This window comes from Nicotiana tomentosiformis, chromosome 1, assembly GCF_000390325.3.
Source record: "Nicotiana tomentosiformis chromosome 1, ASM39032v3, whole genome shotgun sequence".
Taxonomy (NCBI): domain Eukaryota; kingdom Viridiplantae; phylum Streptophyta; class Magnoliopsida; order Solanales; family Solanaceae; genus Nicotiana; species Nicotiana tomentosiformis.
The window spans coordinates 8,964,272-9,029,779 of record NC_090812.1 but is presented as its reverse complement, the minus strand read 5'-3'; the positions used below and the strand labels follow the sequence as shown (position 1 = coordinate 9,029,779).

Below are 65,508 nucleotides of genomic sequence, written 5' to 3'. Positions count from 1 at the left end.
TCCACCTCTCTCCGAGTTTGTCTTTGTCGTCAACAACGTGGCAATTATGGTCGGAATTATTGATCTTGATACTCCGAGCAGTACTCAATTTTAGACTACTGCTCGGAACATAACTAATTTTAGACTTGCACTGCCAATTAGTATTAGGCATTGCAAGTCCAAAATGCATGTGGTTGGTTAAAAGTAGTTGATTTGGGCAGTGCATTATATTATATATGTTGCAAATCTGCGGTTAGTTTTGTATAATATATTTGTGTTGTGGAATACTATACTCACATTTTGGCTAAATTTATAGTTCCTAACGGAACTATCCCAAGGCAAAAGAGGAGGTGGTTGTGGGGAGAATGTTCTTAGGGAAAGGACTAATTGATAGAGAGGAATTAGGGGGCGGACGGTGCATTGAGTTTTCATGGGATAAGTATAATCTGCTTAATTTGGTGGGGACAAAAGTGTTAGCAACTGAAAGATGACCGATGCATGTTGGATTTAGATCCTTCTACTTCTCTTAAATTTTTTGGGAAGATCTTAATTACTTTTAATATTGATGACGAATCAATATAAGAAAAAGCAGAATATTAAACTAAAGAAAGCAACATGTCAAAACAATGATGAAAGAAGGATAAAAAGTTAGTACTATAAAACTTGAAATGTCTCAAATTACCATCGAGCAACGAAAAGGACGACGCAATATACTTTACAATCTGACTTCGGGGATCTCCCTATAGAACATTATCCTTTGTGGATTGATATGCAGTGCTCTTTCAGAAATGCATTTTCAAACAACAGTTATCTCTTTCGTTAGCTTGATTTTAAACTATCAAATTGGTTTATATATAAACTCTGTAATAATTTGTAAGACGCTTGAACAATACGCCTTATCAGCCAAATTAGACCTATTTTTTCACAATCCCGTAAGTGGGAGGGGCATATTTGAAACTAAAGATAATGATGACGGCTTTTATGGACCAATATAATAGATAACTATAAAAGTAATACAAATAACATAGGGGTATATATATTTGGATGTTTTCCTTTTTAAAAAAATAAAAAGGTACATAAGATATTTAAATTCACAACGACAACTTATTTCGATACTAGCTCGCACATTGAAAGCCATCATTCTTCTAAAAAGGAGTACGTAAACATTATATCGAAAGAGAGATAGGCATAAGGTCCTTTTACTAAAGAAAGAATTCACATCGAAACTATGACCGAGAATCTTATGTAGTTTAGATCGTGTAAGAATATCCATAATAAAATTTTAGGTAGTTCTATTTTTGGGTTAAGTTTACAAAGTGATCCCCATAAAGTTGGTAAGGTTCCATGAACTTCAAATAAAAGGATCACTACTGAAAATAACCCCCCACCCCAATCAGTAGTATTATTTTTGGATCATAAATCCTATCCGTTTGGGTCTGATGCATGGAATGTTGGATCATAAATTTATAATATAATCATAACGTACTGTCAATATTGTGTTTTGGTATTAAAATCTGTTGACATCATTCAAGATTATTGTTAACTAGACGAAAAGATGCTAATCCTCATTTAACAAGTTGTAAAAGTGAAAAACCTCAGCTACTAGACCTTTTTTAGATCGTCAGTTTTGATAAACTGGATAAGTTAAAATATTTGAGGTGGTTATCGTCATATAAATATTAGTACACTAGTACTTAATTTAGTCATTAGTCAGGGATAAAATTCGAAGTGCTACTTCGGAATTCGTATAAGGCTACGTGTTATTCCTTCTAACCGAAAGTAAAGATGTCAAGTATGTCATAATTATTCTTCAATCTTTGTGTATCTAATTATGCTAAACTAATTTGGAATATTCTAACTTCCTTTCTGATTAATCTTTCTACTTCTGGTATATTATTTTGAAATGGAGTTATATTATGAATTATCCTTTGCCAAATATAAACATGTACTTTCGAAAATTGTCTAAAAATACCCTTCGTTATACTATTGGGCTATATATACCCTTCCCGTCATACTTTGAAATAAATATACCTTTATTTTGGATGGAGTGCCACGTTGCAGCACCAGATGAAAACGACCCATTTCTTTTTTTACCCGATCCGTTTTAAAAAACCCACCACCCGACCCATTTTAAAATTCAGTTTTTTCAGTTTTTTAAAGCATATATTTTGTAAAAACTGGAATTTACTTTTGTACAAACTGAAGAGAAAAAAAAGAATTTTGCAAAATATATATTTTTAAGTCTTTTCAATTTTTTTAAAGTATTTTTTTTATAAAAACAGGAAAGAAAAGAGTCTCCTAAAGCAGTGGACTACATATGCATTAGTTTTAAAAAAAATAAAAATATTTTGCAAAATCTTTTTTTTTCCAGTTTTTACAAAAAAAAATACTTTAAAAAATTGAAAAAAATATATTTTGCAACTTCCTTTTTTTTTTTTTTTTTCAGTTTTTACAAAATATATATTTTTCAGTTTTAAAGCATTTTTAAAAAAAATATTTTTTTGTAAAACTGAAAAAAAAAAAGGAATTTTCAAAATATATATTTTTTAGTTTTTTAAAGTTTTTTTTTTTGTAAAAACTGGAAAAAAAAGATTTTACAAAATATTTTTATTTTTTTAAAACTAATGCATATTTAATCCATTGCTTTAGGAGAGTCTTTTTTTTTTTTTTTTCAGTTTTTACAAAAAAAAATACTTTAAAAAAACTGAAAATACTTAATAATATATATATTGTGCAAATTCCTCTTCTTCTTTTTTTCCAGTTTTTACAAAAAAAAAATCTAGTTTTTACAAAATATATGCTTTAGAAAAACTGAAAAAAAATTAAATTTTAAAACGGGTCGGGTTGTGGGTTTTTTTAAAAACGGATCGGGTAAAAAAAATTGGTCGTTTTCATCTGGTGCTGCCACGTGGTACTCCATCCAAAATGAGGGTATATTTGTTCCAAAGTATGACGGGAAGGGTATATATAGCCCAATAGTATAACGATGTGTATTCTTAAAGCATTTTCGAAAGTAAAGGGGTATATTTGATCCTTTGTCGTATTTATGATAGTTCGTACTTGTTCAGTTCCTAAAAGGGGCAAGATACGTTAGGCACATAAAAAAAATGTAGGATAATATTATTAGGATTTATTTTTTCTTATACAACCAACTCATAAACACTGCATACTTAAGTTATGAACCTAATAAGGGCTTGGAGTTCCCTATTTGATGTCTCTTCCCCTAAATTGTAGGAGAATTTGTTTGAGATTGGTCGTTAGAGACAAGCGTAAGCGAGATTAAAGTCGTAATATGATTGATCACTACACCACGTTTAAAGTCGTAATATGATTGATCACTACACCACATGACTCGCTTTTATTACGTTGCATTTTATATATCGTAATATGCATGATTTATTACAATCTAGTAATTGAAGCAATTTGAAGAGAGAACAAATTTGAACCCTAGTTCTGAGAGAGAGAAAGGGAAAATTTTATTCATCGAAATAAACTAAGATCTCTAAAATATTTACTAACCAGCCAACTACTATATATATATATATATACAATGTAAAGAATGCTATATGTGTAAAAGAATGGCTACTACTAAACAAGGTTACAATTATAAATATAAGTAGGGGTCTTCCGGGTTGTCTTCATTATGGGCCAGTCGGCCTATGTCTTTAAGTTGGGCTGAAGTAGAAGTAGAAGAAGAATGTGGTCCAACACAACATGATTAGAGTTGAGATTGAGAATCATTGAAATATATGATCTCAGTGACGTTGTTTGCTAATAATTCGACCTTCTAACATGTTTTCAGTTTGATGGTTTGGACTTGTTTACACGAAATTTGACAGAAATACTATGAGTGATAACCTCTTTCATAGCTTGTTTTATACTGAAATAACATGTTCCCACATAATTTTATGCATGGAATTAATACGAATAAGTGATTGATCACAGTATATGAATCTTGAACTCTTGCATATGGGACAAGTGCTTTTAATGAAATTAATATTTTATGCACCGTTGAACTGCACATAATGTTATGTATACTTGGCATGTGTATTATATAGTATGTCTCAATATATACCATCAATTTTTGCAATGGTTTAGATATATGAAATAATACAGTTATATTTGCTATGAGACTATTTGGAAAAGGTAACTTAATGTAAATAACCGAGACACATATTACATCGGAAACAACTTCTTTACCCTCACAAGGTAGGGGTAAAGTCTGCGTATACATTACCCTCCCCAGACCTCCCTCGTAGGATTACACTTGGTTTGTTGTTGTTGTACATATTACATCTATCCTATTTTAAGAAGTCATGTAACTACATTTTAAACATGCATGAAATGACAGCTACAAGGTACTATTATGGTGACAAACAATTTAACGGTTGCATCTTGCCACAATCATGTGACAAATAAAATTGCTAGTCTCCATTTTGAAGCCTGGTCTCTCAATAAAACATTGACAGTGATTGCTGATCAGGCCATCCTCCAAATCATTATTCATTTGGCGGCAAAACCTACCTTAGAGCTGCAAGTCAGATTTATCTCTCCAGTCACATTGACACAAGAAAATTTATAGTGAAAGCACAGCATTGCCCAAAATTCAGTTTAGAGCTGGAACAAGACAGAAGCAATTGTTCCGAAAAACTCTTAAAACATATTTTGTCTTGTAGAAATATATCAAAGAAGGTACCAAGGGAGAAAGTAATCCTACAAATGAGAATCTTCCAATCGTGATACAGTTTGCAGATTAAATAGTAGATGGAACATAGCTGCCAACTTCCTTGATTTCCCAAAATTATGCCACTACTTAACCCTTCTTGATATTGATATGTTAGAATTGATCATGTAAACAAATCGTTAAATAATCACAAGAATTGATACATTTCTTTCCTTTCAACTTTCATATAAAATAATACAGATTTCATATCATGCTGTATTACTATTTTCTTTCTTAACCCACTGAGTCGCTTGTTTTCTTGAACTGTGTCCCCTGTTTTTCTTTGTACCGGAGTTTCTCGCTCTACTGGTACTAGGTTTGTTTGAGGAAGCACTAGAATTTGTTCTGGGGTTGGCTGCCAGATCTCTGTCTTTTTGCTCATTTGCCTCTTCGGTGGGTGCAGTTGAGGGTAAGGCAGCAGGTTGTGGAAGATAAATACCTGGACGCAACACTTCATGTTTTTTTATTTCAATTAAGCCACCCTTCTCTTGCTGGAGTTTCAGAATTGCATCAAATTTCTTTCTTCTTAGTTTTTCCGAGTCCGAGGAAAGAATCTTGTCCTCATTGTTGACTTCAGATCCATTCTGGATTCAAAAGAGGAACAAATATCACTCGCTCTACCAGACTACCTCCAATATAAATAACAAAATGTTGTAACTATACCAAAAACAAACACTTCATTTCATTTAGTACTAACCAAGGGCACTAACCAACTTTAATTTGTTTCAGATTTAGCATGTCAAGTCTCCTAGTTTATTTGTTCCACATTTAGTAGGCAATACCTTTTACAAACTCTTTCTGACATTCTTTTAACAAACCCTTTCTTACGATCTCAAATCTACGTTCAAATCCCCATATGAACCACAGAATTAGGTTACATGTGCAAGAGGTTGTTAGAGATACAAAATACATCGTATCGGATGCATAAGGACATACAGAAGAGTTCTATGTTTGGATGCTCAAATAATTCACAGCAAGAGTGAAAAAAAACACTTCCCAATTCTTTTTGCTAGTGAGTAGTTTACCTTGCCCCAAGTAAAAGAGAAGAAATTTTACTTGTTGAATTCTCATAAGAGCAGCTGTTAAAACATTTCAGCAAATTAAAGTATCTTCTCTACCTAGAGAAATTAGGGAAAAGATATGAGTTGGCTTAAAAAAAAGATATTTTCATAACATACCACAGCATGCTGAGTCTTCACGAAGGCTAGCACGTGCTCGATGTCCTTCGCTAGAAAAGACTTGCGACAAACCGGGCACTTCCCCACACCTTCTGTTGAATCACACATCACCAAGTAAGATACACTGAGCTAGGGAACTAGAAATGTTGGAAACTATGTTTGCAACAAAAAGAGCACACATAGATTAAAAAAAAAACTCCCTCGTGGTCTCCCCCCCCCCCCCAGGTGTAAAACACCATCCATCTGGAAAATATTTAAAAGTAGAAACCTAAAAGTAATAAACAAATTCAAAAATCTCTTTACCCCATCCTCAAAGCATGAGGGCTTTTGCGATGAAGCATTAAGATATCAAATTAGTACTTGAAAGACTGAGGTTGCAAGCAAAATATGCGAGTGGTATAGGAGCAAAAGATGGAAAAGAAATGGATCGAAATAAGTTGACTCATTGGTCATCTATAAGATGGAGAAACAGAAAGAAGAAAGGCAGAATCAAATAAAAACCTCATCCTCTCTGCAGAAAGAAGAGACAAGACCGGGGATGCCCTAGCCCCTAGGTTAGTGGATGCAGAGCCTCTTGGACCAAATGATGCAAGTAGCTATTCTAACGAAATAAGTGAAGTACGATAACATCTTGCAACTAGACCAGGTATGCTGACAGAGTATGTGAATGCACGCATTATTTCAACGGGATCTTCATTAGTCAGGTGAATTGAGCAAAGAAAGATCAAATCCCTTGGAAAAAGTTGACACGGCACATATGGTTGAGCTCAAGTAACTGGTTTACCACACAGAATATCTTATGCATCCTGTCAATCCAATTGTCTTTCTTTTGCCTTCATTTTTTTTGTTTGGGGGGGGGGTGAAGGAGTAAAGGGGTCTAACTTTAATGAAAAATCATCCTAAAGACCTATCTTAATTCATAATAAAATTAAGGTAACCTTTTCTGAATCTAGTCGGACCAAGAGAAGAAAATGGAAGTGGAGTATGCCATGAAACATTTAAATCTTAAGATAACAATTTCATTGAGACGGACCATCCTGATCCCTGTTCCTAGAAGATGAAGCAGAACCAGAGTCCGTAGGGGCATCAGATTCTTTTAATTGTTGAAGCCAATTCCACCATCTGATGATGCACTCACTGCAGCAATAAGAAAATAAATGAGTACGAAGTTGCAACCATGCATTTTCAGCCGGTACACAAACTAATCAAACAAAAGGGTACTACTGACAAAATTTACCAATGAAAGCAATGAAAACAAGACATCAGTTTCATAAATGGCGCAGAGCTTCCTGCATCTTCATCAACTAATGGATACAAGCACAATGGGCACTCTCCATCAGGGTGATTCATGCTTGAAAGCTGCTCCACTGCTTCCTAGTAATACATTCAGAGGCATCAGCTTTCTGGAAATTAAGCCCCCTTCTGAAATTCTAATAATAATTTGGCCTATTTAGCAACAGATTGTCTTAGTTGTTTAGCTCATAAATGTGAGTCCATGACACAATCAATCAATAAGAGTTTTACTCAATAGTTTGACAAGTAGATAGTCCAATTCCAGCCCATAAAAAGTCCCACTTAACTATCAGACTTGCTTTCAGAAAGAACCAGAGCACCCTGCCGCTAAACCAAGTTAAAATACCTGTAAAGCTCAAGTTTCTAACATAAATCTATATTATATATAAATGACACAAACAATTCTTTGAATTACCACTTAACTACCAGACCTCCTGTCAGTGGAAGAATTTGAACTCGCGGTGTGAGCCCAACCCACACACCATGGTAATACTTTCTTATGACTGAACCAAAACCCTGGGAGTTTCTCTTCTTTAGGTAAATTATAAAACCTGTTCCTTTTGACTTAATTTCAGGACAAAGATCCAAAGTAATAGTTATTCATCATAATGCAAGTCTTGAGATTATGCAGTTAGGTTTTAATAAAAGAGAGTATTCTAATCAGGATTGTCATCAATCACAGAACTGGATCTGGACAGTGCAATGGTTACCTCGCAAAGTGTTACAAGCATTAGACACGAGGACAGTTCACAAGCCCTTGCTGAAAGACAACTTATCAATTGTTTTTGCCTTTGTTCATCAAGGCCCTTGGAATCAACAATTCTAATAGCTGGTGGCTCGTCAGGATACTGCCAAAATAATTATATCAGTGCAGGAAAGAAATGTGAAACCTGTCTAATCATACAAGTATGGCTATCACATGAACTAGTTAAATACGAGATGAAATGGGACGCAAGTGTGGGCGGACTGCACAAAGCTATCAGATGAAAATGGACATGAAATTCACTAAGGTAAGCGCGAATGAATTAGACAACAAAAGAACCAAATGATGATCAATAACCCCAAAAAGAAAAGTAATCACAGTGACAGAGTACCTTTGGACCAGCCTGGATTCCTATGATTGCTTCCACAAACTACAAGACAGTAGAAAGAAAAAATGAAACTATTCTTTATAGTCTATAGCAACATACAACATAAAACAATAGGAAAGTAACCAGAAAATCAAAGAACAAAAAGAACTGTAAAGTATAATGACACTTTATCAGATTCATTTGAAAATAGCAGCAAATAATGACAGCCTTAGGAAACACGAACTACTCCGAAACCAGTTCCCTCTTAGTCACTGCATGCATAATGTGTATATCATCTGTATAGAACATTATTCTTCTATCAATCTCTCTATGAGACTCCGAAGGGGAGCCTTGACGTAACTGGTAGAGTTGTTGCCATGTGACCAGGAGGTCACAGGTTCGAGCCGTGGAAACAGCCTCTAGCAGAAATGCAGGGTAAGGCTGCATACAATAGACTCTTGTGGTCCGGTCCTTCCCCGGACCCCAAGCATAGCGGGAGCTTAGTGCACCCGGCTACCCTTTTTATCTCTATGAGACTCCGCATCTACACTTTCCTACACCCGCCAAATTGTGACTAAACAGACAGAATTTTGCTAATGCTTTAAGCTTTCGATCTAGGCAAATTTCATAAGAGCATTGTTGTCAAAGGCTTGTCTGTAGCAAGCTTAAATGGAGCGAAATGTTCAGCGATGATTCATATAATTGACTCCAACTCTCTTGGGATAAAAGTGTAGTGTTGTCGTAGTGTTGTGAAAGGCTTTATTTGAAGCGTGCTTAAGTCCTGGAGTTACTTGAAGCTCAAGCTCAGCACTTTCCCGTGACACTTCAGCATAGGTATCAATCAAGGCAATAAAATTGGAGGGAACGGTACAGAGAAGATTCACAACGCCACTACGCAAGGATGACATGTACAAATAGAGAACTACCAGATTTCAATTTGAGGTACATTGAGCTCTCCACTCAATAGCTAGCTTTTAGGGTGTCATTCTCCTAATGTTCGTATAACAAATTAGCCATCAGATTCATTAAAAAAAAAAGAATCTTTTCCGCTTCCCCCAACTCATAATTCTCTAAACAGACATCCCAAGCTGAATTCTTCACATTCAGGTAATTAATTAGCCCCAAATCCTACAACACCACACAATTATACTACAATCATACACGCGCTAAATATAAAGATTTCAGCAGAAAGATCAATCAGGGGTTTCAAGAAGCCAATATTCCTTGTTAAAATAATTAAAAACACAACACACACACACACACACAATAATTTGGGTAGAGGAAAGAAAGCGGGGAAGAGAGGGAACCTGTTGAGAAGAGTCATCGGCGGTACGAGGTCTGATATGGAGATGAAAAGAAGGAGGATAAGTTTGAAGGAGTAAACAATCATCGCGGTATACTGCTTCTACTGCTTCTACTTCTCCCACTACTTCTTCTTCCGCCATCTTCCCCTTACCAGAGACGGTGCCAAAGGTGGGCGTTGTTTACTTTTGTACACTAATATATGGGTCCCCATTTTTAAAATAAAAAAGAAAACAAATATATTTTATTTTCAGGACAAATTTAGTCCCTCAAAAAATGTTAATTTATCAAGAAAAAAAGGTTAATTACTCCTTTGGGATGATTGGAGATAGTTTTACAATTCAAAATGAACACTCATTAATTTAACTTTGGACATGTATTAAGTAGAACTGTAGAAGGCAACAAAGCAATGCTCATTTAGATATTGAGAACAATCTAAAATTAATCTTCCATTAAACTGCTAGGCTATCAAGGCAAATATCTTGTACTTATGCCTATTATTATCATAATTAAGATATGTTATTGTTATAGTTGAGAGAAATATTCTTAAATGCTCTATTGTGTGGCTTAGTTGGATATTGGAATATTATTATTATTATTATTATTATTATTATTATTATTATTATTATTATTATTGCTCGTGAAAAATATGTAACTATCTTATAAGTGTATTTACATGTCTCTAAGCCTAGCCAGTTTCATATTGGACTCCAACATGTTTTTTCTTTCTCAACAACTAAAATATTTGTTAAAGTCGATATTCGATACATCTCTTATTTTCGTTTAGCTTTCTTTTGAATATCAAAGCTTTATTATGCTTTATGAATCTTTTGCTCCTCATATTCTCAAAATATTGAGAATACCTTGATCACTTTATTTTAAGATAATATAATTGTGAAATTTTCCTATAACTCCCTTAAAATTTTAAATTCCGGAAATTCACCTTTTTGAATAGAACCAACAGCTAATCTTGCCCTCAAAGTTAACACCCATAGTGAGATAGTCATTAGCAGAAGTTTCAAGATGTCAAAAATGACCTCATTTATTATGAATTATAAGATTTAATTCAAACTAAAATGAAAATCATCCGACACTATTGTACATAATGAGGTATATTTCAGTATTTAACCCTTTTAACACATCGAGATTAGAAAGCAAGCCCTCCTTGAGCTATTTTTCATTTATTTTAAAAAGTAAAATATATAAAACTACTATATTAATACCTCTTGTAAACTACTCTATGTTCTTACATTTTATATTTCAGGTATTTACTCTATTTTCATGTTATCATATCATAATTGCTATGATAACTAAGTTTCGGGACTTCCCTTATTATCAATGCTACAAATTAATGTAGTCACCTGCGTATAAAGCATGCACGAAAATGGGAAAGGAAGAAGGCACAGCTTGCGACATATATGGTTGCATAACTCTAATGCTTATAATGATAAAAAAACAGGACAAAGTTAATCTAAGCTAAGTTTAGGCTCTAGGGGTCATAGTAAAAGACAATTACTTCAGTAATATACCCTGAGAGCTTTTAATATACACTACTCCAATACTCATCGATATACACTATTCATGCCTATAATAAGTAATGTGCAGAATTGATTCCCCCCTACAATATGTGATTTGTGTAAAGATCCCTTTTAAATATTTTAATGCTTTCATACTCTCAATTTGCATATTATATATCTGTAACGTAGTTGTGCTTGATATCTTCCAAACCGAGTTTGTGTAATTTAGATGCCTAAATACTAGCTAGATGTTGGAGGTAGAGCTGTCAATATGGGCTTGGTCTGTTGGGCTAGCCCATCCCATCCCGTGATTTAGTAGGGTTGGGCTAGAATTTTTGGAACCCATTTAAAAACGAGTCTTTTAAGCCCGACCCGAGTAGGTCCGTGGCCTGTGAGGCTTGACTGATGCTGGGTTGGTCCGGCCCGTGGGCCTAATAAAAATATTTATTTAAATATATAAAATATATGACACTGTAGCATCAGAATCAACATTTAGCATTGGTGGGCGTGTTCTTACCAAGTAGAAGTTGCATCCATCATGAAAATGTCCAAACACTTGTTACTACTTAAAATTGGCTGCACGATTTTTCTCAAACTGGTAATATTTTTTTTATGTGAATGTAAATATTTTTAGTTTTTAAATTTGATTACTCTTAATATTTAACTAATTAGTATTGCATATGAATTATAGATGTAGATGAAAGTGAAGATGTTAAGACAACTTTGTCACAAACGGATTCAAATGTGTTTGATGAAGATGATGTGTTGGATATCCCATAAGCATCATGGACGTTCTCTTGAATAGTTTGTTTTGAGTTTTGACTTTTAGTGAATGAAATATAGTCTTGTCTTTTACTTTTAGTATTTATTTTGATATATTGAAACAGTATAAAAAGTTATTAAGTTTTGTGAAATTTTTCCAATAAGATATGTTTTAACTTTAAGTATTTATCTTTTTTTAGGTTAGCACTTTAAAAAAAATATATATAAAATCATATATTTAAAAATGAATGGGCCGATCCGTGGGGGCCCACATCCCACATAGGACTGGGGTGGACTGACCATTATAAGGCCCACCAAAAAGGTAACCTGTCAATTGCTGGCCATATTGACAGCTCTAGTTGGAAGAGTATTGAGCATATATATTTTGCATCACATATTATACACAAGTATATTCTATTTCCATAATTATTCTAATCATTATGTGTGTGTATATATAAAAGCTCTTGGGGCGCTCGTATATTATATAAACAGTCCAGTAACTCTGTTTTACTCTTTCATGTAGATAGTGCAACTATGTAATTCAAAATGTACATGAATGTCAAAAAATCAGAAAAATGTACCAACATACAAGCCTTTCACCCAAAAGAAGATAATTAGGAAGGGAAGAAAAGAAGCAGCAGCATCTATGTACACAGCTCGTTTATCCTTTTTGGTGCATCCGTAGATGCTCAAACTCTTTTAATTTCGTCTTTAGAAGTGTATGCTCCTGCTGCATTTTGCCGAGCAGTGTTTCGACCATAACCATCTCCTCTTTGAGATGACTAATCTGTTTATCCAGAAAAGCTAATGTGTCTATACCCCTATCTCCCAGTCGATACATGCTACCTGTGCAGTCCCCTTGAGGTATCACGTGGACGTGCTGAGGTCTACCTAATAACACGAGTATGCTCATCTGCAAATGAAGTTTGATAACACAAAAAGATTAGACAGCAAAATTTATCTTTCACCTCAGTTTGCAAGAAAGTTCTGACAGCAATATTCACTGGTCGATCTGTTGTGGACCACCATATGTGAAAACAAATTAAGTCATAATGTCATACACAGTAGAATATTAATGCATCACATATACAAAGCAACAAACAAATTAGAGCAGAGAACAAAATTGACAGAGTCAAACAAAAGCCAGACTGGGCTGAAACTCGCAAATTAGTTGCAGGTGAGGGTGTAATGTTGACTTGTTTTCCACAAGGCATATAATGAAAAAGAGAAGTAGTGCCAGGATCAGATGATGTACATCTCGTAGGAGAGATAAATACAAAGCATGTTCCACGTGCATCAAAACAAAGTGGACAAGGACAGCATTTTCCTACATTTAAACAAGATGGAAAAAGCAAACATACTAGAATATCAGCACATCATTACCTTCAAAATGTAGCCCTAACCTATTTCTACCACCGAAAGTCAGCCAACTCTTGTAACATGCAGCTAATTACATTCCCTCTCTTGTCACAATTTACTAACCCAGTTTCTACCTTAATTCGCCAATACTATGATGTCAATCTTACTTTGTTCTAACTTTTCCCCCTTCTATTCAAACAAATATGAATGTACGCTACTTGTTATTACTTCAAAATTGATTTGGCTCTTTCCAACAAATTTGTACACTTCCTCACACTTCAAATTATTATTTTGATCTCCTCAAATAAACCAATACAAGAAGCCATTCAAACCTTAGGTCAACCCAAGTCAATTATAATGGTAGGAGGGAGTGTTTGCATTGCTATCTTGGACATCGAAAGGTGAATTCCACTGTACCAAGAATAGTTTACAGAGAATATCACAACACTAACCCCAAAATCAGGGAAATAGAGTCGGACCAAAAATAAGCTTACAACCTGCAGTTGACAAATTCTCCAGTATCTACTTTTTGACACTAACAATTAACAGAAAAATGCATGAAAATCAGCAACTGCATGATCACACGGCCAAAGCAGTTTACCTTCCTTGCTCACAACATAATACGATGAACAATTTGTGGTAGCAAATTAGTTAAATGTAATCTCAGATGGAAGGCGCAAATTGAGAAACATACCTGCATTAAAAGCAGGATCACAGCAATGGTGATCACTATAAGAATGGAAAACTTGCTTTGAGATTTGAAAGATGATGAACACTTAAGCATGAGATTTCTACACAAGGAAGTAACAGACACGGTACTGCTACAACTACCCCGCAGGGAATCAGCAGCTTGCAGGTTGAGTGGCAGTGTTTGTGATCTAACTTCATCACTTGCCCCATCTAATATTTCCACATGTTCAGAACTTTCTTTCTGCTGAGCACTTGTTACCACATTAGCAGCATAACCACCAGCTGATATAAAAAATAATTTAATCAGATAATGTGAGCCTGGAATCAAAGAACATATACTACAACAGATAAAACAGCAGATGCCAGTTGTTACAGACAAAGGTATGATACAAGAGGTTCCCAGAAGCACTACCTTCTTCCTTCTCTAACTTCTTTTGCTTCAACAGTTCATGTGCCTGAAATAAAAACCCACATCAATCTCTTAAACAGCCTTGAAATACCTGCAAACTGAAAATAGAAGAAACCGGAAAGGATGAGGAAAATACAAGGGCAATCCATATGGCATACACGTCTCGACATTCATCAACAGTAGACTGCACTATCTTCCCTGCAGAGACCTCCAAGCATTTAGCAGCCAAACAGATATTTTTGTAAGATGAGCATCATAAGTTACCTTTTCCACCTTTTTCCCATAACAGCTTAAGCATTGAAACTAAAAAGGAGACACTAAAGTGCACATCAAATCCTAAGTAGGACCACTTTTTTCTGTTGTTGTCATCTTGCTCAAAATTTGTTATATCAAGACACATGCACAAAAAGTGCTGCACATATCATGCCTTTGGTGAAAAACTTCTTTCTGTATTTACTAACATGTCAGGTCATGCCATGTGGATGTGGTGAAAAATTCTCTCTATTTTCAATCATGTCAACTTTGAAGACATGGAAACACACTTCAAAGACCCTACCAAACCAAAACTCTTCAATATCTCTACATATATGTGAGGATTATTTATATAAACTCTCTTTAAACTCCAACTTGGGCAACAAAAAATATAGCTCTGATCCTCATAATACCTTGCCAATGGATCATTGCTAACAACTTAAAGGATATGCAGCTGGTAATAGTAGATAGGACATGATTTGATGGAACACAACTAAGGCTGGGTGGAAGGAAGAGCACCAGCAAATAGCTGTGCCGTGGCTTCACAGTCTTACAGTCAATATCAGAATATATAAAGGAATTTTCCGAAATCTTAAGTTTCATGCTTCATCTATCGAAGGTTTCATCTTAACATAAAACAACTGTCAAACCCCTGGTTGTGCGAAAAACAAAGAACATAGATGCTCATAATGACTGCCAATGGATAATCACCAGCAACTTAAAAGATAAACTCCAGGAAATTACTAGCTAAAAAATGATTGATCAAACATAACTGAGGCTCAGTTGAAGGAAGAGCACTAGCAAATGGTTATGCATATTAATTCTCAAAAAAATGGCATGTAGATTTGCTCAATATTTCACAGTCAACATCAGAACTGGGGTGTTGAATGGGCGGGTTGGGCTTGGCATATATTTATTGGCAGGTCATTTTGGCACACCCAAGTTAGTCCATCTAAAAGCTTGGGCAGCATAATGCAGCCCAAATTGATCTATAAGAAAACTTATCAAAACACAAAAAGATATTTTTTTTGAGTTCAGTTTGTTTAAAATAGTCATAATAAACAAAGAAAAATATTTTATTATTTTGATATGATTATTAAACTGATTATAAAAGAACAAACAAACAGATGGAAAAAGTTTTTGAGTTGGGCTGGTTGGGTCAATAACCCACTGCTTAGCCCAAATTGACTCGCCCCTTTCAACCCAAACAAACATTGAGCAAGTTATAGCCCAGCCCGTTTATTTGATTCAACCCATTTTGACCTGTCCAAATGTAGCCCAATCCATCCTATTTGACAACCCTAATCAGGACAAGCAAAGAAATCGAATATGAGTGGATAAGCCCCATGTAGCATCAGTGGTGAAACATTTTGATTAATCAATCATCAAAAGTGTACTAAGCACATCGAAGCATTTGATTAACCTATCAAGCATTGAGGAGCAGGCAATCCTTATCTTGTTTATCCAGCTCTATCATAGTTGATTACAACAAAAGAACCCGAAGTGAAAGGAACCCATTTTTTCCTTCTAGAAAACAAAGAACCAGATCCTGATACTAAAGTGATATTCCCTCTAAAGCACAGGTTCAAAAGAAGTAATCGCAAATTACCAGATCCTAGACACAAACTTCCTAGAGCTGGAGAGCCCCACGATATGGCAAAAGCAGCAACAGCAACTTTTTGGATCGAATGGTCTAAAATAATTGAAGTAATTGTGCCACAATTGACCATGTTCTGTGCAATTGCTAGATAGGTGTCCGTTGAGTTTAGTTACTTTTACTTTAATATTGTAATGATAGCAGTAGCTGTTTTTTGCATTTTTCGGTCTCTTAATTGATTTATATTCTCATCATCATCCCGTGGGAGCCGTGCTCCCATCGACGTTTACTTACAAGCCAAATAAGAGTTATAAATAAGAAGCCCTTTGAATAAAGGAGGATAATAGCACATAGAAGCATTTGATTAATCTATCACCAAAAGCGTAACTCTTTCAATAATGAGAAGGTAAATTACTTTATGTTAGTAATAAATTATTGACGAGTTGGCGGAAAGCCCTGCATACAAGAAGAAAGAAAAACAAAACATGATATTCTAGCCCAGATTTCAATGCCTCTTAAAAGCAGTAGGATCACACTTGCAGTTCCTTCTTGAGAAAAGAGAAGCCACTTGCTGTTTCTTTTGACAATTACAGCAAGTCAAACTTGAAGAAGGTATATATGAGCAATAAAGAAGCATGTGCACCTCTAAACATGGTTTTCTTTGAAAAGGCCACATTTACGTACACCTTCAAACAGCAGCCTCCAACTGGTTCATCGCGATTCGTCTCCACATCCCAAAAACCCTAATGTGAAAGGCAGAAATATATCATGAGAAGAAACTAAGTGGGCCTTTGGATATAAGAATTGTAAAATTCCAAAAAAAAAGTGAAATTTTTTTTCAAGTGAAAACGGTATTTGAAAATTAGAGTTGTGTTTGGACATGATTTTTGGGTTGTTTTTGAAGTTTTGTGAGTGATCTGACTGAAAATTTTGAAAAACAGATTTTTGGAGTTTTTCAAATTTTCAAAAAATTCCAAAATGCATCTTCAAGTGAAAATTGAAAATTTTATGACCAAAATGACCAAACACTGATTTCGAAAAAAAAGTGAAAATTTTAAAAAAGTGAATTTCTTATGTCCAAACGGGCTCTAAGATAAAATAGAAAAGATTTCAACATGACCAACAACAATAACCCCTCCCCCACTCCTCCAAACAAATCCAATATTGGCTAACCTGAAACATATGAAATTTAGAAACTACATGAATATACTATCAGCCACCAATTTTGATTGAAAAATCTGAAAACAAAAGATGACACTGTTTGATGATCTACAATTCAACTAGAAACACTCGTTAAGTTAGAATAGGCTCAGATGTGAAACAAACACCACTTATGCAGCAATAGAGATTCAATAACGTTATCAAGAACAAATGATCGTGGAAAAAGTACAGTTGAATTTAATTGTTCTCTCCTCAGTATCCCTGTATCTTCCTTCTATTTTCATCTTCAAGCATCATATAAAATTGGCAATTCTTTAGGAATGGTTGTTCAGTTAGAATTAAATGAGATAGAATTAAATGACTGACAAAGTATACTTACCTTGGCTGCTTAAATTTTAAACTACCTCTGGTGGATAACCCTTTTTTGGGGACAGTTTATCTGTGGGCTGACTTACACATGAAAATCCCTTTATTACTTTATCAAGAACAGTTGCATTGGAGTCTCAGCAAGACAGACACAGTTTGGACAACAGCCACCACTCCTTGTCACCTCCTCATCCCCAAATTCGATCCCCTATCCTCCCCTAGAAAAAGAAAATAAAAAGTGGGAGAAGAGAAACAGCTCAACCTCTCTTTTTCACCAACAAACTAACCTCCAAATTGCCTCCAAAAGAGCCAAAAAAAGAAAACCATATTTTGGCCCTCATAGGTATGAGAGTCCTATAGCTGGGAGGACAAAACCAACCATGCTTGAATTGTACATAAGAAATACTGGGTCGATTGACATTTCTCTTTTGAAGCTTCAAGTTCCAGATAGTAGTTTCAAATCTATGAATTTGATAATGTGTTTTCAGGAATTGACAGTGTAAATTTAACAGGCTAGTAGCAGCTACGGAAAGCATGCAAGCTGTTGCAAGGAGATTGGAACTCTAATGTTTGTGAAGATGAACCTGGCATGGGGTTGGGGTTTTGGGGTGGGGGGGGGGGGCGGTAAATAATAAACCAGTAATGTTAAGGTCACATGACTTCAGGCATGATATGTTAATGTTAGTTATGTGTAGTCCCACATTGGAATGGGAGTAATATGTACTTTGTAGACTATAGCTATAAATAGGATCTCTTGTATTATATTGAGTATCTAATATCAATAATATATTTTCTCCCGTGTTTTCTCACATGGTATCAGAGCATTAGTGAGAAAAGATCGTTGTGCGTCATTCGAGCGTTAACCGGGAAGAAAGAACTAATCTGAAGCAGCATCTCTTTCAGCATTTCCAGACTAAGGATCTGGACAGATTAAAGTATTTTCTAGGTATTGAGGTTGCTCAGTCTAGCTCAGGTATTGTTATTTCACAACGGAAGTATGTCTTAGACATTCTTGAGGAGACTGGAATGATGGGTTGCAGACCTATTGACTCTCTTATGGATCCGAATGCTAAGTTTCTGCCTGGACAGGGAGGTCCTCTAAGAGACCCTATGAGATATAGGAGGTTGGTTGGCAAATTGAATTACCTCATAATGACTAGACCTGACATTTCATTTCTGGTGAGTGTTGTAAGTCAGTTTATGGATTCACCCTGTGATAGTCACTGGGATGCAGTTGTTCGCATTCTTCGGTATATAAAGTCAGCTCCAGGCAAAGGATTACTATTCGAGGATCGAGGCCACGAGCAAATTGTTGGGTACACAGATGCTGATTGGGCAGGATCACCATTTGATAGGCGTTCTACTTCTGGATATTGTGTTCTAGTAGGAGGTAATTTGGTCTCGTGGAAGAGCAAGAAACAAAATATAGTTGCTCGATCTAGCGCTGAAGCCAAATATCGGGTCATGGCTATGGCAACGTGTGAGTTAGTTTGGGTCAAGCAGTTGCTCAAGGAGTTAAAGTTCGAAGAAATCAGCAAGATGGAACTGGTGTGTGATAACCAAGCTGCTCTTCATATTGCGTCAAATCTGGTGTTCCATGAGAGGACTAAACACATTGAGATCGACTGTCACTTTGTTAGAGAAAAAAATACTTTCAGGAGATATTGTTACAAAATTTGTAAAGTCGAATGATCAACTAGCAGATATTTTTACTAAGTCTCTTACTGGTTCTCATATTAGTTACATGCGTAACAAGCTCGGTACATATGATGTGTATGCACCGGCTTGAGAGGGAGTGTTAGTTATGTGTAGTCCCACATTGGAATAGGAGCAATATGTACTTTGTAGCCTATAGCTATAAATAGGAACTCTTGTATTATATTGAGTATCTAATATCAATAATATATTTTCTCCCGTGCTTTCTCACAATTAAGATAAATTTACCAACATTCAGAGTGCTTACATTAAATTTCTAATAACACTGGGCAAATAAAATTATCTGGTTCCTACCTTAAAGCAATACTATAATATGATCCTTAATCTATACAAATAAGGTTGAATTAGTTCAAAAGAAACAAAGAAAAATCCAAGGAACATTCAACACAAAACACAAACTTAAGGGAAGAAGAGGCCAAGGTGAGATGGGGAGAGAAATGGGAAAATGCCAAAAATCCCCTCATCTGGCGGGGCCCAAGAAAAGTATTAGAGTAAGCACTTAAGACCATCAAACATTTTCCCAAAGTTAATCCACCAAATCTAGCCCCATATATCCCAGACAAATGGCCCCTTTGGCTTGTGTGCAACGGAGTGACTGATGATTACAGAAGGGTAGCAATGGTTGTTTACAAACATGATAGCAATGTGAGAAGGAAAGACAACAACAGCATTTCCTAAGGTCCTTTCTTAATTTTCAGAGTCAATATCTACCTTTTAATTTTCCACTAGTATAAGAACCTGTGCGATGCGCGGATAATTTGACAGAATATTAATCTTATAAAATTATGATCTAATATATCATATTAACTTAATAAATATTAGTTATATTTTATTATTTAATATAGTGTGCAGAAATATATTAACATTTTCCCAAAGTTAATCCACCAAATCTAGCCCCATATATCCCAGACAAATGACCCCTTTGGCTTGTGTGCAACGGAGTGACTGATGATTACAGAAGGGTAGCAATGGTTGTTTACAAACATGATAGCAATGTGAGAAGGAAAGACAGCAACAACATTTCCTAAGGTCCTTTCTTAATTTTCAGAGTCAATATCTACCTTTTAATTTTCCACTAGTATAAGAACCCGCGCGATGCGCGGATAATTTGACAGAATATTAATCTTATAAAATTATGATCTAATATATCATATTAACTTAATAAATATTAGTTATATTTTATTATTTAATATAGTGTGCAGAAATACAACACAATCTATACAAGATTAAAGGATACACATCATATAATAATCAAATAAATTGTTTGATCCTTTTTATTTTGATATTAATTAGCAAGTACTTAGTACTATTGATAATTTTCTTGAGTGTTATTTATTTATCTTTTATTTTTAACTAATTTAAAATATAAATATCATAAAATTATCTCTATGGCCCTCTTTTCGTACATTCCTTTCTACTATAATACTTATTTGATTAGTTTTCATATTTTGTAGTTTATTAAAAATTTAAATAATGTAATATTTTTTTACTAAATTATAGTTTTGAATTCATCAAAAGTATAAAGAGATGAATTTTATATATATATATATATATATATATATATATAATATGCTTATCTTATGTATAATATCCTAATAGTATCTTTATATTTTTGTATTTTTCATTTGAATTGAAAGTTTCTTTATTTTTTTATTTTGTTTTTTTATTTTAAAATAATTCTAAAACTCCAACTTACAATTTGAATGGATAATTTTTATTATATATTTTTCATTTTTATTATAGCTAATTATATATATATATATATATATATATATATATTAAAATATTTGTAAAACTCCAACTTGAAACTACTCCCCAACTTGAATGGGTAGTTGTTTTCCTTTTTTTTATTATATATATTTTCATTTTTTTATTATAGCTATTTTTATTTTTTTAAAATATTTGTAAAACTCCAACTTGAAACTACTCCCAAATTTGAATGGGTAATATTTTTTCCATTTTTTATTATAGCTAATTATAAGATATTTTTATTTATTAATTTAAATAGAGTAAGCACTTAAGACCATCAAACATTTTCCCAAAGTTAATCCACCAAATCTAGCCCCATATATCCCAGACAAATGACCCCTTTGGCTTGTGTGCAACGGAGTGACTGATGATTACAAAAGGGTAGCAATAGTTGTTAACAAACATGATAGCAATGTGAGAAGGAAAGACAGCAGCAGCATTTCCTAAGGTCCTTTCTTAATTTTCAGAGTCAATATCTACCTTGTAATTTTCCATTTATGAGGCATTTCCTTGGTACGATTATATGTGCCAATCAGTTATCTCGCATGAATTGTGCACCACCTTAATGATAGAAGGCAAGTGCAGTTTTTCATTTATAAAAAAGAAAAGGCAAAAAAAAGATAGATGCAAGTGCAGTTTTATAATCAAGACAGATCAAGAACCCGTCCAAAATAACCTCAAGGAGTACTAGTGCTAATGAGAAATCAGACCCTTATGAAAATTAAAGCTCATACCTGAACTCGAAAATAGTCTGCAAAAGGAACATCACTAACTTCTTGTGATGTCTCAATCACCAGGTGACTGCAATCAAAGAAGTTAGAATAACAACATAAATATCAATAGCAAATCAAGCTAGAAAGGCCTGTTTAACAGAGAATAATCTGATGAAAAGGGGTCTACTACTCTGTTCTAGATGTCATCTATGTGGAAGGGAGGCAGAAACTATTAATCACCTTTTCTTACATTGTTCAGTGACAGTACAAGTTTGAAATATATTTCTAGCACTAGCAGGGGTACACTGGGTCATGCCAAACAACACAAAGGAAATGTTGTCATGCTGGAATAAAGGGAGTAGTCCCTTAGCTCAGAAGAATAGATGAGATTGAATTCCTGCTTGCATATGGTGGTCTATTTGGAAAGAAAGGAATTCAAGGTGTTTTGAAGACAAGGGCAGCTCAATTCAGACGATAAAAATGGACTCTTTTTTGTTGTTTTATTTTGGTGTAAGCAGGATTATACAGAGGATCCAGAAGCTATAATAGATGTTCTAGGATAGAAATTTTAGATGTATATTTTGGTACAACCTCCTGTAATTATGGCCAGCACAACCTTTGTGCCTTTTGAATATATAAAACTGTTATCATCTCAAAACAAAAAATAGCAAATCAACAGACTAAAACATGTGCAGTTCTAAATGAAAGCGAAAAACCGAAGAAAGCCTAAAATCAAAATTTCTACAAATAAGCAGGCCTGGGACATCTCTCCAGGAAGTATATAGATCAATTAAGCTTCAAAAACAAGTGCTTATACCAGTGACTGAAGTTGCAGCCGTGCAGGGGAGCATTTGCGGGAGGATGGAGGTTTGGATTTTGGAAACATGCCATTGGCCTTTGTTAGTTTACAGATATGTATAGTGTAGTCTTGTCCCACATTGGAAGAGGAGTAATATCTCCTTGTAGTGTATAGCTATAAATAGGGACCTCTTGTATTGTATTTATCATCCAATATCAATAATATATTTTCTCTCGTGCTTTCTCACATGGTATCAGAGCATTAGTGAGAAAAGATCGTTGTGCGTCATTCCAGCGTTAACCGGGAAGAAAGAACTTAGTCATCGTGCAATTTTTCCGATGACCTAAGGCTTGTCTAAGTGAAAGCCACTTTTTGTCGGTGTTGTGCTAAAACCAACACCACCACGAGGTAGATCACCCTCCGACTAGCAACCCCTGAAATTTTATCCGGCAGAAAAGCCGCCACGCTCCTCCACGCGCCGGCAACAACTTTTCCGGCAAGGGTTCCGGCCACCTTTTTGGCCATTTTTTGAAAACATTTCTTCAGGACAGCTTGCTCGCAAAGGAATTACGAGTCTATCCATCCTGGTTACGACAAATTCCGACAACTTTGGAATTTTCCGGAGAGCTACAGTGTTTCCAGTGTGAACAGTGTTATGTTTTCCTGCTGTAAACAGTGTTTTCCCAGCTATTTCTTCAGTTTCCCGCAAGAGTTACTTATTTCCACTATTTCAAGTTAACCCTACTACTACAAATTGTAGCGACATGAAAACCGATACTTTGAATAGTCGGATGGTTTCTTTAGCAGAGTATATTGAGTTCCTTCAGTATAAAACATGTAAACAGACATCTTCTGAGATAGCTTATGTTGTTCAAACAGATAATAGCGTGACTTGTTTCTCCCAATCTTCATCCTCTGAGTCTTGGGTCATTGATTCAGGTGCATCAGATCATATTTCTGGTCACAAATCTCTTTTCACTACTATTTCGTATTCTCAATCTTTTCCAAAAGTCACAATGGCCAATGGGTCTCAAACCATGGCAACTGCAATAGGTCAAGCAAGCACACTTCCTTCCTTACCTTTAGATTCAATCCTTTATGTTCCCAATAGTCCTTTTAATCTCATAACTGTTAGTCGCTTAGCCAAATCACTTAAATGCGTTGTTTTATTTCTTGATGACCATGTTTTTATACAGGAATGCAGTACAGGGCGGATCATTGGTACCAGGCGTGAATCAAACAGACTTTATTACCTTATCCTTGCTAAATCACATGGACTCACATCTTGTCTTCCTTCTACAACTTGTCCTGTTACTGATTCACCAGATTTATTACATAAACGGTTGGGACATCCCAGTTTGTCAAAACTTCAAAAAATGGTATCTGGTTTATCTCACTTGTCAGCTCTAGAGTGTGAGTCATGTCAGCTCGGTAAGCATACCCGCTCCTATTTCCCTCGGTGTCTTGATAATCGAGCAGAGTCACCTTTTACATTAGTCCATTCAGATGTTTGGGGTCCTAGTCGGGTCAGTTCCACCTTAGGATTCCGCTACTTTGTTAGTTTCATTGATGATTATTCCAGGTGCACTTGGATATTTTTGATAAAAAATCGATCTGAGCTGTTTTCTATTTTCCAGACCTTCCACGCTGAAATTCAAAATCAATTTGGGGTTTCTATTCGCACATTTCGTAGTGATAATGCCCGAGAGTATTTGTCTTCCCTATTTCAGCAGTTTATGAAATCTCATGGGATTATTCATCAAACATCTTGTCTGTACACATCTCAACAAAATGGGGTAGCAGAAAGAAAGAATAGACATCTTATTGAAACTGCTCGTACCCTACTCATACAATCTCATGCTCCGTTGCGTTTTTGGGGATGTAGTTCTTACATCTTGCTATCTTATTAATCGTATGCCATCTTCAGCTATCCAGAACCAAGTTCCATTCTCTGTCATGTTTCCCCACTTACCTTTGTTCTCTCTTCCACCGCGTATCTTTGGAAGCACTTGTTTTGTCCATAACCTTACTCCAGGAACAGTTAAGTTAGCTCCTCGTGCTCTTAAGTTCGTATATCTGGGTTTCTCGAGAACACAAAAGGGGTATCGGTGCTACTCTCCTGACCTCCAACGGTACCTTATGTCCGCTGATGTTACCTTCTTTGAAACCCAATCATACTTCACAGGTTCAGGTCATCACTTAGATATTTCTGAGGTACTACCAGTTTCATCTTTTGGAGATTCAGTCACTCCAGCTCCACTGAATGTAGCACACTGAATGTAAGCTAGACAACTTTGCACAAATCTAAGCTGTCCAGTCACTAAAATACATTGACTCAAAAAGCTTTCGCTTTCGGAGAAACTCAAATGTAACCAAAAAATGATGTTATGCAAAGAACTTTATCATGAAACAGATGCGCTAACGCATGGTGCAGCAGAGAGAATTACAGCATCAAAGAGAGCTTAAAGTGCCAGTATCAGAAAAAAGCAAAATCAGTGAATTATAGTAGCACCATAGTAGAAGTTATTACCTGTTTCTGTAAAAACGATAGTTCTGCACCTCATGGCAGCCACCAAATTTTGCACCTAATCAAACCGCAAATTAGTCAAAAATAAATAAATCTTGATTCACTTGAGAGCGTTCACATCATATTTGAAATTAAATTGTTGATATAGGGGTGTAGTCATACCTAAATAGAATTTAATAGGATGCTGAAATGACCAATTACGAGAGTGCCCAAGTTCTTCATGAGGACGCCACTGTGTGCACTTAAAATCTGGAAGAAAAAAAAAAAAGGACGGCAAAGTTTTGGTTAACCACATAATTACTTATCAGTTCATTGTGATCCATTGCTTCTAAATCTAACTGACAGAATGTGTTGAAATATATCCACATCAGCAAAATCCATGAATGCTGTCACCTTTATCACCACATTTTCTACGGAATGACTCCTGAAAAGCAACACCGTCATCTGAAATGAAGAGTTCAAAGAACTTCTCAACCGTAACCTGCACCTCAAATATAAAGTTCAAATAACAGTCTATGATTAATTACACATCTATCACAAAGAAAACTAGAGATTCGAACAAATGAAAGAACTAGGGAAAAAGATAACGTTATATCACCAGAAACTTGGCCTCTGCAACAAGTGTAAAGCATTCAGGGACTGCATGTCAAATAACGCAGAGTTTAGGTAAATCAGTAACTGAATAGAGTTTAAAACACAGAATAAGATGAAAAAAGAAAAGGAAAATTTTGCTGGTGGAATCCAAGAAACAGTTGCATTAATAGCTTTAGCACCCAATGGGTACAAGTACCAAAGAGAATCTTGTTTGTAGTTGAAAGTACTCATCTATCAAACAGATCTTGAGCATTAACGTGCGGTCAGAACTCTGAGAATAGACACCCACCCCATAGGAGAATACCAGATAACATCTGTCTAGACTCTAGTACGAGGAAAGTAAACCTGCTCATAAGTACTAGTAACTGTCTCTCTCACTCCATGATGTGCACGTCTGATACCATAATAGCAGACAGAGGCACAGAAATAGGATTAGAAAACCAGACCAAGATGAGGGTGCTATATGCTATCTGGGAAGGTGTGGAAGATAAAAATGACAGCACTTTCCAACTTGAAGGTCCTAAATGCACGGGTAGTTTAATTCATTCTTCCTTCCTTTTTCCTTGTTACTTGTTAGCACATTTGGGAGAGTTACATGAGATTTAGCTTTGTGCATTACATTTAGCTCTAATTCCGTTGTTTTAGACTAGTGACACTGACTTCTCAGTATTATGAAGAAGTAAACACATACAGGCAACGCAACATGAGCACATACTTGTAACAAAAATGCAGATGACTTCAACATATCAGCCTATGAATAAGTATTTTTTCTTTAAATACTAGAAACCAGAGACTGTTAATTAATTGAATGGAAAAAATCATTGAACACGCTTGAAGAATGAAGAAGCACATAACAAAAAGCCCAAAGGGGCATTTGACTGACCCCTAGGTGCATCTGAATCCTCCTGCTTCAAAGCTGAGGACCTCCCAGAAGAGGAACAATCAGTACTTTGAGCAATAACTGCTTCTTCTTCCACATTGCCCTGCAATCCTAAAGGCTTTGATACAATTTCAAATTCACCATTGGCTGAGGGCTTTGAGTCTTCCTGTACCGTATCATCCTTATTCCTGGTCAAATGAATTAACAGACTGAAACAACCCCAGTGCAAGGGCAGATAATTCCTAACTTGACTCTAGATACCTTTCGATGGATTCTACCCCTTCTGTAGCCTGCCTGAAACTATCTGTTCCTTCTGGTATTCCACTATCTTGACTGTTCAGATCAGATTTTGGCTCCTGACATCAAAGCAAAGTTAAATGCAGTCAGAACTGCAAAGAGAAGGCCCAAAAAAATAACAGCATCAGCAAGAAATATTTTCAGGATTGAAACAGATATTTCTTGGAAGATGAATATAAAGAGAATTCTCAAACTTTTCTTTGCAAAATAACAGAACAATGAATAGAAGAAAAGCAAGAGGCAGAATGTCCAAATTTTCACGTAACTTATGCTGAGTCATTATGGTGAGAAAACAATGCTAAGGGAGATGAAAGGACACGGTCAGCAATGCTTTCACAACCAAAATTTAAGATGTCAGTGAAGTAGCACATTGCACATGTCTGAGACTTTGCCCACACAACTTATCCAGGGGTCAGCCCATCGCAATGAAGTGAGGCACAGAAGCCTCCAAATTATATGTGTTTGGTTGGGGATTAAGGGAACAACTATTCGTAATACCAAAATAACGACTTTGGAAATGAAGGGTATATTCCATCCATTTTACTATCAGGTGTTTTCATTTAAAGAATGCAAGTCATACCAAATTTTCAAGTAAAAAGCGCCGCCTTCTTGGCATTGCTTGACGTTTGATTGCATACCATGTTCCATTTCCACAAAATAAGAATATCTTTAAAGGTCTAAATCTTCCACTTACTTAGGTAGCTAAATGACCAAATCCTTCCCTTTATTTAGGTAGCTGAGGTACCACTAATACCAAGATTCCGCACAGATGACGACTAAAGGGGAAATGAAGGAAATAAATCCAAAAAGCAATGTGAAAACTGTAATAAAGATTCTACTTGGAACATTCAATACTAATACCCTAACACCGTTGCAGCATCTTTCTTTGCATAATTATGCTGAAAAAAGTTATGTTTTTTCACACGTGTCTTTAGAGATGAAAGTAACAAGTACCATAATAAGGTTTCAAGGAGCTGGGGAATGCATCAATGTTAGGTTACACGGAGAGTGGCTAACATGATGATTACTGACTAACCAAAATAGTGCGAATGGAGTATTCATAAATAGAGTTGGGGATTGTGGGTTTGGGGGGGGGGGGGGGGTGTCGATATTGCAACATGACTAAACACATTTTATAAATTCCCAAGCTATGTAAGTGACGACACACCAGATCTGTAGACTCTTTCGCTGCACCATTGTGTTGTAGCCAACCATCATTGATAAGCTTAAAAGCTTCATCTCGGGACAGGAAAGATGTAAAAAAGTACTGCACTAACAGAAGGCAAGTCAAGACTTTGCAGAGGAAGTATTAATCTGAAAGAAGGAGAACATGCATATAGCATTAACATGGCATACAGCATGTTTTTTTTTTTAAAAAAAAGATCATATGGCATTGTAAAATGGCATCACAGATCCAGGACATTACCTTCTTTTCTCCGGCTACTATTTCTATTGCCGTTGGGAATATGGCCGCAGCTTTAGCTCTTCGTACTAACGTGATCTCATGAAAATGTATTATTTTCTGGAAGATGGACATTGATAACTTAATTTGGATCAATGTAAAAATGCATAGCAAAATAGATGAGAAAAAGGAACTTTCTTATTTGTCTTACTATATTTTCCTTGATTCCCTTTTTACTTGTCCAAAAGAAAAAGGAGAAACAATAGGAAACAAGCTATCATCACAGGTCATGCAGTATAATTCTTGGTAAATATTGAATGAAGCTTATTAGTCAGTCTTAAAGCTTAAATAACAAGGCTAAACAATTAAATACAGGCAAAGCAATCCTTTAAACACATTCTTAGGACTTCATGATGGTGTACCATCCTATTGCAAACAATAGCAGCAAGAATTTTATGCATTGAGACTAAAATATGTCAACAGTGGCTAAGCAGGAAAGCAACACAAAACAATAATAATAATAATAATGTATATGGCACCGGAACAAAGAATTTTTTTTAAGGGGGAGGGGGGATAAAAAGGAAAACATAGGAAACAGAGGGTCCTGTGTTGTTCAAATATCCATCACCTTCAATTCACAAAACTCTCATATAAATCAAACTACTTAAGATGGACTGATAATAGAGCATTCCACTATAAGCTTTTTGAATCTCTCTCTTCCATATGACATCCCACCACACATGAGAGGTCATACCATCACCGTCCTTGCCTACATCCCTTCTAAAACCTATATCCTGTTATATCAGTCCAAACATCAAACAACAACAACAACCCAATTGAATCCCACAGGTGAGGTCTGGGGAGGGTATTGTGTACGTAGACCTTATGCCTACCCTGAAAAGGTAGAGAGGTTGTTTCCGATAGATCCTCAGCTCAAGAAAGAGAAAAGAAACAGTGAAAACAAGTAATATCAACAAATAAGTCAGAAAGATAGTAACAACAATCACAAAGTCAGAAGTAGATGAAAAGAAGCGGTAGCAACAAAAAGCAGTAACAACAACAGGGTACTAGGAGACCGAAGCGGAAGAAAATAGGAAAACATCATGAAATACAGCAACCTAAGGCAGAAAACTACTGTATTTAACCCTAATACTCTCAGTCCGTAACAGAAATACGCTCGACTACCTACTAACTTTCTACCCTAATTCTTGACCTCCACACCCTCCTATCAAGGGCATACTCGTTAAGTTGCAGCCGCGCCATGTCCTGCCTGACAACCTCTCCCCAATACTTCTTACGTCTCCCTCAACCTCTTCTCATACCCACCAAAGCTAACCGCTAGCCCCTCCTTCCTCTACACATGCTCGAACCATCTCAGACTCACTTCCCTCATTTTGTCCTTCACGGGTGCTTTAGTCATATATCTTCATTCCTAATCTTATCCAACCTGGTATGCCCATACATCCATCTCAACATCCTACTTTCATCTTCTGGATATAGGAGTTCATGACCGGCCCGCATTTTGCCCCGTACAACATCAGTCCAAACATCAAACGTGTGAACCAAACCCTTCCTAGTGTTACGTGGAATCTTTACTCTCTCTAATGCACCCATTTCAGGTGGGTAGCACGTAAGTACCTCATACAGACCAATCATATCTAGCTCTAAGTAAATAGAACCTTCCCTTCCTGTTCTTTCTACCTTGAATCACATGAAGCCTTTCATTTGAAATTCAATTAAGCAAGGTTATAAAAGCAAATCCAAACAAAACAAAATATGCATTTTCCTTCTCACGCAGGCACACAACCTCTTTCCTGACCCCGTGATTCCGAACTAATTGCATAAGCGAAACAGACAAAATCTCAGCTATTTTCGTGTACAGAGAAGAACACCTTATCAGTAGTGAAACCCTACCTCAATCAACTATAGGCTTTATAAAAGGTGAAATTATTAAAGTGAAAAAAACAGAGCACCAAACCTTTGTCTCAAAGCCGAAGAGGTTGGAATAGAAGCAAATATAATGGCCAAAGAGGTACATATGACCCTGTAACAACAGTAAAACCTTAACCAACGCATAAAAGCATGTAAACAAATTAGAAAGAAAGGAAAAATGTTACAGATTAGAAAGGAGGGTGGTTCAAGAAGCCACAAGCTCAACTATACATGTATAATATCATCTTTTTAATGTGTATAAATGTGAAACATCATCCAGTTCAAATTTACCTGAAGTAGAAAACTCTCTTGCAGCGCACAGTTAAAATCTTGAACCAGGACCTGTAACGAATTTATACAGGACAGCAGAACATAAAATATCTGTCAGCATGCAGATTCGAAAGTTGCATTCGGTCACGGAAGAAGAGGTAGACCTATATTCGTCATACGGATGAGATAAAGATTACACAAGACATGCTCAATCAAAAACTTAAGTGAAGAGACATACTCCAGAAAAGGATCTAAAAGTCGCATTTTCTATTCCTGTTCCGAAACATGGACATGAAGATAAGATGTACAAAAATTGAAATTGGTGAACGACACATTATGGGGTGCAAATCAAAGTATGACTTGGACACAAGAAGGCTAAGTACTTCTTTGAGTAAACAGTTCTAGATAATTTCTTTCCCAATAAGCACTAGGACACATCTGCTTAAGTGAACAACCTAATGTTTTCTTAAGCATTTCTTAAGCATGTAGAACATCTCAAACAGGAACATATCCCATTTACGTCTCGACCCCAAATAAGTTGGAGTCGGCTATACAAATCTTTTGTATCCATTCCGCTCTAGAGGTTTGATCACAGTCAGACTAATTCTACATTAATTTACATTGGTTGTCAACCTACTGCAACGCTCCTTTTTTTTTTTGAGAAGGTAACTCTCTCTCTCTCTCTCTCTCTCTCTATATATATATATATATATATAGAGAGAGAGAGAGAGATAAATTGTTACATCATGGCACCAAAATTAAAAACCAAAATAAAACCTTGATCTTATTACAAGGAATCTAGCACATATAGGATAGCCTCAGCATCATCTATATATTCAGATTTACCCATAAACTAAAAAGAAGAACATAATCAATCTTAATCTGCTGTAAGAAACTGCGCCTATCTTCAAAACAACTTGAACTCCTCTCTTTCCATACTGCCCACCAGATGCTTTCAGGGACAATTTTCCATATGTCTTTGTTTCAGCTAAAGTTCCTTCTTTGTTCCAGCTTGTCGACACATCAGAAGATCTACCTGGCATTGTCCATCTAATGCCTCTAAGATTGATGGACAAATACCACAGTTGACTAGCAATCCTGCAGTGTGAAAATAGATATTGATTGTCTTTGCATCCTGCCCACCCAAATAGCATCTTGAACAAAGTGGCATTCCCCTCTTCCTGAGATTGTCCGTAGTCAAAAGAGCTTCTCTGTGTACAACGCTCTTTCTTTGTTCCAACTTGGGACCAGTTTTTGTTTGCACATAGCCGGAGAAGTTATATTCTATAACCACGCCAAAAGGAATTTTGATAGTTCTAGTTTCGCAATTTGTTTGTTGTCTTACAAGATTAAGCTTCAAACAAGAATTGATAATTAGAAATACTGACACTTCTAAAGACATTAAAATACCAAGGGAAAACGGACATAGTTTCTCCTGGTGAATACAGAATTTGAACTTTATGAGTTCGGATTCAAAATTCTACTACATCAAGTCCAATTAATGGGTTCGAAATCTATTATTTGAACTTATTTAGTGGGTTTTTTCAAACACATATACAGGGTTTAAGCCAAAGCTACTAAGGTTGGATGAACCGTAGCTTCTTCACTACATCCGCCCCTGGTGAATCACAAGTAAACTACCACAATTCAATGCAAACAAATTAATAGAGAAATTAACAAATAAGAGAATAGACTCACTTCAACGGGTGGTAAACGGAACAGTTGTCGATACTCTTCACTCCTCACAAACAGCTGATTCTGTCACAAAATTGATAATTGTTGCAATCAGCCACACACAGTCAAATCATTCGCCAACCACAACACCGAAATTGTTTAAATTTAGTTAGTTCATTGTGACAAACTCTTGAAAAGCAAAAAAGTGTTCTTCATTTGCATGCAACAATAAACCAGAATAGAAACTTTCTTTGAAGCTATGATCACCCAAAAAATTCATATAGTATACACTAAAATTGCGGAATTTAATTCATAATTCGGACTCCTAATGCAATATCGAGTAGAAATTAATTGAACAAATTAATTAAAAAGAAGGTAACCTGAGCATCAGATAATCGTGAAGGGCTAGGGGAAGAAGAAGAGGAAAGATCAAGGGAAGGGCGGCGATCGAGAGCATCAGTATCGAAGGCGGCGTCGAGGCCACGCCGGGAAGTGGAAGGCGAGAGATGCATGTGCTGCGACGGCGGAGGCGACGGCGACATAATTTTCTCAGTCACGGCGGCAGCCATGGTTGGTTGGTTGTTGTGAAATTAATAACGACGAGTACAAAGGAAGTGTAAACGGCTATTTTAGCACGGAGAATGACGTGTCGGTTACATCAAAGGTTGGAGCGCGTCGTGGTGTTGTTGGGACGTAACTCTACCGAAGGAGACGTGGACCTGTTTTCAGTTTTAAGTTTGATGTGCCCATTTTTGACTTTTTTTCTCGACCTTTTTCCTCGCTACTAGACTAACTAACGGTCAACAGTATATTAGAATTGGTGTGTGATATCGGCAAATAATTTTAAGTAGATGATTAGTATTTTGATAAACCCAATTAGTAATGTATGCACTAAGGATGGTCGGAATCAAGTAAAGAGGAGTATTCCTATTTTAAACTCTCGTTGCTGAAGTTAGAAGGGTAAGGAAATAATCTAATATTAGAAAGCTCATATTTTCGAGCACGATCTAATTCCATCCAGTAGTAATATAGGATAAAATAGTATCTTCTTACTTGACTTTTACTGTCTATAATAATTTAAATTGTGCGTATATTCAAATGTGATATTTACATCTTCGTATGAGTTGTCTCGAAATAGCTCGTTTACTCAAACAGAATTTTTAATATATATTTGTTTACCCTAAAAAATGAGTAACAATTAAATTTGTACGTGATTTAAAGAATACGTGATTAAATTTAATATGAATGACTGAAGAGCACTTTAAATAATAGCTAGAAGACAAAAATAAATTTGTATTGCTTTGATTTGCGTGTCAACAATGTGTTAAAATAAAAGAAACTTTCTCATTTATATTAGGGGAATTTCAGTCCTAATACAAGTCTAAATAAGGTAAAAATCTTATTTTTCCGGTAAATGTCGATCCGCAGTTGATATCGGACGGGATTCGCCCCATAATATCCTGTTGAGGGCGAATATTACAACTCCCTATTTGTCAAGCATAATTGTTCCCTGTGTTTCCCGTGGTCTAGAAACTTTACTTGATCTGGGTCTAGTATTTTGTCGTGCCCGATCCCAGATACATCGTTCGCTTCTTTCGGGTTCCGATACGAGGGGTCTTTCGGCCTTGCTTAAAGTCGTGTCGAACCGTGCTTCCCTCTTGTTTCCTTATTGGGAAATCGGTGAAAATTTTGCCCCCGATTTTTTCCGTACACAGATAGTCCCCTCACTTTTCTAGAGCAAATTTATCGAAGTCACGAGAACCGATGAATTAACCTCGATTCCTTCTTCTGTACGCTACAACCGAGTTGACGGGTCATTGAAACGTCCCATCAGTCGCGTTGTTCTGACTTCGGACACATATCAGTCGTCCGTTGACCGTCCCTGAATGCGAAACACCATGCATTGATTACCCTTTCTCTATAAAAACTTCGGTCCTTTTTTCACTTTTTTACTTTCCGATTCCAGAGCTCCTTAATTTACCCCCGAACTTTTCACTTATTCTCAACCCCTTCAATTCTTCATATATTGTTCCATATATCTTCATATTTTCATCTTCAAATCTTCATATTCCATCTTTTAATCTTCAAATCTGACCTTCAAACCTTCATCCTCACCTTTAAATTTTCATCCACACCTTCAAATCTTCATATTTCCCAAAATTCGATAGCGAAGACTTCGAAATTTGTGCCTCAACAGACTGTCCCTTCAACTTCTATCCCAGCCATGAATCCTGAGGTGGTCGTACCTGAAGTGGCCCCGGAATCTCCCCTGAAGAGCTTCATCCCTGGAGGTTGCTCCATTGAAAACGACTTCAAGGTCAAAAAAGCCTCCAGTCAAGAGGACCGAGGCGAGGGGGTATAGAGGTATATATGCTCCATTGCCGATAATACACTCCCTATAATTCGGGAGGACTGCAATTGGGAGGGCAAAGAAGTGGTCGTCCTTGGGTCCCGATAAGGACATTACCACCTATGTAGAGGGGTATCTAAGTGTTTACACTTGCCCTGGCGGATCCCATAATTCTTAACTTCTGCAAAAGGTACGAGGTCTGCCTCGGACAGATTCACCCATTTTGGAGGATCATAATCCTCCTCTGCCATTTTGTCAACAATACTGAAGCACCTCGATTTACCATCGACCACTTGCTTCATCTCTACAGTCCCCGAGTTTTCCGGGAGGGAGGGGGGTTAATCAAGCTCGTTCGTCGGGAAAGTAAAGCTTCATTTTCGAGCATCGATGAAGATTGGGATCGAGGCTGGCAGGGGAGATTCGTTCGGGTAAAACCGAAGATCTCATTCCCTCCAAATTCTTACCGTTCCCTGAAAAGTGGAACTTAGCCCGTAAGTTCCTTTCTCTTCTGAGTACTTGGAATTTCTTTTGTTCTTTTTTCTTATTGCCTGCTTCTACCATCGTGCAACGGCTGCCCAAGTTCCCAACGCAATTCCTCACTTCAAAGAGTGGGTCGAGGGGATCTGCAAACAACTGTCGTACTTTGAGCGTGAATGGCACAAACTCTCAAAGGGCAAGTGGGAGACCCATTCCTTTGGTGAGTGCTTATCCCGTCCAAGTCTATTCACATACTCAACCGTCATTTCCACTAAGTTATCTTTCTTTCATAGGATTGCCCAAGACTACTGAGCTTCGGGCATTGGACGAGGATGAGGCTCCATCCTCACTCGATAAACCCTCCGCTTCGGGACAACCTAGAGTTGCTGCACATGAGGAGAAAAAGAGAAAAAAGAGGAAATCTCTAGGATTCCTGGACGCCGAAGCCAAGATGAAGAGGGAAAGGGCTCGGGTCCGAAAAAGCAATAAGAAGAGTACCTGGGCTAGGGTACCGGACTCTGACTCCCTCTACCAGCTCAGGGATTACCCTAAAGATGACGAACTAGAGTTCGTCGCCCATGGGTCGGCCATTGATGAAGAAGAACATGTGGCAACCAGAGGAAGTGGCCGACATGCCGATCCCTCTTTAGCTCGGGAGCCAGAAGGAAAATCGAGACTACGGTCTCCCGAGAAACTATCCATGCTCCGAGGGAAGTTGCCGGTGTCATTGACATCGCGGAATTACCGTCCCATACAGATTTCTTATTCGATGAGGCTCAGGCCATCAAGGAGAAGCCAAATGAGACGGCACGGGCTGCACACGAGGCCCTCAACATGTTCTTTGATGGTGTGGACATGGGCACTTTGGAGGATTATTTCGATTTTGGTCACCTGGAGATCCCGAAAAAAGACGTGTCGTCGGGAGTAAGTGAGTCGAGCTCGAGCCCGAAGCTGGTGAAGCAGTTCCCTGTTCCGAGCGTGGATCCCGACAGTTAAAGAACGATCGTGTTTACTATACCGGTGCACACCCAGGTGTTGTCTGCTCCAATGGCGTGGCCAGCTATCTTCATTGCCTGATGACCGAAGAGGACCAGGCGAAAATGAATGAGGTGAGCACATCGAGCCTCTTCAACGAGACACAAAAGCACTGAACCGGGTAAGTTTCCCTTTCCTTTTGCCCTTTGTGCATTGTATTTAACTTCAGCGTATTCTCATGATCTGTTCGATTTGTTTTTTAGACTTTGGTGCTCTACCATGAAAGCTTCCATCGGTCTCGAATAGAAGTCACCCAGCTCGAGTTCGAGCTCAAAGAGCAGGTCCTACAGAAGGACATGTACAAGGTTCTCAGCGAGCAAAAAGACGAGGCCCTCAAGGATCTCCCTGTTCTTCGAGATGAACTGGAAAAAGCTCAGAGTAAGGTTTTGCCCGTGAAACGGGAGCATGCCGATTTGGACAAGAAGGTAAGGATTTTTTAGATTAAAAATGAGAGGTTACGAGTGGTGAATAACGATGCAACCTCATAGGTCCAAGAGAAGATAGACCGGATTGACTAACTCCGAGCCGAAATCAACGAGCTCAAAACTTCGGTCGAGACGTTGAGGAGCAGATGGACCTTCTGGCCTCAGAAACTGAGGCTACAAAAGAGGAGTTGGCATCGGTCAAGGACAAACTCCGGATGGTGAATGATAAGCCCGATAAGTAGTCTCGGCTAAATGACGAGATTCGGGCATAATTGGATTCAACAGTCTTGGAACGGGACGACGTCGGTCGGGAATATACTGCGTTGAAGTCCAGTTAGAAGCAGCCTCGATTGATTCCTTCGAGGTTGAGGAAATATTGGCCCAATACATAACCGACGCTGAAAAGCTGAGGCCCGCTTAATAACAAAGATCGAGTATGTAATGTGGCTATCTCTCAGGGAGACCCTCGAGGAGATTCATGCCCGGGGGTTTGAATTGTCAGTCGAGATTGAAGAGGCCAAGAGGCTTGAGGCCGAGGCAAAAGAGCTATGATGAGTCGGGCTCCAGTGAAGATTAGGCGGAGATGCCTTAGCATCTCTTTTTTTGTTTCCTTTTGTATATTTCTTTTTTGTTATTTTGAGGACGTTTTATCGTGTTTTTGTAAATATTTTTGGAATATATAAAAAATTTCCCTTCGGCAACACTGATTATTTTTCAGCATCTGTTTGCAATTTTTTATTTGAAGATCGTCATTAATGCCTTAGCATAGAATTAGACGTAATCTAGAGTACCCGTTCTCCGGAAGCCCGAATGAGGCCCGGTTTCGATAATAACTATGAGTTGTTTAGGCTTCAAAATCTCGATAAACAATGAAGACCTTTAAGATACTTAAGTGTTTTAGTCGTACACGACGGTGTTTTACCGATGGTAACCTTTTAATAGGTTTTAATCATATGTAAGGGCCTTATTTTCTGAGTACGGGCTTGGACGTCTCCGAGCCATTTTAAGTTGGTCGTAGCCTTTCATGTTCAGACCCTTCCTAATAGGCTCGGTGCCTCCGAGATTCGATAGCCCGGGCCATCCGATTTTTTTATCGAACGACAGTCCCTAAGTCGGGGTGGCCCGTAGGCTCTAGGATTTAGGATTCGTTATTTGTTCTAAGAAACCCAACAAATGTATCGATTGTGCAAAATGTGTAGTGATAAAATATAGAGGGCAAATGTCTTTCATTGTTTTGCATGTAGAGTTCATAATCGGAGGTGCATAAGCTTTATGCCATGGAAAGAGTGGGCTATATGGATACGGTTTATTTGACCGTTTGACACTTACAACGAATACTAATCATCAAGCCTTGGCTTTTAGTATTAAATAATAACACCTTTTGAAGATCCTAACTTATGGGGTAATGGCCCCCAGTATTTGAGACTGAACTTGTGAGGGCTCAAATACTGTCGATCCGGTATAGGTGATCAGCAACTCCGGCTTTAGGTCGGCCTTCGAAACTAAGGTAGCATGTTTTACTGTTGCCTCGTTAAAAAAATCCACTTCGGAAAAAATCGCTTCAAGGGAAAAAGAGTACAATACGTGCTTTCAGACCTAATTGTCACATTTGTCCTCGGTCGAGTGCATTCATAAGTTAGTCCATAGTATAATTTTAAAAGGTAATTGTGCTCGTACCTTAGCAGTAGTACCACTTTAAGTATTCCATGTTCCAGTTGTTCGGTAGTTGTACACCGTTTCCTGGCTCGAGTTTATATGAACCTTTCCCGGTTATTCCGGCAACTCTATACGGTCCTTCCCAGTTCGAGCCTAATTTCCCATCGTTTGGGTTCCTGGTGTGTAGCGTTACTTTACTTAACACCAAGTCCTCGACTTGAAAATGTCAAAGGTTAGATCTTCGGTTGTAGTACATCCCTACTCGCTGCTTTTGGGGGGCCAACAGGACCAGGGTGGCTTCTCCCCTTTCATCCAATAAGTCCAAACTCGTGATCATGGCCTTGCTGTTTGACATTTCAGTAGCATACTGGAACCTGGGGCTCGGTTCCCCCACCTCAATCGGGATTAACTCTTCTGCGCCGTAGACTAGAGAGAGCGGGGTCGCTCCAGTACTTGACTTCGAAGTCGTTCGGTATGCCCACAAGATTTCGGGTAAGATTTCTTTCCATTTTTGATAAGTGGGGAATTTGACTACTTATTAGCGCATTTTAACTTTTATTTTAGTCTAAAAGCATTGAATTGTGTTCCCGAAACTAATAAAATGGTGCAAAATTATAGGAATGCTGGAAGTTGGGCTCCCGAGATAAATCTGACTAAAAAAGAAGCAGTCTAAGCACAAGGCAATAAAATGGAACAGAAGCACAAAATGTGCGGTCCACAGAAGAAATTCTGCGGCCACAGAAGAAATTGCGGACCGCATAATTTCATTTGCGGCCATAACCAAATAAGGCAAAATCTGCAGACAATTGTACAAATTACGGACCACGCATGAATTGTGCGGCCACAAAAGCTGGGCTAGGAGTCACGATTAGAGAGATGCAAATTACCAAGTCCAGAACCTCAGTACATTGCGGACCGCACAATATTTGTGTGGCCGCCGAAGATTGCCTTGTGGTCGCAACCTTAACATTGCGGACCGCAGAAGAGTGTCTTGCGGCCGCAGTTCTAAATCTGTGAACCGCAGAAAAGTTGCTTCGCGACCGTAGTTCAGAATTGTGCGGCCGCAAAACTCCAGCTCCTGTCAGATGAAGAAATCTGCGGACAACACATCAGCAATTACTGTTGCAGTTTTTCTTTAAAAATTTTGGAAGTTTACTTAGCTTTGGTGTATTTTACAATAGATTTAATCATTTTAAGCTTTCATTATGAGTTTAATTAGTCTTTCTTCCTCATTTTTTTCAAACCCAAGTATGAGTAGCTAGATTTTTACTAGGGTTGTGACCCAACCCTAGTGTGTAAACCTTATGGGTATTTAATTTAGTGCTTGTTTATGATTGAGTATTTATTATTTAGCTTAGTTCATGCTTTAATTTGAAGAATTAATAGTTGCAAACATTAGTTCATGCCTATTTGACTTAGTTTCTTCTTGAGAAAGAGAGACCTAGTCTAGGATAACTTAGCTAACAAGGAATTGGGTCACTTAAGAGATTGATTTGCCCAATTAAAGGATTCAACCTAGAGATAGTAATAACCTGACTTGAGCTTTTATCAACTGTTTTGTGTGATATTCATTTGGTCTTGAGAAAGCTAAATTGGGCAAAACCACTCTCTGACCGAGAGGTATTGAGTGGATAATTTAGAGTTGATAGCTATAATACACCCCAGTCAACAGAACAAGCATTAAAGTCTTTATTCCATTAGACAAACACCTAGGTAATGGTCACAACCTAGGCTTTTTATCAATTTGGAAAAACCCCAAAAAATAATTATCTCTAGTCTTCTTTCTTTATTTTGCAATCAATAGAGTAAAATTAGAAATATAAAACCAATTTTTTTGTGGAAGTGCAATCTCGATAATTCAATCACGCACATTGAAATATATACCCCTAACTCCCATCTTAGCTCCATGTGGATTCGACCCCGACTCTTAGTTAGGTTTCTATAATTGCAAATGACCGTTTCATACTTCTTTTGAGGTGTGCATTTGGATGCGATCACTTTTTTAGGCTATCTTCATGGACATAGTAGAGGATGTAATGACCCAACCGGTCGTTTTGAGCCCTAGCGCGTCATTCGGCAGTTTGAGGCCATGAGTAGCTTCACTTCAGGTATTATGACTTGTACGTTTGATCGGAATTAGATTTCGGGAAGTTCAGAGTTGATTTGGAAAGAAGATTCTAATTTTAGAAGCTTTAAGTTGGAGGAATTGACTAAGGGTTGATTTTTGAGTAAAAGACATCGGAATGGGAATTGGAAGTTTTCAACAGGTTTGTATGATGATTTTGGACTTGGGCGTATGTCCGGATCGGGTTTTGGATGACATGCGAGCGTTCGTCGCCTATTGTGGAAAGTTGGTATTTTGGAAGAATTTCATGAATTTGGATCGAGGTGTATTTTAATGTTATCAATGTTTATTTGAGATTCCGAGCTTGGAAATAGTTCCGTATAGTAATTTTGGTCTCAGGAGCGCGTCCGAATGTAGATTTGGAGGACCGTAGGTTACTTCGGGGTCATTTGGCGAAAGTTAAAAATTTGAAGGGGATTGAAAAGTTTGGTCGGGAGTGGACTTTTTGATATCGGGGTCGGATTTTGGTTCCTAAAGTTGGAGTAAGTCTGTAATGTTAAATGTGACTTGTGTGCAAAATTTGAGGTCGATCGGGCGTGATTTGATAGGTTTCGACATCGAATGTAGAAGTTTGAAGTTCTAAAGTTTATTAAGCTTGAATTGGGTTGTGATTCGTGATTTCGACGTTGCTTGATATGATTTGAGGCCTCGAGCAGGTCCGTGTTATGTTTTGGATCTGGCTGGTGTGATTGGACGGGGTACCCGGGGCCTCGGGTGGATTCCGAATGGTTAACGGATAGAATTTCTGTTTGGGGGAAATGCTGGGGCTATTGTCTTCTGGTGTAGCCGCACCTGCGAGGTTTTGGCCGCAGGTGCAGAACCGCAGAAGCGGCCAAAAGGGTTGCAGAAGTGAAAAGAAGGAGAGAGGGATGCTTCGCAGAAACGGCAATGTAGCCGCAGAAGGGAGTTCGCAAAAGCGGACTCTTAGACCGCAGAAGCGAAGAGGGGCAACGCATCTATGAAGCCGCAAAAGTGACAAAGGACCGCAGATGTGAGGGGTCGCTGGGCAGAGAAGCTTTTTATAAAAACGGGACTTTACCCATTTTTCTTCCACTCTCTCTTGGTTGGGCGATTTTTGGAGATCTTCGAGTGGGGGTTTTCATCACCTATGCCAAGGTAAGTTATTCCCATCCATTGTAAGTTAAATACATGGTTTTTATATGGATTCAAGCATGAAAATTTGTAAAAATTTGGGATTTTGAAGAAAAATCTAAAAATTGATATTCTTGGATTTTGACCACGAGATTGGACATAGGATTTGGGATAAATTATATATTTGAGTTCGTAGTGTCATGGGTAAAGTTTATCTTCAAAAATTTTTGAAATCCGGGCTCGTGGGCCCGAGGGTGATTTTATCGACTTTTCGAACGGAGTTGAAAATTATTGTAAATAGGATTATAATGAGTATCAGAGTATATATATTTATGGATTTGCTCATTTATTGACTAGTTTTGGAGCGTTGGGCATCAAATTGAGTCGTTTGAAAGGCTTGGGAGCCGACTATGGAACTTCGGAGTAAGGTAAGTCTCTTTTTTAACCTTGTAAGAGGGAATTAACCCCATAAGTGAATTGAATTAATATGTGCTTCCATTTGTGGGGGCAACATACGCACGAGGTGACGAGATTCCGTACGTAGCTACTAGTTATGCCTATGTACGGGTAGTTTTAGGTTTACACCATACCTTGTTGATACCTTATTTGATTTTGTTTATTATTTGCCTTGAAAAGAATTGAGATCGAGTATGCTTATTAAATGCCTTGAAAAGAGTTGAAATTGAGGATTTCGAGATTTGAAAGTTTTCACTGAATTTTAGATTTTTGAAAAAGAATTTAAGAGTATTAAAATAACTTAAGAAATCTATGTGCAACCGCGTCGCAAATATATTCCGCGAGCGGGTTAAATTTCCACTACTCTCATGGGAGCGGATCGTTCGCCTCGACAGGTTAATAGATGCATCTATGGTTCGTGTTATTCGACCCTCGGCAGTGCACAATTTATATTTATATGTTAGTTCGTGTCGTTCGACCCTCGGCAGTGCACAATTTATATTTATATGTTGGATTGGGCCGTACGACCTCGACATGACTTGTGCATGAAACTTTTTGGAACTAATAATAATTGACGTTGCTTTATTGGCTTGAGATATAAATTGTTAAATGATGAAAATGAATTTGGGAAGTTCTATTAGTAAAAAGAATTGTTGATTATTTCCGGTTATTGAATTTTCAGCTATGTTATGTATTCCATGCTTAAATATAAGATCGGCATTTTATTTTTTCAGCCCATAGTAAGTATCGGAGTCGACCCCTCATCACTATTTCTTCGAGGTTAGACTAGATACTTACTGGGTACACGTTGATTTACGTACTCATACTACTCTTGTTGCACATTTTGTGCAAGTACATATATATCTAGTGGCCTCGTGAGAGCAGAGGCGTGGTTAAATGCGGGGACTTAAGGTGAGTTGCATTCCATATTATGACTCGCATCCAACAGAGTCTCCTTCATAGTATTTATATTTTTCCTATCTAATTTGTATTACGGACAAATGCTGTATTTTATTTTACTTCCTAGTTGATGCTCATGCACTTGTGACACCGGGTTTTGGGGTGATTATGGATTATTTGGTATTGAAATTATGAAAATATTTTTATTTACTCTGTAAAGTCCATCTTTTATTATTAAATTGAAGGAAATCGTGATTTTAAATACTAAAATGAGTAATTAAGTTAATTAATTATTGTTGGCTTGCCTGACACCGGTGTTAGGCGCCATCACAACCTGTAATGGATTTTGGGTCGTAACAACATGGTATCAGAGCACTAGGTTCACTTAGGTCTCACGAGTCATGAGTAAGTCTAGTAGAATCTTGTGGATCGGTACGAAGACGTCTGTACTTATCTTCGAGAGGCTACAAGGCTGTTAGGAGCACTGCCCTTCTTGATTCCTCATCGTGCGATTTGATTTCTTTGAGGCTTATGCCTTCATTTCCTTCCTATTCAATCTTATGCGATGTGAAATGCTTGTTATAAATTGGCGATCGAGGAAATTTTAATTGTACTGCAGATGTGGTGCGGGATGTTTCTCCCTACGTATTTGATTGGGATATTGTCGTCACCATGCGGAAGGTCGTTCTATCATTTCAGCTCAGTATCAGTATTTCCTATGGTTTAAGATTTGGCACTAATTGTTATGATGATTCGTGTGTTGCTATCTCATAGTGTTGGTGTAATGGTAGGGTGCTTATCTATGGATCACGATAGTAAATGACTTGATAGAAGGACTTCTCATTTCACGGCTTACAGGTTCAGCATTTAGTTCTGGCGGAGGAAAGGCAATCAAACTACGAACGTTCAGGTTTGGGTTGATGGAGTAACGAGACTTGGTGTTTGGAGCGCGGTGGAATTTTCATCTGTGATGTGGTGTTATCGTCCTTGATTGGATGCGTTAAGTTTGTCGGTGTTGTAGTCTTTTTCAATTCGCCTTCAGGGCGGGTATTATGAAATGGTGCCAGAGAAGCGATTGTCAGAAATAACGGGGTGTAGCAATTTCGGAATCGAATCGGTGTTTCTAGTGTTGATGGCTTGAGAAAGATGATCTTCGGAAAGGTTTAAAGTTGGTAGCGATCGATTGGTTCAAGTGCTACAGAGATAAATTTTGATTTAAGGCAACAACTCGGCAGTGAAGGATGAGGAAGGACATGTGGGATGTGTCTTGCGGTGGTTAAAATTCTAGAAGGCCAAGTGTGAGAAACAGAAGTCGAGTAGTTGCTTAAAGGAGAGGGTTTGACCAAAGTGGGAGAGTAGCATACGGGTTCTATAGTAGGATAGCGACACGCCTTGGGGGAAGTTAGAGTGATTTGGTATTCATGGTGGACAATGACTAGGTGTACGGGCTTAAATTGGAATATTGGCTGCTATATTGAGGAAGATTGGGTATGACGGGAGGGAGTTGCTTAATATGAAGAGGGATGCAACATGACTTTGGATTGGAATATATCGTCGCACCTTTAGTTGATGTCAATTTGTACTCGGTGCAGCGCTGTTGGAAGATGTTGACATGTAATTTCCACAGGCGGGTTATCTCCTGTGAGTAGGTTTGTGGTCGTGTGGTGTTGACAAAGCTTCTTTGAAGGATTCTACTGGCTATCCGGTAAGATGTCGGATATGTAAATGTGTCTAGTGATTCAGAGTGTTCATGAAGTGTTAACAAAAGGATTTCGAGGAATTTGGCGGGTTAATTGTGAAAAATCATGTCAATGGGGGATAAGGAGTCTTGGTGGGTTCCAGAGTTATGCAATGGTAACTCCAAGCTAAGTGGGAGAGCCCCACTGCCTACAATTAGATTGCATGGTTATCTACTTGTGAGGTTTCTGGTTATCGGCATATTGGTGGGTCATTACGACTAAGGAAAGAGAATATCAGCGGTAACTTGAGCAAAGGATTTGAGGAATGTGTGTTGTAATTGTCCCTATCAATTCATGTTCAGGCTTTGCGAAGTCTCAAGGTTTATGCTTCGTGTGGAGGTGATGTACAAGGAAAGTGATCCAGCCGGGTGCTTCTTTGAGAGGGTGTTCATGTGCTAGCAAGGCCTTGAAGCCACTTTCGAGTTCGTAGTATGGTTAAATATTGAGCTTTAGCAGCAGATTATGAAAGTGGCTTGGAGTGTTCTACGTTATCTTCAGTCTGCAGTGTGGCATTGGAGAAATGAGAGAAATAACTTTGGATTCATAGAGGGATTTTCAGAATGGGCGTACCAGTTGAAGATGTGAATATGCGCATAAAGAGGGTATGGGATGCTTCGTGGGTTTTGGATACGACATGGTCTCGTGAAATAAGGTCACTCAGGATGAGTACGGATTTGGGTTCATGATGTTTTGAATGGAGATATTATTATTCCTAAGGTAAGTCTAGAATAAATTAGAAGAAGTCAAATCGGTTAGTAATGGTTGAATTGGTATGATAGTGGCAATGATCATTTCCTTCAGTGTGTTAAGTTATACATGTGATTTGTGGTGGTACGTACGAGGTTTGACGACCGCCGTAATTGATTTTATTTGGAGTCATTCAAGTATTATGGCCTGTTATGTGTATATGGATCCCGGAAGAGTTATGATGGTTTAGACCACTACTTGAAGATTGTATTTTCTGCGGCTATGGGAATTCAGTCGCGTGTTGCAATGGTTCTCCTGAAATAAGTTAAGTAAAAGGTTGCTATGTGATGGAGTGTTTAGTCTATTATTGGATCATGAGTCATGATGGAATTCTTGTACTCTCACATATTGGTATGTTAGGTGTAGTGAGCGGCTTGGTGTCAACAAGAATGTCAAGAGCTCGGATGAGCAGGAAATGATTCAAATGGTTAGAGTAAACTGGTATTGTCTTTAGCGTCACCTGATATCGGTGTTATGTGTAAGAGGCTTTACGTACTAATGATGGATTCCTGATTTGCTTTACAATATTAGTGTGGCTGGTGGTATAGACGTGCAGACTTGTTACCCGGTGCGGAAGGTCATGGGAATGTATCCCACGGGAAGATTGTATAAGTGTGACATATAGTCACTTGATTGATTAAAGATTTAAAAACAAGTATGGAGATTGTGGTACTATCGCTAATGTGAGCATTTATGCCTGAAAGGTGCTCAGTTCATTTGGTTGTGGACTGTCGAAGTTTGTTCTGAATTTGACGGTTATTTTTGTGTGTCATGGGAAAAAAGGGTTATTGTGGATCCTTGAAAGGTTATTAGCCCAGTGCGGTACGATCAGAATTGGCTTGAGGTTCGTGGATGGATCTAAATGTGAATTTGGTATCTATATCAGGCCGAATGTGTTCATTTCAGCATAGCGTTGTTTTCGGAGGGGTCTTCGGGCCTTAGATGTTATTTCTGTTGTCGGCCCTTCCGTGTAGTCTCTATTGTGCCATGTAGGTTGTGAGGCGGTTTGATTATTCACACTCGTATTGAGATCCCGTATAGTTTGTGGTGTTATATGAGCATGATGGCTCTCGAGATGCATGTCGTTTATTGCACCTTAGTCATGCTTGAGTTTTATAGCTTATGGCGGTATCTGTCTCCATAGGGATGGTATTGTGCACTTGGCGTGCTTGTGGTTGACATTCGGGTATTTCGTAGGTATAAGCATTTTGGCTTGATAGGTACTTCCCTATTTATTGTCATGTGTGGATCAGGTGGAACGTCGCCACGGGTATATGGTTAGATTGGGTGGCATGCCGCCACAGGCATGTAGTTTGGATCGGGTTGCACGCCGTAACGGTATCATGTGTGGATCAGGTTGTACGCCGCAACAATATGATGTTGAGTACAATTCCCCATATCTATTCTTTTGTGTTTTGTTTCTTGTTTCTGAGGAAGGTTCATAACATCCTTTAGGTTGTTTAATTAGTTACGTGGGTTGATTAGTTCTTTCCAGAGTTCATTTTTCCTTATGTATCACATTCGAGTTTGTAGCTTGTTGGCACATTGTGGCATCATATGAGATTTTTGGCAGTGTCTGAGGTGGCTTATTGCCTGAGCAGCTTATATTGGGTGAGATGAGATTAATAGACCTAGGATCAGTACAATCATATTTATATGAAGTGCATTAAAGAGCAAATACCGTTATTTAGTTCATAAGGAGGTAATGGTCCTTGTCAAGAGGAGAAACTCAATGTTTCGTTGACTCGGTAGTTGGTATGAATTTCTACACATCTCTTCTGTTGTGACAGCATTTCAAGAGTTGGAACAAGACTTATATGTGTCATGAGGTGTGTTGTGAGCATCAGATTCATGGGACTTCAGCTATTATTGTCAGAGGATGTTATTATGGTCATGTGAATAATGCAGTGCATGGTGTGAATTCAGTGATAGTATACAATCATGTATTGGTATATCGTGTAGTGATTGAAACAGTGTTCATATGTTGGAAGCAGGCCTAGTAGAGAATTTCGGATGTTGGAATTTGGCTCTAAGGATTATTTGCCTAAATAAAGTGTAGGACCTTCATATTTGCTCGAGCTAATGTGCCAACTGAGTTGTGGTAGCACAGGTAGGTGCACGAGGTATAAACGGTGATTTCAGACAACTCCAGAGTAGTTCTTAGCACGTTCGAGGACGAACGTATGTTTAAGTAGGAGAGAGTGTAATGACCCGACCGGTCGTTTTGAGTCCCAGTGCGTCGTTCGGCAGTTTAAGGCCATGAGTAGCTTCACTTCAGGTATTATGACTTATACGTGTGGTCGGAATTGGATTTCGGGAAGTTCGGAGTTGATTTGGAAAGAAGATTCTAATTTCAGAAACTTTAAGTTTGAGGAATTGACTAAGGGTTGATTTTTGAGTAAACGACCTCGGAATCGAGATTGGAAGGTTCCAATAGGTTCGTATGATGAATTTGGACTTGGGCGTATGTCCGAATCGTATTTTGGATGACCCGGGATGTTCGACTCCTATTGTGGAAAGTTGGCATTTTGGAAGAATTTCATGAATTTGGGTCGAGGTGTATTTCAATGTTATCGATGTTCGTTTGGGATTCCGAGCCTAGGAATAGCTCCGTATGGTGATTCTGGTCTTAGGAGCGTGTAGGATGTGGATTTGGAAGACCGTAGGTCACTTCGGGGTCATTTGGCAAAATTTAAAAATTTTAAAGTTTTTGAGAAGCTTGACCGGGAGTGGACTTTTTGATATCGGGGTCGGATTCCGATTCAGAATAGAGTAAGTCCGTAATGTCATGTGACTTGTGTGCAAAATTTGAGGCCGATCAGACGTGATTTGATAGGTTTCAGCATCGAATGTAGAAGTTTGAAGTTCTAAAGTTCATTATGCTTGAATTGTGTTGCGATTTGTGAATTCGACGTTGTTTGATGTGATTTGAGGCCTCGAGCAGGTCTGTGTTATTTTTTGGAACTGGTTGGTGTGATTGGACGGGGTTCCGGGAGCCTCAGGTGGATTCCGGAGGGTTAAGAGATTGAATTTGTTTTTGGGGGAAATACTGGGGCTGTTGTCTTCTGGTGTAACCGCACCTGCGAGGTTTTGGCCGTAGGTGCGGAGCCGCAGAAGTGGCCAAAAGGGTCGTAGAAGCAAAAAGAAGGAGAGAGGGCTGGTTCGCAGAAGCGACAATGCAGCCGCAGAAGCGCGTTCGCAAAAGCGGACTCTTTGACCGCAGAAGCGAAGAGGGGCATCGCATCTGCGGAGCCGCAGAAGCGACTAAGGACAGCATATGCGAGTGGTCGCTGGGCAGAGAACATTTTTATAAAAATAGGACTTCGCCCGTTTTTCTTCCACTCTCTCTTGGTTGGGCAATTTTTGGAGAGCTTCAAGTGCGGGTTTTCATCATCTATGACAAGGTAAGTTATTCCCATCCATTGTAAGTTAAATACATGGTTTTTATATGGATTCAAGCATGAAAATTTTAGAAATTTGGAATTTTGAAGAAAAACCTAAAAATTGGTATTTTTGGATTTTGACCATGAGATTGGACATGAGATTTGGGATAAATTATATATTTGAGTTCGTAGTGTCATGGGTAAAGTTTATCTTCGAAATATTTTTGGAATCCGGAGGGTGATTTTATCGACTTTTCGAACGGAGTTGGAAATTATTGTAAATAGGATTATAATGAGTATCAGAGTATATATATTTATGGATTTGCTAATTTATTGACCAGTTTTGGAGCGTTGGGCATCGAATTGAGTCGTTTGAAAGGCTTGGGAGCCAGCTATGAAACTTCGGAGCAAGGTAAGTCTCTTTTCTAACCTTGTAAGAGGGAACTAACCCCATACGTGAATTGAATTAATATGTGTTTCGATTTGTGAGGGCTACGTACACACGAGATGACGAGATTCCGTACGTAGCTACTAGTTTTGCCTATGTCCAGGTAGTTTTAGGTTTACACCATGCCTTGTTGATACCGTTATTTGATTTTGTTTATTATTTGCCTTGAAAAGAATTGATATCGAGTATGCTTATTAAATGCCTTGAAATGAGTTGAAATTGAGGATTTCGAGACTTGAAAGTTTTCATTGAATTTCGTATTTTTGAAAAAGAATTTAAAAATATTAAAATAACTTAAGAAATCTATGTGCAACCGCGTCGCAAATATATTCCGCGAGCGGGGTAAATTTCCACTACTCTCATGGGAGCGGACCGTTCGCCTTGACAGGTTAATAGATGCATCTATGGTTCGTGTTGTTCGACCTTCGGCAGTGCACAATTTATATTTATATATTGGTTCGTGTCGTTCGACCCTCGGCAGTGTACAATTTATATTTATATGTTGGATCGGGTCGTACGACCTCGGCATGACCCGCGCATGATAACTTTTGGAATTAATAATAATTGACGTTGCTTTATTGGCTTGAGCTATAAATTGTTAAATGATAAAAATGAATTTGGGAAGTTCTATTAGTGAAAACAATTGTTGATTATTTCCGGTTATTGAATTTTCAGCTATGTTATGTATTCCATGCTTAAATATAAGATCTACATTTTATTTTTTTAGCCCATAGTAAGTGTCAGAGTCGACCCCTTGTCACTACTTCTTCGAGGTTAGACTGGATATTTACTGGGTACACGTTGATTTACGTACTCATACTACACTTGTTGCACATTTTTTGCAGGTACATATATATCTGGTGGCCTCGTGAGAGCAGATGCGTGGTTAAATGCGAGGACTTAGGTGAGCTGCATTCCATATTATGACTCGCAACCAGCAGCGTCTCCTTCAAAGTATTTATTATTTTCCTGTCTAATTTGTATTCTGGACAGATGCTGTATTTTATTTTACTTCCTAGTTGATGCTCATGCACTTGTGACACCGGGTTTCGGGGTGATTATGAGTTGTTTGGTATTGAAATTGTGAAAATATTTTTATTTACTCTGTAAAGTCCATCTTTTATTATTAAATTGAAGGAAATCGTGATTTCAAATACTAAAATAAGTAATTAAGTTAACTAATTATTGTTGGCTTGCCTGACAGCGGCGTTAGGCGCTATCACGACCTATAATGGATTTTTGGGTCGTGACAGAGGATTACCTTAAAGTTTTCATGGATGACTTCTCGGTGGTTGGGTATTCCTTTGATGATTGTCTTGCAAATTTAGATAAAGTGTTGGCAAGATGTGAAGAAATGAATTTGGTGCTCAATTGGGAGAAGTGTCATTTCATGGTAGAGGAAGGCATTGTCTTTGGCCACAAAATCTCAAAGAACGGAATTGAAGTTGACAAGGCAAAGATTGAGGTGATTTCTAAACTTCCACCTCCAACTTCGGTGAAAGGTGTGCAGAGTTTCTTAGGCCACATGGGATTTTACTGGCGTTTCATCAAAGATTTCTCTAAGGCGGTGAACCCCTTGTGCAAGCTTCTTGATAAAGATGCTAAGTTTAACTTCAATGTTGATTGCATGAGAGCCTTTGAGTTGTTAAAGTTCAAGTTAAAAACTACTCCCATCATCACCGCTCCAAGTTGAAAACTCATGTGTGATGCTAGTGACGTAGCGGTTGTGTTACACCCCATGTTTTCGTACATAAAAGTACGCCATAAGTAAATTGATAAAACCTCGGAAATGAGATATTACATCCTGCATTTTCGTACGTTAAAGTTTCGTCGTAAGTTAATCGACGTAAGTTCGGTAATGGGATTATTTTGAGATTATAAGCATTATGCTATTTCAAACAAGTGACGAGTAAATTCGTGAAGGTGAGAGGGTAAACAAATCAAAGAAAATGAATTTCATCGAAGTTTGATATTTTGGATAAAATACGACCCGAGCTAAAATACCCGGTATTTATGAACTAGTACCATACAAGGTACCACATGACCATGATAGTAGGGTACATAAAATATGTTAAAAGTGAGTAGTATTTTTTAATTAATTTGAGATAATTCTTAATTATGTAAAAAATTGGATAATTAATGATATTTGGGGAAAGATTAGATAATTAATTATAACACCTGGTTAGACTTTAATCCCCCTCCCCCCAAACAAATAACGTGGCAACAAGATGAGTTAAGATCAAATATCAAAGAGTGACTCTTGGACTTCATGGCTAGGTGGAATGTTAGGGGGATTTGTGGAAAATAATCCTAACACACAAACCCACAATTATAAGAAAAGTTCTTACCTCATTAAGGGGTGATGGTATGTTCTCTAATGTAACGATGGAGCTTCAGAATAACTCATATGAAATTTCTTAAAATCTTATCAACGTGAGATTTGCAAGTCTTAAGAATGTGAGAGTCACATATCCATTCTTAGGAATGTGATGGTCATATATCATAACGTGAGATTTGGAAATTATAAGGGAGTACTGTGCAATCTTTTTCAATAATGTTATACAGATTTTTCCCTACTCTGTTACGCATTGTCGCAATCAACGGTGTTAAAAGGACTGTCAAGAGAATTGGTTTAGGTATGTTAAGGCTATCCCTTCTTTCTTTTTGGCATGATCAATACGATACAAACGAAACGAACAAATGCATAATTTTCATAAATGACTCTATTCATAAAAGTACCAGGGGCGTATATATTCTTGATTCCCCATATGAATTATTATTATATCTTCTGTTCATGGGTCTCAGAAAAATACTTATTTGATAAAGTTTATCCGAAAGAAATATTGATTTTATGATATTCCGAGAAATCTTAGTAACGTATTTCTTATGCATTTCATGCATTTATACATGTACATTGATCCATGACCAAATGGCGTTATATACGTGTATATTATATGTATATGGGATATGAGAAAAGGTTATGGCGTTGTATACGCACCACCACCTGATCAGCTGGTATACGTTGATGATTTGCCCACAGTGGACGAGATGATGTGATGGGATGCCCTGAGAAGCTTGATGATGTTATGAACGTATATACCTAAGCATGGTATGATATTTATACGCATATGCATGACATTGTAAATATTATTGATTCACAGAGTTATTCATACATACATGTCGAGTCTTTTACTCCATGTTTTCTCATGTCTATTGTTTACTGATTTTCATTCCTTACGTACTCGGTACATTATTTGTACTAACGTCCCTTTTGCCTGGGGACGCTGCGTTTCATGCCCGCAGGTCCCGATAGATAGGTCGAGAGTCCTCCAAGTAGGCTATCAGCTCAACAGAAAATGTTGGTGCACTCCATTTGCTCCAGAGTTGCTATTGGTCAGTATGGTTAGGACATGTATTGATTGTTATGGCGGGGCTCTGTCCCGACCTTTATAATATTTATGTATTCTTAGAGGCTTGTATTCATATATCGTGTACGTGAAAGATTGTACAGTCTTATCGGCCTATGTTTAGTGCAATTTTGGTCTTATAGGTCCTATGTCACATGTATACTTGTTTACGTCAAATTGGGTCGCTTATATTGAGTATTCCCTTATGTTTATTCTAGTTAGCCCATGACGGGCTGTTTGTCCCATTTGCCAATGACAGTACGATAAGAATGATATGAAATGTTGGTACTCGGTTGAGTAAGGCACTAGGTGCCCATCGCGGCCCATCGGTTTGGATCGTGACAAGTGGTATCAGAGCAGTTCTATCCTATGGAGTCTACAAGTCGTGTCTAGTAGAGTCTTGTTTATGGGTGTGTTGTGTACCACACTTATAAGTAGGAGGCTACAGGGAATTTATGACTCTCACTATTTCTTCTTATTCTAGATCGTGTGGTAGAGCTCAGTTGTAATAACTCAATTTCCTAAACTCTATCTTATTCATAATACGACGATGCCTTCATCCAAAAAGATGGTTGGTAAGAGATATAGCTGTGGAAGAGTTGAGTAAGAGGAAATCGGTTTTTCATGATGCTTATGATGAATAAATGTGAGGTTTTTAGTAGATCATGTGTGTACTGAGATGTGTAAAACTTCTTGATAAAGGATCCCTAAGGCAAAAATATCTATCCACTCTTATGGTAAAAAGAAATAAGAGAATTGGAAGGTAGATACAAGTTTTAGCAAGTAAAAGAAGCAAGATAAAAAAGGGTACGAGCTACCCAGCTAATGAAGATTATCGCAAAGGAATATAAGCCTTTTAAGTTACCTTCAACAATAACAGAGGTATGTATAATTTGCCACACCCATCGCATTTATGCCTTATGGGGGCTAACAAAATTAGTATAAGAGAATGCAGGATGTCAGGATCTAGATGGGGTTAGGGTAACCCAAAATGGTGGATGGATTGTTAGTGTTAGCTGACGTTTCTGAAGGATATTGCAAATGTGCTAATAGATCTCCTTGTGAGACGCCCAGAGGATGCACTCTAAAATAGTACAGCTATATATGAATACTTCAAAGATAGGCACTGGAAGCCTTGAAGGGATAAATATTACCTTAGTGTAGCTCCCATCCCTAGTGGAGAAAGAATGTTAGGCAACCCATTGAGCCAGTAGATGGATCAAGGGGAGCTAAAAGCAAAAAAATATCTTGTTCGAGTTTTCATAATAAAGTGATAGACATAAATGTTAGCGCGAAATAAGAAGAGAGTTAATGAAGCATTATGAGTAAGATATGATATATGGATGACAACGGTAGATAAAAAAGATGACAGTATTACAGAGTCTATAGTCAAGTGAAGGAAAGGACGAGAGATGACAGGCCTCGAGACAACAAAAGAGTATAGGCCATAAAGTCCTATCCTCACTTCGAGAAATAAGTTTGTGACTCCAACGTGATTACCAAAAGGAATAATTAGACCCTAGAGTAATAAGAAATCATCATGGACTGATAAACAAGATAAACTAAACATGAACTAGGGACTGGGTAATAGTCGGCATCATGAGAATTTCAGAGATTGCGTCCCGGCGATAATAGAATTGACGACAGAAGAATACCCTTTAAAGGTCATTCAGGAAGACGCTTCCCTAAAGCAAGCAAGGTGAGTAAATTTAAGCTTAAGGTACTGTATGTGCTAGTTACACTAAGTGTCACCCTCGCGAGTGAGGAATTTCGTTATCCTTGGTACATAAGAATTATCGCGAGACGAGTAAGGATAATCGATGGTGTGAAAAGATGCCAAAGATGAGAAGGTAAAACATCTATACATAGATCATCGTAGCACTAAATCTTAGTGCTCCCCTAAAGGGGAGAATATGGTGTGATGTGGCATTAAGTCAGAATTAAGTGGTCCTAGTAACTATGGAATGATAAAGGAAGAATGCAATCAAAATGAGAAAGGGATGAGATTGCACTCATTCAAATCCTATAGATATACTATGATTCCAGAACATTATGCAAGAAAGATTCCAAAGCTCGGTTGATGAGATGTGTGCTTATGTTGGAAGAGTTTGATATTGACATCCACAATAGAAAAAGGAGTAAAAATCAAGTGGCGGACCACTTGTCTCGTTTGGAGGAGGAGGGGAGGCTGCACGATGGCCTTGAAATCAATGACTCCTTCACCGACGAGCAACTCTTGGCTATTTCAATGAAGGAGGTTCCATGGTTCACGGATCTAGCAAATTTCCTTGTGTGTGGAATCATCCCGGATGAGTTCTCTTCAAACCAAAGGAAGAATATCAAACGGGATTGCCAAGATTATTACTGGGATGAACCATACCTTTTCCGGATTTGTACCGATTGGGTGATTAGAAGATGTGCACCGAAAGAAGAACAAGGTGAAATTCTTGGTGCTTGTCATTCTTCGCCATATGGTGGTGTGGAGCAAGAACGGTGGCCAAAGTGCTAAGTTGCATTTTATATTGGCCCACTCTTTACAAGGATGCAAGTGATATAGTGAAAAGATGTGATGAATGTCAATGGGCCGGTGGAATCTCAAAGGAAAATGAAATGCCTCTCACTACCATTATGGAGATTGATATCTTTGATGTGTGGGGTATTGACTTCATGGGTCCTTTTATAAGTTCTTGTGGAAACAACTACATCTTGGTCGCGGTTGATTATGTGTCTAAATGGGTTGAGGCCGTTGCTCTACCCAACAATGAGGCGAGAAGTGTGGTGGCGTTCTTGAAGAAGAATATTTTCACAAGGTTTGGTACTCTGCGGGATATCATAAGAAATGGGGGGTCGCATTTTTGAAACAAGGCTTTTGACACTTTACTTAGCAAGTATGGTATTACTCATAAAGTCATGACTCCCTATCATCCACAAGCTAGCGGCCAAGTGGAAGTCTCCAACTGGGAGCTAAAGAGTATTTTGTCCAAAACAGTGAATGCTAACCGGATGGATTGGTCCAAGAAGCTTGATGATGCATTATGGACTTATCAGACAGCTTACAAAACACCTATTGGAATGTCTCCATACTAGTTGGTGTTCAGCAAAGCTTTTCATCTTCCGGTGGAACTTGAGCACAAATCCATGTGGGCTCTAAAGAAGTTGAATCTTGATTGGGATGTAGCTGCTAACTTGAGGGTTGCACATTTGAATGTATTGGATGAGTTTCGATATCATGCTTATGCAAGTTTGTCATTATACAAAGAAAAGATGAAATATCTTTATGACAAATACATTTGGAATAAATAGTTTAAGGTGGGCGATCTCGTATTGTTATTCAACTCGAGGTTGAGGATGTTTCCCGGAAAGCTAAAGTCTAAATGGAGTGGTCCGTTTGAAATTTTGGGTGTGACGCCTTTTGGTGCATTGGACTTGAAGAACAAAAACAATGAGGTATTCCGAGTCAATGGTCACCGGGTAAAGCACTATTTGGGAAAAGTTGAAGATGGCCACATCATGACGGTGATTCATTTTAACTGATGGTATTGTGCATCATGCCGTGACGTTAAATCAGGCACTTCTTGGGAGGCAACCCATGTTTCTTTTTCTTTTCTTTTCTTCTTTTGTAGTTAGGTGTTATTTTGTGCTAACTTGATTTAAAGTATGGTACAGGGATGAGTGTGCCTTACAGAAATTCTGGACAGAAATCTGGTGAAGTGTTGAAAGAATTGCGGACCGGAGTTACATTGTGCGGAACGCACAATTATGGTTGCTGCAGCAAAAAGGTGCTCTGCAGCCGCACAATTAACTTGCGGATCGCACAAATGGTTGATGGAAAATGGCAGCTCTCTGAAGTTGGCCGATTAAAAAAATGGTGATCTGCGACCGCAACACAAAATTTGCGGTCCGCAATAAGGGATCTTCCGTCGCACACAAAAATCAACGGACCGCAGACAAAATGATGTTTAAGTTCATCAGGTAACAGAGTGCGGTCCGCAATTGAAATTCTGCGGCGTCACTCGCTCTTCTTTCCCTGACATCATAAAAAAAGTATAAATAGAGGGCTAGGTCTGGTGTTACTATTTTTCCTCTTTGAGCAAAATCACAACAATCTTTTGAAGTTCTTGCTGAGTCTACTTGTTCATTTATACAACATCTTTGATCAATCACTCATCACACTCATTCATTTGGTATGCTTCACAATCTTGTTAATCATTTTTTCTTTTAATTTTTATATTTTAAGTCAAAGTTTAGGCCATTTGTCAGTAGAATTCAACTGTACAACCATATGGGGGGTAAATATATAGTGGGTTATCTAATACTTGCTTATTGGGGACTGGGCAAATGTAATTTTATGCTTTTATGTCGTTGCTATGTCAAAAATTGCTCAAAACCAATTGCAAAACCTAGTTAGTCATACTAGCACATTCGTAATTGTTTGAATTTTGGGACCACGAGAAATTTGTGTGGACCGTAGAAGTTGAGTCTAGGGAAACTTAAGTAATGATTGGGTCTACGACCGCAAGAAAAATTATGCGGGTCGCAAAATTTTCATTGCGGCCGCAAAACAACTATTTCACTATCTTCAGAGAAGTGTACATATTTGTGATTCAATGTGCGGCCGCATGACAAATTGTGCAGACCATAGAAATCAGGTTGTGGTCACACATCATACAATTCTCTATCATCAGAGAGTTGGAATATTTTTTGTTTATGAGTTGCAGCCGCAATGAAAAATGTACCGACCGCACTTCACGTCTGCGATCGCAAGAAAGAATTGGGTAGTCCGCAAGGCCCAATCTGCAGACGCAAGGAAAAATGTGTGAACCGTAGATCCTTATCCTGCAAGCATGTTTTAACTGTGTTCCTCACCGTGTCTTCTGGTGTGTGCTTACATATCTCATTATATGTCTGAACTTGAATTTCAACTAACAATCGCCTTTGCTGGGTACAGATAATGGTTCGATCTAGAGGTAGAGGTGATACTTCTAAAGGAAGGGGTGAACCTTCTCAGGGACGAGGCAAAAGACCCTTACCTAGTGCCCAGTAACATGAAATCAGAAAAAAGACAGTAGGTGGGAGAGGGAAAGGTACAGATCTCTATGAGACAAGTTCAAACGCCCCATCTAGGGGCGTATTAGAGGGCAACTTAGCCTCCGTTCAGGAACAAGCGGTAGTACATTCCAGGCCGTCATGGAGATTCCAACTGAGGGATGAGCTATCATCATCCCACAACACTAGGATTCGAAAAGTGCTAGTCGGGCTTCTGAGCCATCTACTATACTTGACCTTGAGGAACCAGAGACATCAGTTCAGGACATCCCCGATGATGGTAGAGGGGGAGATGGTACAGTTACCGACCTTGAAAGGACAAAGAAGAAAGAGGTTTGGGAGGACCGATTTGTCAGTTTGGCTACCTTCACCAGCTTTTGTTAGTGGTGACCAGTGAGGTTGCTTGCTCTTGAGTGGCAGTTTCAGTTGAAGGATTTGGAGAAATATAAACTGGTAGTGCTGAGACAGTTCAAGGAACGCAAGGGGTGGATATGGTTCACCTAGAGTGTGGTGGATGCTAAAGAATATCTTGTCCGGGAATTCTACGCCAATGTGGCGCACATCAAGAAGGGGACAAAGGTAACCAAATTGCGTAACTTTAAAGTGAGGTTTGATCAAGCCCTTCTCAACACATACTTGGGTTTCGAAGATGTCGAGCCGACGGAATACTTAGAGAAGTATGCAATGGGAGATGCAACCCGACCCTGGTTAGCAGAGATTTTAGCAGCTCTTGGGCCACCACCACCATGGATCACACCAAGGTTCCTATTCACATGAGCACTTTGAGCTTTGAGGCAAAGGGATGCCAAGCCTTTGTCTGCAGTAGATTAGAACCGAGCGAGAATGAGACCTATCTCCCGATCCTTCAGGCAGCTCTAGTTTCTTCGATCATGGTCGGTACCCTATCAATGTGGATGCCATGATGTCGGCCAACATCTCAGTCATTTCTCGGCAAGATGACTCGTCCTACCCGTATCCCAACACTATTACAGAGTATCTCACGGATGCGAGGGTAGAGCTGAGGGATTGTGATACAAAGTTGCGGCCGAAAAAGCTTTTCTCACGGTACTCACTGATGGATGCGAACAACCCTAAGAGAAAAGATCAGCCGTCTACCACCACAAGTCAGTCTGATGAGCCATCGACGGTAGTTGCGGAGGTATTTGATGTTCCATCTACTTTGGCCGAGCCTTCCTCTAGTGCCGCAGTTATGCCTCCACCATACTCTTCAGTTCCCACTGCAATTCCTGTCACAGGTTCCACCTCGGCTTTGAAGCAGGTGCCCATTCCTACTGCTCCACTTTTTTGCGCTGCGAGTCTCCCAGACATTGGTGAGCCTCAACAAATAGATGCAAACAACCACTGTAAATATGTCTGGCCTATCTAGTACTGTTGTAGCACAGTCTTCAGTTCAGACACCTCAGATACCCTCAACAGTTGAGGAGACATTAAAGAAGCTCCTAGAGAACCAGAACACCATCATGGCTACCTTGGTACAACATAAGTCAATGATTGAAGAGCTGGGCAATGAAGTAAAGAAAATGAGAAAGACCAAGGCTAGTAAAAAATCAGTGGACAAGCTCCAGAGATAGGTTACAATGCTTGCTACAGCTAGAGATATCCCTTTCGACATGCTGATTGACTCACACCCTTCAGGCCCAGATCCTGCGGCACCATCAGCACCGGTGGCACCAGGTGGCCAGTCTGAGGAGCCATACTCTACTGCTGACACTGCCGAGGCAGTGCGTCAGATGTTCACCAGCCCAGTCACTCCTAAATTTGAGGATGATGAGATTTAGTTGGATGAGACTGAGGGCAGTGATCTTGTTGTGGACACAAAGATGTCCAAGGAGCCATATGGAGTTTTCTTCACTCTTTTCCCTATTTTACTCTTAATTTGTTAAGCATTGGGGACAATGCTTATCTTTATTCGGAGTGGTGGAATTTATTTGATCTTATTTGGTACATTCTGAGACAATTGGCCTGTAATAAATTGATATTATTTTCTTTCTCTTTCGTATTCTGTATATATTATCTCTTTTTCTCTCATTATGTATAGTTTCTATTTAATTAGCTTCTTTATTTTTGGTTTCATTATTAGTTCATAATTTGAGTTAGTAGCTTATTTGTTTGTTTTAGTAGCTTCTTCATATGTTTTAGTAGACAATAAGCCTTTGATTTTCTTAATGCCATGAATCTTTCCAAAGGTAGTGATTAAGTGATCCGGGTGACTTATCCCAACGATGGATGGCATGACAACCTTCTTAAGGGAATGAGTCCACTTTTGGTGTTTAGGTAATAATAGTAGTAGTAATGAATAAAAAGACCTAATTAAGCCGTGCTAGAATAGTCAAACATGCTTCATTTGGTACCAACACACTTAACTACGTGCTTATAGTTAGAAACAAGGTTTTTGAAAGAAATAGCTCTAGTTAGTGACTTTGTGACTCTTGTGTTGACTTTAGAAATCATCGAGTGGTTTAATTGAACCATAGTGATTTTCAATCTTGAATGTGGTCGTTGTGGGCCCTCGACTCTATCCTCTTTAACAATCCAGTTGTGTGAGGGGTGAGATACTTTGTTGCTAGTCCAAGTACCTTATGCGAAAGGTCTAGAACTTGCCTCGAATGTGTTTAAGGCGAAATCCTAAATTTTGCTTGGCTTGAGAAATGATTGTAGGCTTTCCTTGGCCCGTTTGAAATTTTCTATTGCCTACCAATGTTGTTATCCCTAGTCATCCCATTTGAGCCTCGATCCTTTCTCATTTGATAACTATGTTACAAGCCGAAAATTGGTTATCTTCTTATTTCGGGACTAGGACACCACTTACCGCCACCTCGAAAACTGTCAATAGAGGTACAATTATTCCTCTGCCTTCGGAGTGTGAAACAAGCGGGGGCTCGATAGGTATTGATTGAGTTCTTCTAAAGCTTGTTGGCATTTCGGGGTCCAAGAGAAGTTGTTCTTCTTTTTCAATAGTAAGAAGAACCGATGGATCTTATTCGATGATTTCGAAATGAACCGGCCCAACGCGGCTATCTGCCTGGTTAGTCTTTGTACTGCCTTGACGTTGTCGACTACGGTGATGTCTTCTATGGCCTTTATTTTCTCTAGGTTGATCTCTATTCCCCGGTTAGATACCATGAATCTTAGAAATTTGCCCGAGGTGACTTTAAATACACACTTTTCCGGGTTTAGCTTCATGTTGTACTTCTTCAATATGTCGAAGGTTTCCTGCAAATATTTTAAATGGTTATTTGCTCATAGGTACTTAACCAACATATCGTCAATATAAACTTCCATTATTTCCCTATTTGTTCTTCCAACATCCAGTTGACTAGGCATTGGTATGTGGCACCAATGTTCTTTAATTCGGACAATATTACGTTATAACAGTAGGTGCCGAATTTGGTTATGAAAGAAGTCTTTTCTTGATCATACGGGTCCATCCGAATTTGGTTGTACCCGGAATAAGCATTGAGAAAATTAGTATCTTGTGTCCGGCCGTTGCGTCGACCATTCGATTGATGTTAAGCAAAGGGAAAGAGTCCTCTGGATACGTCATTTTTAGATCCTTATAATCTACACACATCCTAAGTTTATTTCCTTTTTTAGGCACGACTACAATGTTAGATAACCAATCCGGGTATTTAACTTCTTGGATGGAACCTATTTTCAGAAGTTTAGATACCTCATCCTTGATGAATGCGTGTTTGATCTCGGACTGTGGCCTTCTCTTCTGCTTAACCGGAGGAACTTTGGATCCAAGCTCGATTTGTGAGTTGTTACCTCCGGTGGAATCCCTGTCATGTCTAGATGGGACCAACCAAACAAATCGGTATTAACTTTAAGAAAATCAATAAGTTTTTTCCTAAGCTCGAGGATTAATCCCGTGCCCATGTATACCTTTTGATCCGGTAGGTGCTCGATCAATATAACCTGCTCCAACTTCTCAATTGTTGATTTGGTGGCGTCAGTGTCATCGGGCGCTATGAAATATCTCGGGACGTTGTAATCATCCTCATCGTCCGCTCCGTGCTCCTTCTACTTTTCCGGCTTGGCTCAGGTCGGTATCGTTTATTGCTATTTAGTTTTTTTCCTTTGGTTGGTTCCCTACTTTTTAATGTTAAAACCGTGAGCACCAGGATTAGTTCATAGACATCGAACATTTCCTTTGCGGTCGACTGTTCTCCGTAGACTGTTTTGCCTCCTCCCGAAGTGGGAAATTCCAGCGCCTGGTGTAAGGTCTAAGGCACTGCTCTTATATTGTGAACCCACGACCTTTCGAACAAGGCTTTGTACCTCATATCCCTTTCGATCACGTAAAACTTTATTTCTTGGGCGGTCCCGGCAGTGTTTATCGGTAAAGTTATGTCACCCTTCATAGTCTCGCATGCCATGTTGAATCCGTTCAATGCCCGAACCGCCGTACGATTTGATCCTGCAACCCCAGTTGTTCTTCGACCCTCGATCTGATGATGTTGGGAAAGCTACTTGAATCAATCAACACACGTTTAACTAGAGATTTATTTATAAGTAAGAATATTACCAGTGCATTGTTGTGAGGTTGTACGATGCCCTCAGTGTCTTTATCGCTGAATGAGATGGATCCTTCCAAGACGTAATCCCGGGTGTTAGAAACTTTGGGGCGTTTTATCATTGGACCTTAGGGGACATCACCCCCCCCTCCAAAGATCATGTTGATTCCAGGTTGGGGCTCCTCTTATTAGACCTGTTTGTTGGCGTCCCTGTTTCTGAAGTGTTTTTTAAGCTCGTATGCTTAGGAGTTCTTGAAGGTGCCCATTTTTGAACAATCGAGCTACTTCTTCTCTTAGTTGTCGACAATCTTTGGTCCTATGACCGTTAGTACTGTGGTAATTACACAACAAGCTATGATCTCTAGGCCGGATCAGACTGCAGTGGTCTTGACCACTTAGTCTCTTTGATGTGTCCTATGGCTGACACTATACTTGCAGCGTCTACGTTGAAATTATACTCCTATAATCTTGGAGCTTCCCTACTCCCTAGTGACCTGCCAAACCCGGCCTTGCTCATCAGACCCCAGTGTGATGACCCAAAAGGTCATCTTATATTTTAGAACTCGAATCTTCACTCTTAAGCCATAAAAATCTCATTTTGACCCTCCTCGATTTGTGTGCCCAGTCCGGGTAGGTTTTCGGAAAGCTTTTATGTTGAAAACTAATAAAAATAAGAATTTTTTCCTTAAAAGTTGATTTTTATTGACTTCAGTCAACATTTTTGGTAAACAGGCCCGGATCCATGTTTTGATGGTTCCGGTAGGTCTGTATCAAATTATGGAACCTGGGCGTATGCCCGGAATCGAATTCGGAGGTCCCTAGCTCAAGTTATGAATTTTTGATGAAAATTAAAAGTCTAAAAATTAATTATTTTTAAGAATTGATTGATGCTTGGCATTGTTGGTATCGGGTTCGTATTTTGGCTCCGGAGCCCGGTACAGTTTCATTATGATATTTAAGACTTGTCTGTAAAATTTGGTGAGAAACGGAGTTGATTTGATGTGATTCGGACGTCCAGTTGAGAAGATAGGAATTTTAAAGTGTCCTTGAGAATTTCATTTGATTTGGTGCTAAATTTGTAGTTCTAGGTGTTGTTTTTGTGATTTGATCGCGCGAGCAAGTTCGTTTGATGTTTTTAGACTTGTGCGTATGTTTGGTTGGGACCCCCGAGGGCTCGGGTGAGTTTCAGATAGGCCACGAGATGTTTTGGACTTGGGAAAAATCTGGTTTTCTGCAGATTCTGGTGTCTGGCATATCCTTCTTCACGTTCGCGAAGGTCCTCTCGCGAACGCGAAGAGTAATCTGGTGAGGCTGAGAATTCTTCTTCGCGAACGCGATGGCCTGGTCACGAATGCGAAGTGATGGGGGATTTACCTTTCGCGAACGCGACCTGACAATCGTGAACGCGAAGCCCTTGGGGACCTGGGGGAGGGTTGTTCATGTTCTTCTACGCGAACGCGTCCACTGGGTCGCGAACGCAAAGGCTAGGGGGAGTTGCCTTACGCGAACGCGTAGAAAGACTCACGAACGCGAAGGCCTTAGGCTGTTGTGCATCGCGATCGCGACAGGCCTCTCGCGAACGCGATGAAGGCCTGTCCAGTGACTTAAAACAGACTCCAAACACGGGTTTGAACCATTTCTTGAACATTTTCAAGAACCAAACGGGTAGAGGCGATTTCTAAGAGTCATTTTCTTCCCCAAAGTATTGGTAAGTGATTCTAAATCATTTTCTTTCAATTACCCATTATATTTCTTGAATTTTCAACTTAAAATCTAGAGTTTTCAAGGTAGAATTAGGTATTAGGGTAGAAACTAGGGATTTTGGGAATTTTGAGATTTAGACCTCAATTTGAGGTCGGATTCCACGACTAATTACATATTCGGGCTTCGGGGGTGAATGGGTAAAAGAATTATGGTCCGAACCTCGGATTTTGACCAAGTGGGCCCAGGAGTCGATTTTTGACTTTTTGGAGGAAAATTTGGGAAATCTTTAATTATTCATTAAAGTTGATTCCTTTAGTAATGTTTGATATTATTGAGTCATTTTTCAATAAATACGAGTGGTTTGGAGGTGAATTCAAAGGAAAAGCTGTGATTGAGAATTAAGTGGCCTTCGGAGTGAGGTAAGTGTTGTGTCAAACTTTGGCTTGAGGGAATAGGTATTGTGTGAGTATTTGCTACGTGTTTTGTTGTTGAATACGACGTATAGTTGAGGTGACGAGCATCGATACGTTGTGGTCGAGTCATAGCATACGAGTGAAATTCCATTTCTTGCAAATTTGTAGTCTTAAATCTTGCTATCCATGCTTATTGTTGTGGTTGAAATATTGGGAGACTTGTATCTGGTTCCACCGAGGTCGATAAAATTGTGAATATTGATTCGAGGTTGAGATGTTAAATTGTGAAAGTAATCATTTATGAAATATTAATTTCTTGTAAAACTTCTCTCTATCCGTTGTTATTGATTATGTAAATTGTGAGGAAGAGTGTAAAGCACGAAGGGTGATGTCGTGCATAATTTAATTATATTGTGAGGAAGAGTGTAAAGCACGAAGGATGATGCCGTGCATAATTTAATTATATTGTGAGGAAGAGAGTAAAGCACGAAGGGTGATGCCGTGCATAATTTATTTTTATTGTGAGGAAGAGAGTAAAAGGACGAAAGGTGATGTCGTGCAGTCTTATTTATTATTTGGTGAGGTTGAGAGTAAAAGCACAAAGGGTGATGCCGTGCACTTTTCCTTGTTGTCTTAAATTTTCAATTCGTTTAAGGATTTCTGGTTCAATTATGTCTTTTCATTATTCTCACTTTTTATGTTGTATTCCCCCACAGTATGTTCCCCTCCCATTATTTCTGCATTATTGTTTTACTTATTGTTATTGCCTCTAGCATGATTATACTGTTCAGGTTATATGCGGGTGCCTTGTCTTAGCCTCGTCACTACTTCGCTGAGGTTAGGTTCGACACTTACCAGTACATGTGGTCGGTTGTTCTGATGCTGCACTCTGCACTTTTTGTGCAGATTTTGATACCTGCTCAGGTTGGTCAAGATTTGCTACTGGTCCGCTGTCCGGAGACTCAATGTAGATCTATCGGCATTCACAGACCTTGAAGTCCCCGTCTATCCCTTATGTCTTACTGTTTTATTTCATTCAAACAGTTGTATTTTCTTTAGACTATTACTTGTTGTAAATTCTAGAATGCTCGTAAATTGTGACTCCAGATCCGGGTGGTAGTAGTTAATATAGATTTATGATATTCCTCACTGGTTATATTTCATTGTAGTTAATTATTGTTAATTATCGAATGGAAATAAGGAATTGGTAAATGATTCTCTAACGTTGGCTTGCCTAGCAAGTGAAATGTTAGGTGCCATCACGGTCCCGTCGGTGGGAAATTTTGGGTCGTGACAGTTGGTATCAAAGCACTAGGTTGCTTAGGTCTCATGATTCACGAGAAAGCTTAGTAGAGT

At 38.4% G+C, this 65,508-nt stretch overlaps 3 protein-coding genes across 3 annotated transcripts in view; all 3 read right to left on the bottom strand.

Moving 5' to 3' along the window:
- LOC104094436 (phospholipase A(1) DAD1, chloroplastic-like) overlaps window positions 1-534 on the bottom strand; it is a 1,697-nt gene extending 1,163 nt beyond the window's left edge. The window contains exon 1 of the mRNA XM_009600372.2: window positions 1-534. This exon is cut by the window's left edge and continues 1,163 nt beyond it. Coding sequence (XP_009598667.1) covers window positions 1-205 — 205 coding nt within the window. The 5' untranslated portion in view covers window positions 206-534.
- Window positions 535-4,780: 4,246 nt separating this feature from the next.
- LOC104094435 (uncharacterized) lies at window positions 4,781-9,726 on the bottom strand. Its single transcript, XM_009600371.4, has 7 exons — window positions 9,551-9,726; window positions 8,268-8,306; window positions 7,884-8,021; window positions 7,118-7,254; window positions 6,914-7,017; window positions 5,881-5,972; window positions 4,781-5,286 (listed from the first exon to the last, which is right to left on the bottom strand). Exons 1-7 carry the CDS (start codon window positions 9,686-9,688, stop codon window positions 4,912-4,914), a joined length of 1,023 nt encoding a protein of 340 aa, XP_009598666.1. The 5' UTR covers window positions 9,689-9,726; the 3' UTR covers window positions 4,781-4,911.
- Window positions 9,727-12,302: 2,576 nt separating this feature from the next.
- LOC104094433 (protein VASCULAR ASSOCIATED DEATH 1, chloroplastic) lies at window positions 12,303-32,974 on the bottom strand. Its single transcript, XM_009600370.4, has 18 exons — window positions 32,592-32,974; window positions 32,236-32,295; window positions 30,559-30,609; window positions 30,314-30,379; window positions 28,360-28,455; window positions 28,102-28,200; window positions 26,898-26,992; window positions 26,640-26,824; window positions 25,761-25,801; window positions 25,556-25,643; window positions 25,325-25,411; window positions 25,166-25,220; window positions 21,858-21,924; window positions 16,775-16,874; window positions 14,419-14,480; window positions 14,286-14,328; window positions 13,878-14,155; window positions 12,303-12,737 (listed from the first exon to the last, which is right to left on the bottom strand). Exons 1-18 carry the CDS (start codon window positions 32,778-32,780, stop codon window positions 12,486-12,488), a joined length of 1,914 nt encoding a protein of 637 aa, XP_009598665.1. The 5' UTR covers window positions 32,781-32,974; the 3' UTR covers window positions 12,303-12,485.
- Between the last annotated feature and the right edge of the window lie 32,534 nt (window positions 32,975-65,508).

Bases quoted from the DNA above. Each gene is read 5' to 3' on its own strand.
- LOC104094435 (XM_009600371.4), bottom strand. From the start codon at position 9,688: ATGGCGGAAGAAGAAGTAGTGGGAGAAGTAGAAGCAGTAGAAGCAGTA. The intron at 8,022-8,267 runs GTACTCTGTCAC...TTATTTTGGCAG, and splicing joins GAATCCAGGCTGGTCCAAAG to TATCCTGACGAGCCACCAGC. The intron at 7,018-7,117 runs GTAAATTTTGTC...TTATTGCTGCAG, and splicing joins TGTTTTCATTGCTTTCATTG to TGAGTGCATCATCAGATGGT.
- LOC104094433 (XM_009600370.4), bottom strand. From the start codon at position 32,780: ATGGCTGCCGCCGTGACTGAGAAAATTATGTCGCCGTCGCCTCCGCCG. The intron at 26,825-26,897 runs GTATCTAGAGTC...TCATTTGACCAG, and splicing joins GGGGTAGAATCCATCGAAAG to GAATAAGGATGATACGGTAC. The intron at 14,329-14,418 runs GTATTTTCCTCA...TTTTTATTTCAG, and splicing joins ATGCCATATGGATTGCCCTT to GCACATGAACTGTTGAAGCA.